At 40.5% G+C, this 72089-nt stretch overlaps 2 protein-coding genes, 1 long non-coding RNA gene and 4 pseudogenes across 3 annotated transcripts; 4 read left to right on the top strand and 3 right to left on the bottom strand.

Annotated features, from left to right (window-relative positions):
* Positions 1–10433: 10433 nt before the first annotated feature.
* On the top strand, positions 10434–12529 carry LOC143878821 (L-type lectin-domain containing receptor kinase SIT2 pseudogene; annotated as a pseudogene).
* A 9487-nt stretch (positions 12530–22016) lies between these two features.
* On the bottom strand, positions 22017–24724 carry LOC143880072 (L-type lectin-domain containing receptor kinase IV.1-like). The gene is made up of 2 exons (XM_077382836.1): positions 24257–24724; positions 22017–24120 (listed from the first exon to the last, which is right to left on the bottom strand). The coding sequence occupies exons 1-2, from the start codon at positions 24283–24285 to the stop codon at positions 22101–22103; spliced, it is 2049 nt and encodes a 682-aa protein (XP_077238951.1). The 5' UTR covers positions 24286–24724; the 3' UTR covers positions 22017–22100.
* A 19074-nt stretch (positions 24725–43798) lies between these two features.
* Positions 43799–45913, bottom strand: LOC143878487 (uncharacterized). The gene is made up of 2 exons (XR_013250984.1): positions 45071–45913; positions 43799–43965 (listed from the first exon to the last, which is right to left on the bottom strand). It is a non-coding gene; the product is annotated as an uncharacterized LOC143878487 (long non-coding RNA).
* Positions 45914–46925: 1012 nt separating this feature from the next.
* On the top strand, positions 46926–49143 carry LOC143880071 (L-type lectin-domain containing receptor kinase SIT2 pseudogene; annotated as a pseudogene).
* Positions 49144–59998: 10855 nt separating this feature from the next.
* On the top strand, positions 59999–60778 carry LOC143878485 (uncharacterized). Its single transcript, XM_077380764.1, has 2 exons — positions 59999–60248; positions 60334–60778. Exons 1-2 carry the CDS (start codon positions 60007–60009, stop codon positions 60569–60571), a joined length of 480 nt encoding a protein of 159 aa, XP_077236879.1. The 5' UTR covers positions 59999–60006; the 3' UTR covers positions 60572–60778.
* Positions 60779–62428: 1650 nt separating this feature from the next.
* LOC143878819 (L-type lectin-domain containing receptor kinase SIT2 pseudogene) lies at positions 62429–63698 on the top strand (annotated as a pseudogene).
* Positions 63699–66930: 3232 nt separating this feature from the next.
* LOC143880069 (L-type lectin-domain containing receptor kinase IV.2 pseudogene) lies at positions 66931–69368 on the bottom strand (annotated as a pseudogene).
* Between the last annotated feature and the right edge of the window lie 2721 nt (positions 69369–72089).

Here is a 72089-nt window from a genome sequence, read left to right as displayed (position 1 = left end):
TAAGGAAATTTTTTTCTTTCTTGGTAGAGAAAGTTGTTTATCTCGTTCTTCGTTGATTCGAAAAATAGCTCTTCATGGATTCGACGAGCGCACTTCGTGGATTCAAAGGATTCAAAGGTTATTCCAATCGGTGTTGACATTGATCAACCTCGATTCGTTCTTCGTGCTTCCGGCTACGCCAGGTGGTATCAAAGCCTAGCTACGTTCCATACATGGATTCCCATGGAGAACGGAAAAATCAGGAAACAGTGACGGTGGAGATGTTTAACACTCTTCAGGCTACCGTTAATCAAATAGCAACCCCACATCGACGACGGTGATCTATTATGGAAACTTGTTCATTTTGCTATTATTTGGAATATATGGAAGGAGAGAAACAGTAGGATTTTCCAGGGGAAGGAACGGTGTGTGAGATGGATATGCCTACAAACCAAGATTTAAATAATATCATGGAACAAAGTGATGCGGGGTCCTCACTATAGTATAGGTGATTTTCTTAGGCATTGGCATGACATTATCTGGGAGAGGAAGATTACGGTAAAATCCGTATCAAAATGGATTCCTCCGCCACGTGGATGGTATAAGCTGAATTTTGACGGGAGTTCAATAGGTAATCCTGGGAAGGCGGGTATTGGTGGAGTCATCCAAAATTAGAAGGAGAAAGTTGTGATGTCATACTCGGGTCCTGGGTGTACATGTGATGCAAATGAGGCAGAAGTAAGGGCTCTATTATTTGGTTTACATTGGTGTGCCTTGAATTTGCAGGGTCCGCTTATTATTGAAGGTGATTCGGCGAACACGATTGCTTGGGCAACCTCCGAATCTAAAACACCGTGGTGTATTAGACCTATGATCATGGAAATTAAAGACTTAGTGAGCATGGTGAAGCCAATTATTGAACATAGGAGAAGATCTGCAAATGTGAAGGCGGATGAGCTTGCGAAAGACGGTGTATTACTAGACGTGATGTCCATTTTTGTAGCTTCTGATTATATGGAGATGCTATCTGCATCATCTTAGTTGTGTTGTATTTTTCAATGATACGGCCGTTGTAATTTCTGGGAAAGAGGGACATCTTGTCCCTTACACCTCTCATTAAAGTCATCTTTCAAAAAAAAAAAGTTTTGAGAAGAAGTATGTGCCTGTGATTCCATCGATCAAGCCATCAAGTCTTGAAGAATTCCCTTTAGTGTTCATGGACGTGTGGAAATCAAGGGTTTTGCCGGACGGATCTTGGGAATTAGCATCTTCAAGTTCTAATCGCCATGGTCGGAGGTATGTTTCCACATATAAACATTGAAATTAACAAAGTTATCTCAATTGTCGGAATCTAGAAACTTGTTCAGAAATTGTTCGTTGAATTAAATTTTAGAAATTAAGTTAACATCAACCAGAGACAGAGATTAAGTTTCTTGCCATATGACTAACAAAGAGGAGGGAAATTAAAGTCTCTTCTTTGTAGGTACCCATGCCTACCTCAACAAAATTTGACTCGAGACCGGTCTGAAGGAACTTTCCTCCAACCAATTGCTAATAGTCCAGTAGCAAGGGGTGTGGAAATATCAATTCCTTCTGAAAATAAAAAGTAAGCATGGAATTCATATTTCCACACCCTTGCTATTATATGGGCTGGAGGAAAGTTCGTCTGGATTGGTCTCGTGCCAAGTTTTCTTCCGCTCACCTCTAGTCGTAGAAGTAATACCTACTCGTACGTATAGTTGTAGAATTAATTGCCTTGTCTCCACATGATTTCCGTCCTGTTGTGTGTAAGAAGATACTTCAATTCTATTAAAAAAGAATGATGCAGTTCATGGCTTCACCACCGGGCCCTCCTCTTTCTCTAGGTGCTGCTGCTTGGATAGGTCCCACTCATAGCACCCATTTGATTGAGATCTAACGGCTATAGCGTGTATTCATAATTAGACAATGCAAACGGGCGGGTGGGCCAGTTTTGACCCGGCCCGTACGGGTCAAACGGGCCCGGTCAAAATGACCAAGAAAATTTACGGGTCACTAAGTTTGGACCCGGACCCGGCCCGTACGCTCCGGGTCGACCCGCGGGTCACCCAGATATTTGACATATTTTTTAAGATTTTTTTTATTTGTATAGGGATTTGCTAGCCACCTTCGCCAACCATTTATGTTCACTATACAATTTGTGTAAAGGTGGCTAGCAATAAATAATAATCATGAGGTACTAAGTTTTAAATGAGAAATTACGGGGAAATGGAACCAAGTAGAAAAATTATGGGAAAAAAATCGAAAGAATGTTGTAAAATATGACAATTATAGAAAAAAAATATATAGAAAAACCAAAAGTTATGACAACGAGGGAAAAAATACATAGAAAAAGTAAATGTTATGACAATTACTTAAAAAAAAGTGCCAAAACGGTGCCAAAAAAAAACCTTGGCACTTCCCTACGGGCGCCCGCGGGTCAATTTCAAAGGGGTCACTGATTGGTGACCCAGACCCGTAATTTATGGGCAGGCAGGGTGGACCCACAGGTCCGGGTCACTTTTTGCCAGGTCTACTCATAATGTCTGGTGGATGCACTTTTCGGTCATTCCCCTATATCAAAAGGTATGCAAGAGAAGAAAAAGCTATCATAAGGGCTTTTAATTCTCTAGCTGGATATCAGCCATGTTTACCAAGTTCATACTGTTGCTTCTCATCAAACTTGCAGCTTCCAATGATGATGGTTATGCCTACAGTGGATTCCTAAGTGCCGAAGTGCGCTGTGACGGCACTGCAGGAATCACAGTCGACGGCCTCTTGGTACTAAACCACGGTACACAACTAAGCACAGGTCATGCCTTCTACCGGAATCCCCTTAAATTCAGGGATTCTGCCACCGGTATCGTTCAATCCTTTTCTACTACTCTTGTCTTTGCACTTCTCTCCCATGATCCTGATTTTAGTGTTATGAGATTTTCCTCTTAATATAAATAATATGGCGTACCTGTTTACTGATTTCTGTGAAAAACAGAAAGAATAGATGATTAGTATAACCTTTTCGATGCGGCGAGTTGAGGCACGGACTAGGTCGCTCTCTTTAAGGTGATTTTGCGCCTCTGCGGAAAACCCTCCTGTGCAACAGATCCGAACGCAATCACCCCCAGGATACAACAGCCCGACGCACCGTCGCTATCTATCTGAAGTGCACAATCAGATAGATCCGAACCAAACAGCGAACACTCCGAATGCCCAACAAATAAAACAGAACAGAGAAAAGAAAACAAAAATAACAGAAAGGAAACTGTTCTATTTTTGCAAACGACTCAATAGAGATGGAAAAACGAATCAGCAGAGATGAAAGGCTCGTCTATCTGTTTAAAGAGAGATTCTAAAACAGATGTAAGAACTGTATATCAAGACGTTGGAAACAATATCTTTTTATAGAGAAAACGTGTCTGTTGAAGACACCTCTTTAAAACAGAAGAGACACCTTTTCTAAAAACGTCATTTAAAAAATTGCCGTTACTTAAGAGGGTTGTAACGGTTGGATTAAGTTAAAACTAAAGAGACATGACCGTTGGATTTATAAATAAAAAATCCGTTTAGAAAACCCAACCCAACACAGACACACAGACACACACACACCCGCACCCGCGCCCCGCCCCGACACGGCACGGCTCGGCTAGGCTCGGCGCGCGCGCGCGCGTGTGTGTGTGTTTTTTATTTATTTGATCTTGTTCTTTGTAAAACACCAAAGGCAAACAATTGCCCTTGAAAGGCCCAAGCCTTTGCTCAACACTCCCTCTTATATGGATGGGAGAATTTTTCTCAACTTCCCATCTTGGACTAAACTTTTAAGAGGTAAGAGAGCTACCTTCAAAAGTTTAAAAGATATTGGTGGGAAAGTACAAGAGAATAGAATCAATTTGAAAATTTCAAATTTTGGGTGGGAAATTCAAAAGCAAAAAAGAATCTTTTTCAAAAGCAAATGTTTCTTTCATTTTTAGTATTTAAAATACTAACAATCCCCCACTTATTTTAATAGAAAAAATATTAGTAAAACTTAATGCTGGGCAATCAGCAGAGTATGACGTATAATAAAGGTGACTATGTCTTGAACCTTTACTTAGTGTAAGTGCATTCTAACTATAAGGAATTGATAGTGACTATGTCTTGAACTACAATCCTTGGGTATAGAGAGACGTGCACCACACACATGATACTAAAGTGTTCAATTGGTTCCAAAAAGCTCGCACATTACGGCCATGTGCTACATCCCAGTTTCCATGTAAGCATAAGAGAATAAGCTCTCGTCTCTTTTGGAAGCGGCCCACTTCCGCGCTAACATGTAGGTGAGTCTATCAAGGATGCTCCTGTAGCCTATACATCCCACTCATACGAGCTATAGATCTCATTAAGAGTAATAACTCAACCTTCCAAACGCTTCAGGATATCATGCTTGAGTTACACCATAGGGATGGACTTTGAGATAAACTTGAAAATAGCATGATCGTCCACAAGTTACACTACGACTCGTTTTTCCCATTGAAAACCTAGTTCTTGGGATCTCCACTCCCTAGGTTGGGTGTCCATCATAGGTAACTATTTACAAATGGGCTTTAGTCCCATCCCCCTCGATGTATTACAGATTTTCTCCCTTGACAAGGCCTTAGTTAAGGGATCTGCCAAATTATCACCAGATCTCACAAAGTCAATGGTGATTGATCCATTAGAAATCAATTCTCTCACAGTACTATGTTTCCGCCGTATCTGTCGCGACTTTCCATTATAGTACTTATTATGTACTCTTCCAATAGCAGCTGTGCTGTCACAGTGAATCAAAATAGCGGGAACAGGTCTTTCCCAAATAGGTATATCAGATAAAATATTTCTCAACCAACTAGCCTCTTCACATGCAGAGGTTAGTGCAATTAACTCAGATTCCATAGTGGACTGAGCAATAATAGTCTGTTTCTTGGATCTCCAAGAAACTGCACCACTACCAATAGTAAATACATACCCAGTGGTAGCCTTGGAATCTTCTGACAAAGTATTCCAATCGGCATCACTGAAACCCTCTAGAACAGCAGGAAACCTATGGTAGTGAATCCCATTATTAATGGTTCGTTTGAGGTATCTCATGACTCGTGATATAGCATTCCAATGTTCTATACTTGGATTTACTAGTATATCTACATAATATGCCTACCGCATATGCTATATCAGGTCTGGTACAGTCTGTAGCATACCTTAAACTACCAATAATACTAGCATACTCTTTTTGATTAACACTATCACCTTCATTAGAATACAATCTAATACTAGGATCAAAAGGAGTACATACTGGATTACAATCAAAGTACTTATACTTTTTAAGTATATTTTCTATATAATGGGACTGGTCTAAAGATATACCACTATCAGATCTTGTAATTTTAATCCCTAAAATTACATTTGCTTCTCCTAGATCTTTCATATCAAAGTTTTGTTTTAATAGATTTTTGGTTTGTTTAACTATTTCCAAGTTAGAACCAAAAATTAAAAGATCATCAACATACAAGCAAATAATAATACAATAAGTATTAATATACTTATAATATATACACTTATCACTTTCATTGATTTTAAAACCATTTGATATAATGATATTATCAAATTTTTCATGCCACTGTTTTGGTGCTTGTTTAAGTCCATACAGTGACTTCACCAACTTACATACTTTATTTTCTTGACCTGGAGATATGAAACCACTAGGTTGGTCCATATATATCTCCTCTTCTAGATTACCATTTAAGAAAGCAGTCTTTACATCCATTTGATGAATTACCAAATTATGGATTGCAGCCACTGCAATCAAAACTCTAATGGATGTAATCCTAGTAACCGGAGAGTATGTATCAAAGAAATCTATATTTTCTTTTTGCCTAAAGCCTTTAGCAACAAGCCTAGCTTTATATTTGTCTATGGTTCCATCTGGTTTCAATTTTCTTCTAAGAATCCATTTACACCCTATGGTCTTAAATCCTGGTGGTAAATCTACTAATTTCCAAGTCTGGTTTGACATCAGAGACTCCATCTCATCATTGACAGCTTCTGTCCAAAAGTCAGCATCTGACGAGGACAAAGCTTCCTCTAAAGAAGAAGGATCTCCCTCCAAACTAAAGACATAGAAATCAGAGCCAAAATCCTTGGCTATTTTGGATATTTTACTTCTCCTAGGTTCAATTTCTACTTCAGGGTTTACCTCAATCCTAGGCTCGGTGCCCCCACTATCTCCAATAGTCACGGTACCCCCACTATGTCTAGATTTAAAAGGAAATTTATCTTCAAAGAATTCAGCATCCACTGACTCTATTATTACACTGTTATTTAGGTCTAAAAACCTATATGTTTTGCTTGTAAGAGAGTAACCCATAAAGGCACACTCTATGGCTCTACTTCCTATTTTGGGTCTCTTAATATTAGAAAGTCTTACATAAGCTAAACATCCCCAAACTCTAAAGTAACTCACATTGGGTTTCCTATTTTTCCAAAATTCAAAAGGTGAGACTTTAGTTTTGTAATTAGGAATTCTATTAAGAACATAGTAGGAAGTTAGAATTGCTTCTCCCCATAAGTTAGAAGGGGCTCCTGAACTTAGGAGTAAAGCATTCGTAAGTTCCACTAGTGTTCTATTTTTCCTTTCTGCAACCCCATTTGAAGCGGGAGAGTAAGGAGCGGTTGTTTCATGTATAATTCCTAATGACTTAACAAAGTCAGTGAATTCTAATGATTCATATTCACCTCCTCTATCACTTCTTAGTCTCTTAATCTTCCTATTGAATTGGTTCTCTACTTCTAATAGGTATTCCTTAAACATTTTTAAGGCTTCACTCTTATGTCTAATTAAATAAATGATTGTATACTTAGAAAAATCATCTATAAAGGTTATAAAGTATCTTTTACCACTACGGGTCAAGATACCGTCTAACTCACAAATGTCACTATGAATTAAGTCTAAAAGTTCTGAATTCCTTTCAACACTTTTGAAAGGCTTTCTAGAAATTTTAGCCTTACTACATATTTCACATTTGTTAAATTCTTCTAAGACTACTTTAGGAATCATACCTAATACACTCATGTTATGTACATATTTCCTATTTATATGACACAACCTAGCATGCCATGAATTAACAGAAGAAAGCATGTAAACAGAAGAATCACTTTCATTCATTATTTCAACATTCAGTTTGAACATTCCATCACATGCATATCATTTACCAACAAAGGATCCAAACTTGGTTACAACATACTGGTCAGACTCTATGGTTTGTTTAAAACCAGCCTTGTTAAGAAGAAAACCAGAAACTAAGTTCTTCCTCATGTCTGGAGTATGAAGAACATCCTTCAGTATCACTTTCCGCCCTGAAGTGAAGCAAAGTTCAACGTCCCCAACACCGAGTACCTTTATTGTATATGAGTCCCCTAGAAGCACCTTATTCTCATTATCTGCATGAGCATACGTCTTGAACCGCTTCCTGTCAAAACACACATGACGGGATGCACCAGTGTCGACCCACCACCCTTCAGATCCTCCAACGATATTCACTTCAGTGATCATAGCCACAAGTGGCTCTTCTATCACGTTTGCTTGAGGGATTGGTGCAGTCTTCTTACGTCGACACATCCGTGCAATATGACCCTTGAGCCCACAAATATAGCACACAATTTTGTAATAGTCATTCTTTCCAGAAGTTGTGTTTTGGTTCGGACGCTTGAAGGTACCTCGGTTTTGGTTCTGTTGCTTTTTCTTCAACTTCTTTTTGGGCTTCAGATTCACTTGCGGTTTCTGATTTTGGTTCTTAACTTCATAAATGGCATTCACATTAGTTACAATTTCAGTATTCCCTTCTTTCTTATCTTGGTTACGGTTTTCTTCTTCGATCCGAAGACGAACAAGAAGACCTTCCATAGATAATTCCTTAGTTTTATGAAGAAGGGAATTTCTGAATTCTTTCCAAGAAGGAGGTAATTTGTCAATCACGGCTGCAACTTGAAATTGTTCACTAATAGTCATTCATTCCGCAAGAATGTCGTGAACAAGTTTTTGCAACTTGTGGGTTTGAGAAATCACCGTCTTCTCATCCACCATATAATATCTAAAATACTTGCTAACCGCTCTCTTTAAGGTGATTTTGCCCCTCTGCGGAAAACCCTCCTGTGCAACAGATCCGAACGCAATCACCCCCAGGATACAACAGCCCGACGCACCGTCGCTATCTATCTGAAGTGCACAATCAGATAGATCCGAACCAAACAGCGAACACTCCGAATGCCCAACAAATAAAACAGAACAGAGAAAAGAAAACAAAAATAACATAAAGGAAACTGTTCTGTTTTTGCAAACGACTCAATAGAGATGGAAAAACGAATCAGCAGAGATGAAAGGCTCGTCTATCTGTTTAAAGAGAGATTCTAAAACAGATGTAAGAACTGTATATCAAGACGTTGGAAACAATCTCTTTTTATAGAGAAAACGTGTCTGTTGAAGACACCTCTTTAAAACAGAAGAGACACATTTTTTAAAAACGTCATTTAAAAAATTGCCGTTACTTAAGAGGGTTGTAACGGTTGGATTAAGTTAAAACTAAAGAGACATGACCGTTGGATTTATAAATAAAAAATCCGTTTAGAAAACCCAACCCAACCCAACACAGACACAGACACACACACACACACACACACACACACACACCCGCACCCGCACCCGCGCCGCGCCCCGACCCGACACGGCACGGCACGGCACGGCTCGGCTCGGCTCGGCTCGGCGCGCGCACGCGCGTGTGTGTGTGTGTGTTTTTTTATTTATTTGATCTTGTTCTTTGTAAAACACCAAAGGCAAACAAATTGAATGCCCTTGAAAGGCCCAAGCCTTTGCTCAACACTCCCTCTTATATGGATGGGAGAATTTTTCTCAACTTCTCATCTTGGACTAAACTTTTAAGAGGTAAGAGAGCTACCTTCAAAAGTTTAAAAGATATTGGTGGGAAAGTACAAGAGAATAGAATCAATTTGAAAATTTCAAATATTGGGTGGGAAATTCAAAAGCAAAAAAGAATCTTTTTCAAAAGCAAATATTTTGTACAGTCACTATAAAAATCGTATAATTCGTCGGATAGGCAATTGAGAATAAAGTTTTGGCATAGGAAATCAGAATCTGTCCAGTTCTTTTTCAAAGTAGATCTAACTGGTTCAAGTTCTGATCGCCAAGGCTTTGGGTCTTCCAAAACATGGGCTACTTTCTTGGTGGATAAATAGAAAAACATTTTCTTCTTCCATCTCTTAAAATTAGCACCACTAAATCGAAAAGGCTTATTCGGATTTGAGGAATCCGATATAATCTCGTCATGGGATGCCATATTTTAGAAAGAGGAAAACAGAAACGAAAGTCACCTTAAAACTGTTATGAGATTTTCCTCTTAATATAAATAATATGGCGTACCTGTTTACTGATTTCTGTGAAAAACAGAAAGAATAGATGATTAGTATAACCTTTTCGATGCGGCGAGTTGAGGCACGGACTAGGCCGCTCTCTTTAAGGTGATTTTGCGCCTCTGCGGAAAACCCTCCTGTGCAACAGATCCGAACGCAATCACCCCCAGGATACAACAGCCCGACGCACCGTCGCTATCTATCTGAAGTGCACAATCAGATAGATCCGAACCAAACAGCGAACACTCCGAATGCCCAACAAATAAAACAGAACAGAGAAAAGAAAACAAAAATAACAGAAAGGAAACTGTTCTGTTTTTGCAAACGACTCAATAGAGATGGAAAAACGAATCAGCAGAGATGAAAGGCTCGTCTATCTGTTTAAAGAGAGATTCTAAAACAGATGTAAGAACTGTATATCAAGACGTTGGAAACAATCTCTTTTTATAGAGAAAACGTGTCTGTTGAAGACACCTCTTTAAAACAGATGAGACACCTTTTTTAAAAACGTCATTTAAAAAATTGCCGTTACTTAAGAGGGTTGTAACGGTTGGATTAAGTTAAAACCCAACCCAACTCAACCCAACACAGACACACACACACCCGCACCCCGCCCCGACCCGACACGACACGGCTCGGCTCGGCTCGGCTGGGCTCGGCGCTCGCGCGCGCGTGTGTGTATGTGTTTTTTATTTATTTGATCTTGTTCTTTGTAAAACACCAAAGGCAAACAAATTGAATGCCCTTGAAAGGCCCAAGCCTTTGCTCAACACTCCCTCTTAGATGGATGGGAGAATTTTTCTCAACTTCCCATCTTGGACTAAACTTTTAAGAGGTAAGAGAGCTACCTTCAAAAGTTTAAAAGATATTGGTGGGAAAGTACAAGAGAATAGAATCAATTTGAAAATTTCAAATTTTGGGTGGGAAATTCAAAAGCAAAAAAGAATCTTTTTCAAAAGCAAATGTTTCTTTCATTTTTAGTATTTAAAATACTAACATTTAGAGGTTATGGGTTTGCTTTCTTCATCACCCCGGCCTTGACAAATCTCCTCGGAGGTCTACCTAGCCAATATCTAGGCCTCTTCAATGTTACCAACATTGGGAATTCTTCAAATCATGTTCTCGCCTTTGTGCTTGATACCTTCCAGAGCATGGAATTTATGGATATTGACGACAACCATGTGGGAATTGATATCAACAGTTTAAATTCAATTCACTCAGCCCCTGCAGCCTATTATGCAAATGAAAATGGTGGGATCAAGAATTTAAGCCTCAGAAGTGGAGAACCCATGCCGGTTTGGGTAGAGTACAATGGTACTGATATGAAACTTGATGTAACAATATCTCCTGTCAAGCAACCTAAACCCAATCGTCCTCTCTTGTCTTCTACGGTTAATCTTTCATCGGTTATGTTAGAAGATATGAGCTTGGGTTTTTCTTCATCGACGGGATCGTTTTCAACTCCTCATAATTATATTCTGGGATGGAGCTTTCAGATGAATGGGAATGCTCAAGACATCGATTTTTCACGCCTTCCTATGCTTCCTCAGAATGGGAAAGCTCAAGAGCCCGATTTTTCACGCCTACCCGTGATTCCTCGAAGAAATCAAAAGTATCGATAGTTGTTTTGCCCACAATTATGTTAGTTTTCATGTTAGTGACCGTCCCTAGCGTTATTCTTTTTGTGAGAAGGAAGATCAAATTCAAAGAGATACTCGAGGACTGGGAACGTGAATATGGGCCTCAAAGGTTCTCATACAAGGATCTATTCATTATCACCAAGGGATTCAGAGACAAATAGCTTCTGGGCATCGGAGGTTTTGGTAGGGTGTACAAAGGTGTGTTACCTTCCTCCAAACTTGAAGTTGCTGTGAAGAGAGTCTCCCATGAATCAAGGCAAGGGATGAAGGAATTTGTAGAAGATATCATCAGAATTTGAAGGCTCCAGCACCAGAATTTAGTAAGGCTGCTCGGCTATTGCCGGGGTAAAGAAGAGCTCCTCTTGGTCTATGATTTCATGCCCAATGGAAGTCTTGATAAATTACTATTTGATCAACCAATTTCAGTTCTAACATGGGATCAAAGATTTAGAATCATCAAAGGAGTAGCTTCCGGCCTTTATTACTTGCATGAAGAATGGGAGCAGCTTGTCATCCACAGAGATGTCAAAGCGAGCAATGTTTTACTAGATCATGAATTCAATGGAAGATTGGGTGATTTTGGTCTATCGAGATTATATGATCATGGAACTGATCCTCAAACTACTCGTATGGCCGGAACACTAGGTTATATGCATGGTTTAAAATTTTGGTTTTGGTAACCGTTTCGGACCCCACCGAAAACCGAAATTTCGGCGAAATCCGAAATTTTGTAATTTGATTCGAAATTCCGGACCAAATTTAAAAAATTCTGGACTGAAATTCCGAATTTCGGTCCGAAATTTTGTAACACATTTTTTTTTTTAATAAATAATGGCATTTAATCGGAATTTCGGACCGAAATTACCGAAATTTCGGACCGAAATTTGGTAAATGGCGAAAAATGGAATTTCGGGAAATTTCGGTTTCAGTCTCCACCGAAATCCGAAATTTCGATCGAAATATAAAACCATGGTTATATGGCACTGGAGTTAAGCAGAACTAGAAAGGCGACGACTAGCACCAACGTGTTTTCCTCCGCGGCTTTTATACTTGAGGTTGCTTGTGGAAGGAGACCGATAGATCCACGGGTGTCCGCAGAAGAACTGGTTCTTGTTGATTGGGTGTTAGAATGTTGGAGGAGAGGCATAATTTTAGAGACAAGTGATCCGAATTTGGGAAATGGTTACGTAGTGGAGAAAATGGAGTTGGTGCTAAAGCTTGGATTGCTGTGTTCGCATCCGGTAGCTGGCACTAGGCCAAGCATGAGGCAAGTCCTTCAGTTTCTAGATGGCGATGTTCCTCCACCTGATATGTCAACAAATAGTTTCAGAGCTAGTTTTCTAGAAATGGGGCACAATGAAGGTTTGGATGCTGGTTTGGCCATGTCATATCCTTCTTTGGACAAGTCAGGTGGATACTTGTCGTCGATTGGGGAGTCAATCCTCTTTGGGGGCCGTTGATTCCCTCTCAGTGCATTTGTTTCTGTCTAATAAAGGAACATTTATTTCTCCATAGTAAGGAAACATTGTAACTATCTAATAGGCTTATTGTCCTTAGTGGGCTTGTTGTAATGAGAAGCTAAATTCAAATGGATCACGATATATGTTTTAGTTATACAAATATGTTTAGGGTTCAAGATATTAATTGGTGTGTATATGTGCGTTTGTGTTTCTCTTAATTTGTTTGTTGGTGTGTGAGAGAGAGAGTTATGAATGCAATTTTATGATCAAGTGAGATAGGCAACATCCCTCTATATAGAAGGATATGTGTTGGGAACAAAACTAGAGCACCAATCACCGAGCGACATCTGGCCCCTAAGCCCACAAGGGTCTTTATGCCACGCGGCGTGGCACGTGGGAATCCCTCTCTATACAAGGATATGTGTTGGGGACAAAAATGAAGCGTCGCTCACCAAGCGACATCTGGCCCCTAATTCCACAAGGTTCTTGCGGCCATGCTGCGTGACATATCATCCTACCCAGCCCTGGAGCTCAGCGAGGCCTTGAGGCCACGTAGGTGTGGGAGCCGGTTTTTCCCCGCTCGACCGCTTCTTTTGGTAGGCGCAGGATCACCACATCAGGTAAGAAGGAGGTGTTTGTTTGTCTGTATTTTCTGTGAACTTGGGACCGAAATCCAAATTTCAGAGAAAAGAGAGTCTCAGAGTCGCCACCTAGGTTAGGGCCTAGGACCCGTGTCTGCTTTTCCAAATGAAACGGGAACGGAGATCCGAGTTTCATTAGAAGAGCAGTAACCATAGTACTACTCTAGGTTTGGGGCCTAGAACCCATAATTTTACTCTGTTTGTTAAGGCATGGTCTTTACAGAAATCTGAGCAAGGGTTATGGTTACATCCCGGGAAGGTGTTAGGCACCCCTCATGCCTGGGTAAACCCGGTCTCTTGACTTGGTTTGGCAGCTTTAAAGAATTTTATCAGAAATCTGAACTTTTTAATCTCTATTTATGATTAGGCTTAATTCCTGTGCGTAAATGAAATGGATTTTACAAAGAAAAGAAAAGAATCGGTTTGGCTATTATCCGGATTGAGGGTATATACTGCATGTTTCGAGTCCCTAGAGGATCTCGCAGTGTGACATCAACCAGGATAACTAAAACAAACGAAAATGACAAGACATAAACGAAGAAAAAGGTGGGTTTCTAATTCCCTCCCTTTGTCCAACACCGTTGGACGACGAGGGCTCTTGTCTCGTCTCTTTTGTCTATGGTAGGACCGAAGACAGAGTTGTGGGATAAGAAGAGGGAACGTAGCCCTATTTTGGGAAAGAGGAACCCTGAACCCTATAACTAACCTATACCGGGTTTTATCACAGAAATGCAAAAAGCAATGAAATAAATATAATTGTACCAAAGGAGCAGGGACGCCTTCCAAAAAGTCGGTGGCGTAACGGCGCTAGTTGGATGATGCAACCGCGAGTTTACCCAGAGACAAAACTTAGAGTCGCTTGGCCACCAACAACAGAATAGACAGGTTTACCCAGAGAGGTGACCCTATCTCCCTCAAGCCTTCACTATGAGATACAGAAAATAATCAGTGAAGAGTTATGGGGTGGAGGCCCACTCGAAGAAGCAGACGATGACGAGGAGAATCCTTTCACCCGAGAGATTCCAGGGGAGATAATCCCTGAGAGCTTCCAACTCCCTCATCTCGATTCCTATGACGGAACAACCAATCCAATGGAGCACCTTAGATCTTTTAAGACTGTCATGCTCCTCCTCAGCACCATTGATGATATACTTTGCCGAGCTTTTCCAACCACCTTTCGAAGGGCCGCACGCACTTGATTCTCGAAACTCTTTCTTAATTCTATCGGCAGCTTTAAATAGCTCCGACGAGAGTTCGTGTAACCCGATATGCCAATTGCCACCCTTGCCAAAAGGCGTCTGATGCCCTCCTATCGATAAACCAACAAAGAGACTAGACACTAAGATAGTACGTATCCCGCTTCAACGTTGGGGCAACAAAAATCTAGGAGCTCGACGCATCGATCACCCTCACCACCATGAGAACAGGCATTGTCAACACCAGACTAAAAATCACCCTCTCCAAGAAGCCAGCCACGACCTACCAAGAATTGATGACTCGAGCAAAAAAGTAAATCAACATCGAGGAAATGATGGTCACAGAGAAAGGATCAGACCCAGCCGATTTGGAGACAAGCTCCAAGAGCGAGATGATCCCAGAACCGGCTCGAGCCCCAGCAAGCAACATCGATGGGAGGACCTTCCTGGAGGTCTTCATCCTAGCTTTCCTCCCAAATTTGAAAAGTTTACTTCGCTCAACATGCCAATGGCTCATGTTCTAATGGAAATTATGGATGAGCCATTGCTGAAAAAGTTAATGACAGATGGTACTTGTTGAGACATGCGCAGATACTACCGATTTTAAAGAGACCAAGAATGCAAGAATCTGAAGGACGAGATCAAGACCTTGATCCGGAAAGGCAACTTACACCGATACATCGACACTCACCTATTGGTCGACGGACAGCCACGGAGAGAACCCACCTGAGCGCAGGCTGGAACAGCCTCGAAGGTCCCAGATCACCGAAGATCGGATCATAGGAGCTCTCAAGACATAGCGACGGCCATTCGCATCATCCAATAGTTTTTATAATCACTTTCTCTTAGCATCCCTTACGATTTGTTGTTTCAGTTTCCCTCACTCCTCCTATCTTTTGTTGTTCTTTTTGTTCTTGCTTTTATCATATATATGAATGGAATATTTTGCACTGTATGTTTGGTGTTTCTTGTGTTCTATGTTGTGAGCAAATTCATTCCTTCTCTGTTCAAGAAAATACATGGGCAAGACCCCAAGCTAGGTCCCATGAGGCAATTCTAGAAAAGACCTGGGCAGGACCCTAGTCTTACAAATCAACTCCAGAAAAGATGGGACTCCAGGCAAAAGTCCCATGAGGAAATTACAGAAAAGACCTGGGCAGGACCCCAGGCTAAAATCCCATGAGGCAATTTCAGAAAAGGTGTCGGCAGAACCTAGGCTAAAGTCTCATGAGGCAATTCCATAAAAGACTTGGGTAGGACCCAGGCTAAAGTCCCACGAGGCAATTTCAGAAAAGACCTGAGCAGGACCCAAGGTTAAAGTCCAGCAAGGCAATTCCATAATAGACCTGGGCAGGACGCTATGCTAAAGTCCCACATAGCTGAAGTCATAAGCACATTCTGAGGCTAAAGTCCCATGAGGTATTAAGACCTAGGTTCCACTTGGGCACAAAGTCCCCCGTAGGAGAAGTCCTAAGCACGTTCTCGGGCTAAAATCCCCTGTGGCGCTAAGCTCCAAATAACCGTTTGGGCATAGGACCTAAGCACACCCTTAGGTTTTAGACCGAGAGTCTAAAATAAGAAGTAAGAGAAAGGACCAGGCCAAAAAAGAGAAGAATGGAAATAAAGAAGAATGGTTTTCGCTAAGCACTCAGATGTTTTACATTGGGGGCCTCACAACCATGTTGAAAAGAAGAACTGATTATGAACAGAAGAATGAAAGGGAGAGAAAGGAGAAGAGATGTGCAAGTGCCGATCCAACTTCCCGCTCTCCATTCCACCCACCATGCACACAAAGGCATCCAACTGAAGGTATGCTGGGTGGTCGTGCTTAAATTGGAATAAGGAGAATGGGAGAGCTAGATGAAAAGTTGGTTTCCCACTGAGCAGCAAGCTGGACTATCTGGGAGCAGACAAACTAGGAGGGAAAGCTTGATGAAAGGCCACCTTCCCATTGAGAGCAACAATGTGATCGTTCAGGTCGTAGTACGAACAAGTGCTCCCTTTGATCAGAACTCTCATCAACTGTAAACACTCCCTCTGGGCGACCACTACACAAAGTATTCAAAAAGAAGTTAGAGAAGGAATTAGGCACACTCCCTCTGGGTGACCACCTTACTACGTTGATGCTTGGCCCTTTCGAGATTGTACTTATATTTGGAATCAACGAGCTTCCTTTTCTGTTTAACACCTTCGGATATTTGCTTCTTCTTCTTCTTCTTCTTCTTCTTATCCTTCTTTGATTTGACAAGGGGTTCATTTAGTACCAAGCTTAACTACTCCTCCACTTAAAGGCTTTAGCGTCCTCCTCTACTTTTGATATGCACATAGCTTGATGAAACTCCATAGATTTCCTGGGAGCACAAATGGTAGGAATTAGGTATTCTTCCGTATTTTGCTCCTCTTTATGCTCCTTTACATCACACCGCTTCAGATCATCATCTTCAAGCTCATCACCAGTGGCTATATTAGTAGTACGCCGACCACCTTGGGGACATTGATTGGATTTGTGACCCAATTGGTTCTACTTGTAGCACATCATCCATTGCTCAAACTGGCCCTTTCGAGATTGTACTTGGATTTGGAATCAACGAGCTTCCTTTTCTTTTTAGCACCTTTGGATATTTGCTTCTTCTTCTTCTTATCCTTGATTTGATAAGGGGTTCATTTAGTACCAATCATAACTACTCCTCCACTTAAAGGCTTTAGGGTCCTCCTCTACTTTTGATATGCACATAGCTTGATGTAACTCCATGGAATTCCTGGGAGCACAAATGGTAGGAATTAGGTATTCTTCCATATTTTGCTCCTCTTTATGATCCTCTACATCACACCACTTTAGATCATCATCTTCAAGCTCATCACCAATGGCTATATTAGTAGTACGCCGATCACCTTGGGGACATTGATTGGATTTGTGAGCAATGGATGATCGTTATGAATTGAATGCTAATCAAATTGCTTTGGGTCGGTTACCAATGTCAATAATTGGGGATTACACAATTCGAACAATTATGAATTCGACTCAAATCAAAATAACCACGGATAAACCCATTAATTCAATAACGATTACCAATAGTTAAGATTGCCCAACGAGAAGGGTTGATTGACCTCCAGGAAAGAAAGAGTTGTAAGCTTCTTTTGTTTTGTAGACCGCTTAGCAAAATGAAGATTGTTATTTCCATCACTGAAGCCAAGAATAGGTTTCTTGGTCTAGTGGCTTGGTATTTAGACTTAGTTTTGCAATAAAATTCTCTTTCCATGTTTTATGTAATCAGTTTTATAACATCATGCCAGCCATACCAAGAGTGTGATTTCAATTTGTGATTGTGTCAACAGAAAAGGCTGGGATATGTCGGCTACCTCATGCGGCTACAGAAAGGGAGAGAGGAAGAGAGAAGAAGGAAGAGTGGAGGAGAGAGAAAAGGAGAAAGAAGTGGGTTCTTCTCAGGTTTATTTCTCTTGGATTTTCTCGAGTTCCTCTCAGGTCTTCTTCTTGGGCTTGTTTTATTTCCTACTTTTCAATTAATTTGTGCATGATCGGCTCAGATTTGCTTGATGGATTTTCTCAACAAGTGGTATTAGAGCTGTGGTTGGAGCGGTCGTTGTGGTCAGGTGGAGTGATCATGGGTGTTGTGGTCAAATCGCGACTAGAGTAATATTTGGGAGAAGAAAGATTGACCAAAAAAGATTCTTGTTCGAGGTCGAGTGCTACACTGAGAACTGCGGAGTAACATGAGATGGAGGTAAAATCAAGTTTTATCCGGTTCAACATCGCCAAGTTTGACGGAAAGGACAATTTCATCCTATGGTAGATGAGGGTGAAGGACATCCTAGTGCAACAGGGATTGGCGAAGGCATTGAAGGAAAAGGATGGGAAGATAGAGAACATGAATGATGGCGAGTGGGAAGACATTGAGTCGAAGGCGGTCAGCACAATTCGATTATGTCCAGCTGAGGACAGTATGTTTAATGTAATGGAAGAGGAGGATGAAGTGCCTAAATTATGGGATAAGTTAGAAAATCTTTACATGGCCAATTGGTTGTATTTGAAGCGTCACTTGTACGGGTTGAAGATGCAGAAAGGTGGGAATCTTCTGGAACACATTACGGTGTTCAACATGCTTGTGGATCGGCTCCATAAGATTTTTGGAAAGTTGAAGGAAGAAGACAATGACCTTTTGCTTCGCTTCCTGATTCATTTGACAAACTAGTGACAACTTTATTATATATGACAAGGATACAATGAAGTTAGAGTAGGTCACGGCGTCGCTCTTATTGAATGAGATGCGGAAGAAATATGCTCTTGATGGGACTCAAGGGCATGGATTGGTTGTTCACGGTGGAAATTAAAGAGGAAGGTTGTTTGGCAAGGGATCAGGAAAAGATAGGTCAAGATTCACGGTAAAGGGAAAGGGTGTACAATGTTACCGTTGGAAGGAATATGGCCACATCAACCAGGAATGTACAAAGGAAGCTGACCAAGCGGACAATGGAGCTATGAATACTGTGGTGGCGGTAACGAATGAGCAGAGAAAAGAGCTTGGAAATGTTCTCACATTCTCCAAAAGTAATCACACTTCTCCTCATGATGAGTGGGTTCTAGATTTAGGGTGCTCTGTTTATATATGCTCCAGAGAAAAATATTTTTATACGTTTCAGGAGATGAGGGCAGGTGTTTTGTCCATAATTGACGGGTCTACATGTGACATCACGAGAGTTAGAACAGTGAAGATCAAGATGTTCAATGGAGTAGTTCATACTTTGAGTGATGTGGTGTATGCCCTAAAGATATGGAAGAATCTAGTGTCTCTTGGCCGATTGGATTCTAGAGGTTGTAGGTATTCAGTTGTAGGTGCAGCTATGAAAATCACAAACGGCTGTATGGTTCTGATAAAATGAGAGAAGTATGGAAGATTTTATTGTCTGGTCGAGGACAAGGTGACTAATGTTCCTAAGATCTCGATGGCTAGTTCAAAACAGGGTAATGGTGTGCGTACACATATGGTCTCTTTCGTAGTTGGTGCGCGCAGAGACAAGTTTCCAGCTTACAGACGATGGTGAGAAGGCGTCAGTACTGCATTGGGGAGGATGAATTGATATCCCTCTCTAAGGTTGACTAGGGGAGTTAATGGGTTGGAAACTACACACGTGCATTGGTTGAATTGGAATGAGTTAGAACCAAGATGATTAGAGGGTGTGTAGCTGGTACTTCGGAAGGCCAATTGTAGTTTGCGATGACAACAGATCGGTGGCGACGTCAATGAAAAATCTTTAAGTGGTTGGGAAACAAGTCAAGGTGGAAATTGTTGGGAAAGTTGCCTTGCCCATGCCAGTTTGGCAAGCCGGAAACAGAGAAGGCTGGGGATGTGTCGTCTACCTCATGTGGCTAGAGAAAGGAAGAGAGGAGGAGAGAAGAAGGGAGAGCGAAGGAGAGAAAATGAGAGAAAGGGAGAGAAAAATTGGTTCTTCTCGAGTTTATTACTCTTGGGTTTTCTCGGGTTCTTCTTTGGTCTTCTTCTTGGGTTAATCTCTCGAGTCTCTCTTGTGTACGGTCTTGGGTGAGAGAAACAAGAAAAGGGTTGTGGGTTTTGGGTTTAATCCATTGTAATCACTGTATATTGTTTCTCTGGAAGATCGTGTTTCTCGCCTGTAGATGTGGGCTTGGCCGAACCATGTAAATCTTGGCGTTCATCTTGTGGCTTGTTATATTTTCTACTTTTCCATTAATTTGTGCGCGATCGGATCGGATTTGCCTGGTGGATTTTCTCAACAGCTCTAGAGCTATCTAGAAGTGGAAAGGCAAGTACAAGAACTGATGTATTCTTATTTGGGATTTTTATGCTTGAGGTTGCCTTTGGTAGGAGGCCAAGCGTCACCACAGGCCACAGCAGCCCATATTGGTGGATTGGGGAGTCACAGTGCTGTAGGGAAGGGGCAATCCTAGGGGCTATTGATCCAAAATTGGGAACTGATTATGTAGTGGATGAAATGGAATTGATGTTGAGGTTTGGCTTGCTTTGCTCCAACCCCATGCCAGAGGCTAGGCCAAAGATTCGGCAACTGATATAGATTTTGTATGGCTTTAGTCCTCGTCTTCAAATTTGACTTGATGGTTTGAATGCTTAGTTATTTAGCACAAGGGCAGGGGGAAAATGGTTCGAATGATAAATTTGTTGCCACATCTTCATGTGTAGAGTGGGACCTTTTGGGTGGCCGTTGATTTCTATATGAGGATTAGAAAAATCTAGGGTATCATTGGATGCCACAAAAATCATTTATTATTTGCACACACTGTTGTTTTATGTTGAAAATGGGACAGCAGGGCAAATTCTGAAAGAGTTTACTAAGATCTCTAGCATTTTGATATTTTTGTTGGGAACCATGTTTTTTGCTTTTACTTTCTTTCAGTTAGGACTTAAATTAGTCTAATTACTAAATCAAAATTTTATGTTGTTAACTAGTTTTGATTCATATGGGCATCTGCAACCGTGCCTGTCTCTCGGAGGGTGTGAGAGAAAGAAGGCGAGAGTCCCATATGTGACTAGCCCTCCCTATCACGAAATCAACAGTGCATTAATGACTTTTTTTTTTACATAAACACCCCGCACTGTTTAATGAGTGCAGTTAGGACAACAGGAGGGAATCCATTTTGTAAATAAAGACAAACCTTGTGTTGTGACCATGGTTTCAAATTCAGTTTCATAATGCATTTCGGCCCTCACCAAAACTGAAATTTCAGCCGGAATCCGACGAAATCAAATAAAAGAATATTCTATCTATTGCATAATTTTGGCAGAAATTTCGGGAAAATATTAAATAATTAACAAAAATCGAGATTTTTGCATGAAATCCTTTAAATTTCGGATGAAATTTCTACTAAAATTACAGTTGAAATATTGTACCGTTTTGGGTATATCCAATTTCAGTTTCAGTCTCGACCGAAACCCAAAATTTGGGACCGAAATTTCAGATTTCGATTGAAATTTGAAACCATGGTTGTGACACATGCATAAGAAGACAAGGAAGTAGCCCTTCAAAAAAGAAAGAAAGACAAGTGATCCCAAATCCCCACGAAATGCGAAAGCACCGTGGAAATGATCAGATTGTTGTTGAGAAAATCCTCCGGGCATCTCGAATCCAATTGTGCACAGATAAAGGAAAAGATAAAATAAACACAAGATGAAATGGGTTTTTAATTTTTGTTCTTCGTGAGATGCCTTCCAAGCCAAAGGCAATGGGGCTGAAAAGGAGTGAAGAGGGGCCAGGAAGGGAGAAAGGGGAAACGGGTCGGAAGGGAGAAGGAGAAAGGTGAAAATGAAATAAGGTTTCGTCGGGTAGGACTCAATTTTTTATTAGTATAAACTTTTGACCGTCGGCGTGTCGATTAATACCTGCGAACACATACTGGGTATTGCTAAAATATATTGTTTGATCCATTTGAATTTCCCCTCTCATTAACTACAGCAAACCCAACCCACTGAGTACATCAAGCATAGGAAAATCATATCGTGGCCGAGAGTATGAATTTCCCCTCTCATTAAGGGCTCCTTTCTGTTACTTGTGATGTTATGGCAAGAAAATATTTGTTTGATCCCCTGCTAGGTATGACTCTAGGTCTCACTAGCATTACTCTGTTTTATAAGACAAAGGTCTAAAAACAAATATATTAACTGTCTATTTTAAATACCCAGCTACACTAATTATACAAAAAGTTTGTATTCCACTTAGAGGGAATCAACGGCCCCCAAGGAGGAGTGACTCCCCAATCGACGACGAGTATCCACCTGACTTGTTCAAAGAAGAAGGAAATGACATGACGAAAGCATCAAAACCTTCATCATGCGCCATTTCTAGAAAACTAAGTCTGAAACTATTTGAACATAGATCAGGTAGAGGAACATCCCTATCTAGAAACTGCATGACTTGCCTCATGCTTGGCCTAGTAGCCGGAGCAGGCTGCGAACAGAGCAATCCAAGCTTCAGCACCAACTCCATTTCCTCCACTACATAACAACTTCCCAAATTCGGATCACTTGTCTCTAAAATGGTGCCTCTCTTCCAACTTTCTAACACCCAGTCAACAAGTACCATATCTGCTCCAGACGCCCGTATGTCTATGTCTATTGGTCTCCTCCCACAAGCAACCTCTAGAAGAAAAGCCCCAAAGGAAAACACATCGGTGCTTGTCGTTGCCTTGCCAGTTCTGCTCAATTCTGGTGCCATATAACCTAGAGTTCCGACGACATGAGTTGTACGAGGATCAGTTCCATGATCATATAATCTAGAAAGACCAAAATCGCCTAATCTTCCATTGAATTCATCATCTAGTAAAACATTGCTCGCTTTGACGTCTCTGTGGATGACAATTTGTTCCCATTCTTCGTGCAAGTAATAGAGCCCCGAAGCTACTCCTTTGATGATTCGAACTCTTTGATCCCATGTTAGAACTGACAAGGGCTGATCAAATAGTAATTTTTCGAGACTTCCATTGGGCATGAAATCATAGACCAGGAGGAGCTCTCCTTTACGCCGGCAATAGCCAAGTAGCCGTACCAAGTTCCGATGCCGGAGCCTTCCAATGCTGATGATCTCTGCTACAAACTCCCTCATGCCTTGCCTTGATTCATGAGAGACTCTCTTCACTGCAATTTCAACTTTTGAGGAAGGTAACACACCTTTGTACACCCTACCGAAACCTCCGGTGCCCAAAAGCTCTGTGTCTCGGAAGCCCTTGGTTGCTATGAATAGATCCTTGTATAAGAATCTTTGAGGACCATACTCGCGCTCCCAATCCTCGATTATCTCTGCGAATTTAATCTTCCTTCTCACAAAAAGAAGAACAATTGTGACAGTCACCAATGTGGAAATTGAAGTAATTATGGGTAGCCCAACTGTCAATAGTTTTGATTTCTTCTTGGGACCTATACGAGGAAGGTTAGGAAGGCGTGAAAGATTGAGGGCTTGAGCTTTCCCATTCATCTGAAAGCTCCATCCGAGGACATAATTAGAAGTTACAACCGTTCCCGTTGATGAAGAAAAACCCACGTACATATTTTCTAACAAGACCGATGAAAGACTAACTATCGAAGACAAGAGAGGGCGATTAGGCTTTGGTGTCTTAACTGGAGATATTGTGACATCAAGTTTCTCATCACTACCATTGTACTCTACCCAAACCTGCATTGGTTCTCCACTTAGAAGGCTTAAGTTCATAATCCCACCATTTTCATTAGTGTAATAAGCTGCATGGGCCGAATTGGTAGAATTTAAGCTGTTGATATCGATTCCGACATGGTCATCGTCAATATCCCCAAATTGTAAGTCCTGAACGGTATCGAACTCAACGGCAAGAACATGATTAGAAGAATTTCCATTGTTGCTAGAATTGAAGAGACCCACATATGTGCTAGCTAGAGCTCCGGGGAGCCCTCTCGAGGGGGCCATGACGAAGGCCAACCCGTGGCCGAAATCAGTATACTGGGAGCGAATTGCGAAGACGAAAGTAGTAGAAAAGGAGTAAACAGTACCATTGGTAGAATCCTTAAATTGAAGGGGAATGGAGTGAAAGGCATGACCCTTGCGTTCTTTTGTGCTGTTGGTTAGCTGCAAGAGGCCATTGGGGGTGATTCCTGCTATGCCGTCGAAGCTTAGATCGGTGCTAAGGAATCCATTGTAGATGAAACCATCATTGTTAGAAGCTGAAACTTTGATGAAGATGAGAAACAGTAAGATCTTGGTAAACATGGCTGAAATCCTGCAAGTGATTCAAAAAGTCATTCAAATATTTTTCACTTGTATTCAATAAAAGTGAATCAAAATATCTTCTTGTAAAGCTATACATCAGCATCAGAACGTGGGAAGAGTAAATATTTGCGATATTTTGACAATACCTTATTTTTATGATGACACTACTCTTCATTTTACACTTTTTTTAACCACGAATAACAATGTTTTCGAACGTGCGTGAAGAACTAAGAACTTGTTGAATCTTTAATTAGGAGCTCGTTTGCGAATTTGGATTTGCTGATTTTAATAGAGGAACCAACAAAATAGAAAATCATAGGAGAGGTCTTTTTGTTTTTAGGAGGTCTTTTTGTTTTTAAGAACTAGTAAACTCAAATATAGGACTTAGCAATGATGCCTTCACACTTCTAATGCTAACTGATAAAGAACAGGAGAGGTCTCTTCGTTTTTAAGAAGAAAAAATAGCTTCCTTTTCTTCTTATTTCTGACCACACAACACAACCTACAAAGACCATTTAAATAACATTTTGTGTCTCACGTCCAATGCGTCATCGTTCTAAATGAGCTACCATTTTTATTATTTTTCTAATGGAAAACAAATTAAATTAATAGGAAAAATGACACTGGTTGGACCCTAGCGATCGAGATGATCAATACAATACAAAGAAAAAGAACAAATAAAAGCTCACAGTTCAAAAACTAGTCAAGGGGGGAGAAAGTCGTGTTGAAGAAGTAATACAAATGTCTAACTTGTAGGGCCCACCCAAATTAGTCCTTATTTCTTTTGTGTTCTGGAAGTGGGTGGAAGAGTATAATTCTTTTGGTAGTAGAAGTCTTTTGAGTTTTAAGATTAGATTTTATCTTTAAGCTATTTAACAGGGAGTTAGGGTTTATCTCTTTGGAGTCATGTGTAAGTGGGTTGAAAAAAGAGAAGAAACGAACAGTTCTTGGTGTGTGATGAACGTATCGGCAATGGTCTATTTAAAGAGACCGTACTGGATATTTAGATATGAATGAACAAGAAAAAAAGAGACGTTTACTTCCTTGTGTGTCATGCCCCAAGCCCCACCCTAGGCGTAGGACGTGGCTGCGCCGTACACCTCCAAGATAAATCCCACAAGTATACAAGGCTATAAAGCAATAACAGAAATAAATCTGACATTTCATAACTAAAATATCAAATTCTCATATAATGTAGACCCAACATAGCCAAATCAAATCTCAACTCTCTCCTGAACCAAAATGAATAAGTATAGACGTAACGGGAAATGATATCAGCACAACTATATATTTTTGTTAGAGACACAAATGTATCTTGTCTTTTAGTATTTAAGTGCCTTGTAAGAGCTTTTTGGGAAATGTAATGACCTTTTGACAGCTCTTTAAATAGTAAAAGACAAGATACTTGAGCGTCTAAAACAAAACATGGTTGCGCTGAATCTGCTGATATTATTTCCCCATACTATCTATCAAAAGCTATTAGAATTCCCAAATAGCTCTGGGCAGCAAATAAACTAATCACAATGTTTTCAAATTTGCCTGATGTGACGAATTGTTGAAAAGATTGAAATCTGGAGCCCATGGCAAAATTTATTGGAATATAATATTGCGCTCCATTGTGCGCCTTTCCTGGTGAAAGTCCTAGTCTTCGGGTAGTTGGACCTAATACATTTACTTGCAAAACTGCAACTACCCACATGAGATTAATGGGGATTTGCTAGCTAATTTTGCAGAAAGGCATTTCGCAGCTGTCTGTTGCATTAAAGAGCAGCAACAAGGACTCACTTTTCAACAGATTTCGTCTTTTTCATTTAGTTCATCTGAGTGGCCACGAAGATCATTGGATGGACCTAAGAGTAGTCACCGTCGGCTTCGCCACAAGTGCTGCTCCTTGAACCGTGCCAAATGATCTAAGACTTGGGATAGAAATTAAAATTAGGTTATCTAGAGGCAAAGAGTGGAAGGCAGATAGCCCACAAAAATCCAAAACCCAAAGAAAGAAAAGCTACCCACATGCTTTGATACAGATTTGATAATATGTAATAAGAGATCTGAGATTTAACCAGGAATTTTTAGAAAAAGAAGAAGAAGAAAGCAGGCAAACAGAGTGAGAGAGAGAGAGAGAGACAAAAGGAATATTTTTCATTCATTTCTTTTCTCCAGATATTCTTTCCTTTTTATATGCCCTAAACAGAATTGAGATTAAGTGCTAAAATTATTGATTAAGAGCTAATGTAGTCCTTCATCCATGTGGGCCCTCGTTTCATCCTGCTTCCCCTGTTTTCCTTAACCTCTGTGTCCAAACCTTCCCCTCTATATCTCAGCCCTCGATCTGTTGTGTCTTGCGGATCTGGATTTGTATCAGTGCCCACCCCTTGAAGATCAACCTTGTCCTCAAGGTTGAAGGTTGGATAGCTGAGTTGTAAGTCAGTTAAATTTTCCCATGAAGTGTCTTCTGGTAAGAGACCAGTCCACTGAACTAGCACTTGCTGAGTTGGTTTGGCATGGTGAAGAACAATTCGCTCACCGAGAATGGCCAAGGGTGAAATGAGAGGATGATTGTCAAGGCTTTGTTCTGGTAAGGTACAAACTATTTTTGGGGTTGGACCGTAATACGGCTTGAGTAATGAGATATGGAAAACAGGATGGATTTTGCTCCCTTCCGGTAGGTGTAATCGGTAAGCTACCTTACCTATCCGGGATTCAATCTGATAAGGTCCGTAAAAACGTTTACTGAGTTTTTGAGAAGCTCTATTAGCAACGGATTGTTGTCTATAAGGCTGCAATTTCAGTAGCACCCAATTTCCAACCTCTAACTCTTTGTCCACTCGTTTTTTATCAGCCAAACTCTTCATCCGTGCTTGTGCCTGAAGCAAGTTTGTTTTGAGCCTTGCTAAAATCACATCCCGTTGAGTCAGTTCGTCATCAACAGCTTCAATGTGGCAAGAACCAGGGATGTAATGTAGCAATGAGGGAGGAGGGCGACCATATACAGCTTCAAAAGGTGACATCTTGATAGCTGTGTGAAATGCTGTGTTGTAAGAATATTCTGCCCATACTAAATACTCATGCCAATGCTTTGGTTGATTGTGAGTATAGGCTCTTAGATATTGTTCAACACATCTGTTCAGAACTTCGGATTGTCCATCCGTTTGGGGGTGGTACGCTGATGACATTTTGAGAGAGGTGCCACTCATTCTGAAGAGTTCCGACCAAAATTTGCTGAGGAATATAGGATCTCGATCAGATATAATGGATTTGGGTAAACCATGTAGTTTGATGATCATTTCAGTGAATAACTTGGCAACTTTGACGGCATTGTAAGATGTAGGTAGAGCCCCAAAATGTGCATATTTGGAGAGTCGATCAATGACCACGAGTATGGTAGTAAATCCTGAAGACATGGGTAACCCTGTAATGAAATCCATAGCAACATCGTCCCAAATCAAATTTGGAACAGGTAATGGTTGGAGCAAGCCGAGTGGAGGTGAGGTTGAATACTTAGTCTGCTGGCAAATGAGACATTGTTTGATGAAATGCTTCACATCTGCACGCAATGAGAACCAAAAAAAACTTGCAGAGATCCTGAGAATTGTCCTTAATATCCCGCCATGACCTCCTTGTGGTGAATTGTGAAACTCATTCAGAATTTGTTGACGTAGGGGAGATTGAGACCCAACAAATAATCGTTTCTTATGAAAAAGTAAACCATTTTGTACAGTGAAGTCTGGTGATGCCGTCCCCTGTTTTACCTTTTCATGTATAGTAAACAACTCGGGATTAGTTCTATTTTCTAGCTGAAGTTGATGTGAAATATCTAAAATTGGTTTTGATTCGACCATTTGCAATTCAGGTGCAACTGAGTTCTCCTGTTGTGAGGTATCATCTGCAATTCGAGAAAGAGCATCGGCGGCCTGGTTGTCCGTCCCGGCCTTGTAGGCGATGGAATAATTGTATCCCAACAACTTACATAAGTACTGTTGTTGTTCTGGGGTTTGAATTACCTGTGCCATGAGGTTCTTTAAGCTGCGATGATCCGTATAGATGATGAATTCCCGACCCAGAAGATATTGTCTCCACTTTTTGATTGCTTCAGTTATGGCAAACAATTCCTTTACATAAGCTGAGGCGAGGGACATAGTCGGTGACATCTTCCTGCTGAAATAAGCAATTGGGTGCTTATCTTGCATCAAAACTACTCCAATGGCGATGCTGGATGCATCCGTTTCCACGACGAAATCTTTTGAAAAATCTGGTAATGCGAGTACGGGAAGCTGAGTCATTAACATTTTCAGCTTTTCAAATGCTGCCTGTGCTTCAAGAGTCCATCGAAACGCATCCTTTTTTAACAGGTTTGTGAGAGGAAATGCGGCAGTTGCATAATGTCTCACAAATCGACGGTAATAGCCTGTTAATCCCAAAAATCCACGTAATTGTTTCAAATTGGTTGGTGGAGGCCATGCTTGCATTGCCATGATTTTATCAGGGTCAGGTTGAACTCCACTCCCTGATACTAAGTGACCCAAATAAGCAATTGTGTTTTGGCAAAATTGACATTTGGCTAGCTTGGCAAATAGCCTATTCTCATGTAAACATTGTAAAACAGAGTGTAAATGAGAGAAGTGATCTTGCAGCGACTGGCTATAAATCAGTATGTCATCAAAGAATACAACGACAAATTGTCGTAGAAAAGGCTTAAAAATCAGGTTCATAGCACTTTGGAAGGTGGATGGAGCATTGGTGAGTCCGAAAGGCATGACCAGGAACTCATAGTGACCTTCGTGTGTCCGAAAGGCAGTTTTATGACAATCTTCCTTTTTCATTCTGATCTGATGATAACCTGACCTAAGATCCAACTTAGAAAAAACCCTTGCACCATGCAATTCATCCATCAACTCATCAATTGTGGGAATAGGGAATCTGTCTCGGATTGTAATAGCATTTAAAGCGCGGTAGTCAACACAAAAACGCCAAGTATTATCCTTCTTCTTCACCAATAGGACAGGGGATGAATAAGGGCTATGGCTGGGAGTAATGATGCCATTCTGTAACATTTCTTGCACCAATTTCTCAATTTCGTTTTTTTGGAAGTAGGGGTATCTATACGGTTTCATGTTTACTGGACAAGAGGCCGGTAAGAGGTGAATTTGATGATCAATTGCTCGTTGGGGCGGTAATTGAGTAGGTGACTGAAAGACATGGATAAATTGTTGTAGAAGATGAGTAACTTCAGGAGGTAGATTTGACGGAATTTCTGGAATTGTAGAGGGAAGAATGAGAGCATCAGCAGAGGTAGTATCAACACAGATGAGTTGAAAACAAGAGGCAATTGAATCTGCTTTGGATAAACCTTTGAAGTGAGTGGCCTTTAATGGAATGGGATTTAATTCAGGTTCACCGACCAAAGTGATTGAGGTGTTATTCCATTGAAATTCCATGGTAGGGGTCTTATAATTTGTTAGGATCGGTCCTAACTGGGCTAACCATTGTACACCCAACACGGCATCCGCACCTTTGATAGGTAGGATGAAGAAATCAATTTTAAAGTCATGATTCTGTAAGGAGATAGGGACTTGAACACATTTCTTGTTGCATAGTAAGGATTCGCCATTGCCGATGAGAACCTTGAATGGGTTAGTGGGTAAGATAGGCCAATGGAATGAATTCGCCATTTTTTCCTTGATGAAATTGTGGGTGGATCCACTGTCTATTAAGACATGCATGGATTGGTTAGCACTTTTTCCTGTAACACGAATGGTGCTTGGGTTTTGTTGGCTAACAATAGCATAGAAGCTACTATCTGCTGGTTTTTCCTCAGAAATGTCCTCTTGGGATTCAGTGACCATGTTGGGTGTAGCATCGTCAACGAATGTATCGATATCCTCGTCGAAAGCGGCTAAGTGATACAGGCGTTTTCGACAATCATGTCCCGGGGTGTATTTGTCATCACAAAAATAGTAAAGGCCTTTGTCTCTTTTTGATTTCATTTCTTCCTTCGTTAATTGACGTGTTCTCACCGGTATTTGTTTTGCAGGAGGTGCTGTAATGGCTTTGCTAGGAAAAATCGAAGGAGTAGGTAGTAAACCAGGGCCTCCTGGAGGTTTTTGCCAAGTCGTTCGCCAAGACTTCTTGAGATCATCATATTTCTCTTCATAGATTTTTGCCAGAGACATCGCTTGTAAAAGGGATGAAGGTTGCAAAACTAAGAGCTCCCTTTTTAAATCGGGTTTGAGACCGTAAATAAAACAACTGATAAGGAACGATTCAGGAAGACCACTGACCTGATTTGAGAGCTCCTCAAATCGCGACTGATAATCATCAACGGAGGAAGATTGTTGTAATTTCGATAATTCCCCTTTTGGATCTGTGTATAGAGAGCGCCCAAATCACAGTTTGATTGCGTCCAAAAACCCTTTCCAGGAATTGATCAGATTGCTTGCTTTGGCCCACTGAAACCATGAAAGGGCTGGTCCTTCCAAGTGAAATGAGCAAATTAGCAAACGTTGCTCATCTGGAGTGCTGTAGTAGTTGAAAAACTGCTCCACTTTGAAAATCCAACCGATCGGATCAGAGCCATCAAATTTCGGAACATCCATCCGAATGAATTTGTTGTAATGCTGTTGATTTGAGGCCATTACTTCAGTAGGGCTACCAGAAGACTGATCTTCGCCATGGATTAGTTGAAAGCTGGTTGATGGAGGACGAACTTGCAATTGCTTAATCATATTGACAAGCTCCTCATGTTGCTGGGTTTGGGTAAGGCGCAACTCATTCATTTGTTGCTGATGCAACTGGAATTGCTCGTCGATTTTGGCTTGAGCCCTCGTCTTATCGGCCATGATGCAGATGAGGTCTCTCAATGAAAGCACCAATGATACAGATTTGATAATCTGTAATAAGAGATCTGAGATTTAACCAGGAATTTTTAGAAAAAGAAGAAGAAGAAAGCAGGCAAACAGAGTGAGAGAGAGAGAGAGAGCGAGAGAGAGAGACAAAAGGAATATTTTTCATTCATTTCTTTTCTCCAGATATTCTTTCCTTTTTATATGCCCTAAACAGAATTGAGATTAAGTGCTAAAATTATTGATTAAGAGCTAATGTAGTCCTTCATCCATGTGGGCCCTCGTTTCATCCTGCTTCCCCTGTTTTCCTTAACCTCTGTGTCCAAACCTTCCCCTCTATATCTCAGCCCTCGATCTGTTGTGTCTTGCGGATCTGGATTTGTATCATGCTTTGTGACTTCTCTTCTCTCCTTTTGTGGTTAACGTTGACCCAGGGGGCCGCCCTATGATGCGGGGAAAGGAATTGGAACAACGATATGGAAACAGAAAACATGAATTTATATTTACATGGACTCCTTCTCAATTCCTTTGGCATTTTGGTTTTCAGGTTGATGGTTCGTCCTAAATGTGGACCTATATCGGTAGGTATGGGACTAGGTGGGACCTAGCCAGTTATGGGCCTAGTCTAACGTGTTCCATTAGTCCTGGACATGTTAGGTGACTAACCAATAAGACTGATGGAAAGTGTTATTACGCTAGGCCCTTCAAACCTATTCCATACCAAGTTGGGTCCTGTTGCAGTCAAAATATGGACGTTTAGGAGCTGGAGACGAGAGAGCTGACCTCGGCTCTAATACCCCAAATTTCCGAAAATAACCCTAATAGAAATTCGCAGCCCGCTCTCTTTAGTGAGGAGGGGTCTTCCCGTCCTTACTCTAATATGTTGATTAAGGCTTCTTTTAAGTTTGTATTATTAGTGTTAAACATGCAGAACAATTGCAAAACCTAAGTGAAACGACTGTGGAAGAAGAGAGAAGTCGTGTGGAGATCTTGGGGGATCAAAGCTTGGAGCCATAGATAGTGATCAAGGTAAGAAAACCTTCTCCGTTACAATAATATAATCTTTCGGCTGCAAAAGTTGGGAGTTTTCCCCATTTGGTGATTTGATTTTGTTAAACCCTCTTCCCAGATTGTTTGTATCCTTGTAAAATGGTATTCTTAGAGTTTGATCATCACAGAGACTCCGTAGAATCAAGGTTTGAACGTTTTCATTGTCCGAGGAAGAAGATACAATGATTTGCATCCAAAACCCTAAATCTCCAACGTTTTCAATGTCCGAGGAGGAAGATACAATGCTTTTCAATGTCCGAGAAATATCAACGGAACCTCAATCTTTGAAAATTCATAACTTACTCGTTTCTTTTCTGTTTTTGAAGCTCTTGTACTTTACTGCATGCCGGAAATACGTACATTCTGTTAAAAATAGTTTCAAGAATGTTTAGAGTCTTTACAATGATGTTAACTTCAAAATACGAAGGGGAACCCTAGTTCAACATACCATTCGTTTCCTGGTTCAACACCAAGTGTCTCACATCACTAGGGGGTTACGCATACCATTATCAGGCTTGTTCATGATTATTTGAGTGATGATTGATGCCAAGGATTTGAGTTCGAGGTCCGAAAAGGTTGAGAAAGCTTCCATTCGAGGTACGTTTTATGTTGGATCTGTGATTAAACTATATCCTAGAATGAACCCTAGATTGTTTTGAACAATGAGTGGGTAACTATGTGTTAGGAGCATTCTCTGGTTGATATTTCTACTAAGGGAGAAAGGGGAAACGGGCCGGAATGGAGAAGGAGAAAGGTGGAAATGAAATAAGGTTTCGTCGGGTAGGACTCAATTTTTTATTAGTATAAACTTTTGACCGACGGTCACTTTTGACCGTCAAAATAGAAAATCATAGGAGAGGTCTTTTTGTTTTTAGGAGGAACAAAAGAATGCTTCTTTTTTTATTTGTGACTAATCAACAGGACCAAGAAACACCCTTCAAACAAAAAACTGCATCTGAGGTCTAATGAGTTAGCGGTCCAAATAAGTGATAAGAACTAGTAAACTCAAATATAGGACTTAGCAATGATGCCTTCACACCTCTAATACTAACTGATAAAGAACAGGAGAGGTCTCTTTGTTTTTAGGAAGAAAAAATAGCTTCCTTTTTCTTCTTATTTCTGACCACACAACACAACCTACAATGAGTCATCGTTCTAAATGAGCTACCATTTTTATTATTTTTCTAATGGAAAAGAAATTAAATTAATAGGAAAAATTACAGTGTGTGGACCCTAGCCATCGAGATGATCAATACAATACAAAGAAAAAGAAATAAAATCTCACAGTTCAAAAATTAGTCAAGGGGGGAGTAAGTCGTGTTGAAGAAGTAATACAAACGTCTAACTTGTGGGCCAAGCCAAATTAGTCCTTATCTCTTTCGTGTTCTAGAAGTAGGTGGAACAGTAGATTTCTTTTGGTAGTTCAAGTCTTTTGAGTTTTGAGATTAGATTTTATCTTTAAGCTATTTAATAGGAAGTTAGGATTTGTCTCTTTCGAGTCATGTGTAAGTGGGTTGAAAAAAGAGTGGAAACGAACAGTTCTTGGTGTGTGATGAACGTATAGGCAATGGTAAATTTAAAGAGACCGTACTGGATATTTTACATATGAATGAACAAGAAAAAAAGAGACGTTTACTTCCTTGTGTGTCATGCCCCCAAACCCTACCCTGGGCGTAGGACGTGGCAGTGCCGTACACCTGCAAGATAAATCCCATATGCATACGAGACTACAAAGCATTAGCAGAAATAAGCCTAGCATTCCATAACTAAAATATCAAATTCTCAAATAATGTGGTCTCAACATAGCCAAATCAAATCTCAACTCTCCCCTTAACCAAAATGAACAAGTATAGACGTAACAACAAATGATAACAGCACACCATATATTTTGTTAAAGACACTAATGTATCTTGTCTTTTAGTACTTAAATGCCTTGTAAGAGCTTTTCGGGAAATGTAATGACCTTTTGATAGCTCTTTAAATACTAAAAGACAACATACTTGGGCGTCTAAAACAAAACATGGTTGTGCTGAAATCATTTCCCTATAATATCTATCAAAAGCTATTAGAATTCCTATATCGCTCTGGGCAGCAAATAAAAAAAATTAGTGCCATTTTCAAAATATGGTGGTTGGGAGAACTAATCACAGTGTTTTCGAATTTGCCTGATGTGAAGAATTGTTGAAAAGATTGAAATCTGGAGCCCATGGAAAAATTTATTGGAATATAATATTGGGCTCCATTGTGCGCCTTTCCTGGTGAATGTCCTAGTCTTCGGGTAGTTGGACCTAATATATTTACTTGCAAAATTGCAGCAACCCACATGACATTAATGGGGATTTGCTAGCGAATTTTGTAGAAAGGCATTTCGCAGCTGTCTGTTGCATTAGAAAGCAACGACAAAGACTCACATTTCAACTGATTTCGTCTTTTTCATTTAAATCATCAGAGGTGGCCTCGAAGATCATTGGATAGAAATTACGTTATCTAGAAGCAAGGAGTGGTCTTCCACAAAAATCCAAAACTGAAAGAAAGAAAAGCCACCCACATGCTTTGTTACTTCTTTTCTCACCTTTTGTCGTTAACGTGACCCGGGGGGGGGGGGGGGGGGGGGGGGGCTATAATGCGGGGGAAGGGAATTGGAACGACGATATGGAAATAGAAAACATGAATTTATGTTTCCATGGACCCCTTTTCAATTCCTTTGGCATTATGGTTTTCAGGTTGACGTTTCGTCCTAAATGTGAACCTATATTGGTAGGTCACCTAGCCCGTTATGGGCTTAGTCTAACGTGTTCCATTAGTCCTGGACATGTTAGGTGACTAACCAATATGCAAAAACCCATAAGACTGATGGAAAGTGCTATTAGGCTAGGCCCTTTAAACCTATTCCATACTGGACCTGGCAAACGCGACCCGTGCCCGCGGGTCGACCTGACCCACTCGCAAATTTGCGGGCACAGGTCTGAGTTTTAGTGACCCGTCAAAACTGCGGGTGACCCAACCCGGAAAAACATGAGTCGGGTCGGGTCAACCTACGCGCACCCGCGGGTCATTTGGCTTTTTTTAAGGGTGGTGATTTTGTCATGCTAATCTAGTTAGATGGCTTTTTTTTCTAATGCAAATGATGGTATTTTGTTATTTTGAGGGGTTGGTCAGTTAGAAGTATTATGGGGTGGGCCTGGTAGGGGCGGAGCTTCCGGGCGGCGGTGACGACGGCGAGGGCGAACTTCTCTATATCCAGGTACCGAACCTCCGCACCATGGAGGATCCTGCTCACGTAGTAAACCGGATGTTCCCGCTTGTCTCTTTGCCTAACCAGTACTGCGCTTACCGCCGTAGGACTGACAGCCAAGTACAAGAACAACTCTTCCCCGAGCTTAGGCTTGGTCAGCACTGGCAGTGTTTGGAGGTACTATTTTAAGGCATCGAAAGCTTCTTGACAGGCCGGGGTACACTCGAACTCCCATATGTTCTTTAACTGCTTAAAGAATGGCTGGCATTTTTCCGCCGATCTTTTAAGGGTTTGATGCCTGAATAGGTTATGGCTGGCACCATAGAATATAAATAGGTTGTGGCTAGCACCATAGGTTGATCCTAATCCTCCGATCTGAATGTTAGAGGGTTGATCACTTGATCCTAAACCTCTATAGATCGGAGGGTTAGGATCAACCTATTGAAATAATTTTTGGGGCACAACCTATTTAGGTTGTGGGCCATCTAATGGACGGTTTGGATCATCCCACGGTACCGGCCATACCGCCCTCATCAAAATTCAGTGATAACATTTCCCAAAATAAACGACTGTTTGAATTTGCTGGTGACCCGCGGGTTAACCCGGCCCACCCGCGGGCCGCGCGGGCTACCTAAATTCTGACCCACAAAAATGAGGGTCATTTCCTGACCCGACCCGTGTGATCCGCACCCGCATCACCCGCGGGTTGATCCAACCCGGTCCACCCGTTTGCCAGGTCTATTCCATACCAAGTTGGGTCCTGTTGCTGTCAAAATATGGATGCTGTCAAAATATGGATGCTGAGGAGCTGGAGACGAGAGAGCTGACCTCGGCTGTAATACCCCAAATTTCTGAAAATAACCCTAAGAGAAACTCGCCTCCCCCCCCCCCCCGCCCTCTTTGGTGAGGAGGGGTATTCCCGTCCTTACTCTAATATGTTGATTAAGGCTTCTTTTTAAGTTAGTATAATTAGGGTTAAACATGCAGAACAATTGCAAAACCTAAGAGAAACGACTGTGGAAGAAGAGAGAAATGGTGTGGAGAAGTTGGAGGATCGAGTCTTGGAGCCATAGATAGTGATCATAGTAAGAAAAACTTCTCAGTTACAATAATATAATCTTTGGGCTGCAAAAGTTGGGAGTTTTCCCTGTTTGGTGATTTGATTTTGTCGTACCCTCTTTCCAGATTGTTTGCTCCTTGTCAAACGGTATTCTTAGAGTCTAATCATCACAGAGACTCCGAAGAATCAAGGTTTGAACGTTTTCAATGTCCGAGGAAGAAGATACAATGATTTGCACCCAAAACCCTAGATCTCCAACGATTGCAGTCCGAAAGGTTGTTGGCGGCTGGATTGGTTTTGTTCGAGCCCTTTTGTCATAAGGAGTCCAACGGATCCAATCGCGAACAATTTGGATGATCAATGTGCGGGTTGTGGCCTTACAAAGTTGTAAACTCAGAATTATGGAGAAAAATCCAACAACATGTGTCCAAGTCAACCTCCAGATCGACTGTAGAACTTACTGTTTTGGAAAAATCCCAAAAGCACATGCCCAGGTTGACCGCAGCACCTACTGTTTTATGCTAGGTCGACCGCGCGTCAGTTTGCCGTCGGCACCTCATTCTTTGAAAATTCATAACTTACTCGTTTCTTGTCCGTTTTCGAAGCTCTTGTACTTTACGTGCATGCCGGAAATACATACCCTCTGTTAAAAATAGTTTCAAGAATGTTTAGAGTCTGTGCAATGATGTTAATTTCAAAATACTAAGGGGAACCCTAGTTCAACATACCGTTCTTTTCCTGGTTCAACACCAAGTGTCTCACATCACTAGGAGGTTACGCATACCATTATCGGGCTTGTTCATGATTATTTGAGTGATGATTGATGCCAAAGATTTGAGTTCGAGTTCCGAAAAGGTTGAGAAAGCTTCCATTCGAGGTATGTTTTATGTTGGATCTGTGATTGAACTATATCCTTGTAAGCCCAATGGTTTCCACCTTGGCATTCCCATCTTATTTTGATGATTCCAATACACAAGTGATTAATGATCACTAATGTGTTTGATTGTCTAAGTTGTAGATCAAATTGATGCTAAGACAACATTGCTTGGATTGAGGCCAAGAAGATCTCATTGGACCACATCATGAAGGCCAAAGACATCGAAGTCCAAGACAAATGAAGACTTGAAGAATCCATTGAAGATCAAGTTATATTAGATTGTATTAAGATCCAATCCTAGTTTAGGATTTTGAAAGGCATAATTAAGTAATTAAACACACACCCTAAATATATAAGAGATTGTCTTTGTGGAGTTCCAACACCTTGGAACCCTCATAGCAATCCCAACTTGGTGTTAAGTTGGAAGCCTAAAAACAGAAATGAAAATCTGCTCTTCATAGGCTTCTCGGAACTCCGAGAGAAATTCTCGGAACTCTGAGAAATATTCTCGGAACTCCGAGAAATGGTCCAATAGACTTTTTTTCATCTTCTGTTAGTATTCCCGGAACTCCGAGATTTTTTCTCGGAACTCCGAGAAATATTCTCAGAACTCCGGGAACACTACAACGGTCTGAAAAATAGCCATTGGGAATTTTGCTGGAATTACCACAATGCCATTGAACGGTCATATTTTGGTTTTCCTATATATATGGGCATTCTAAACATTCAAACAATCAATCCTAACACTCTTAAACTCCATTTGAGCATCCAAAGAGTGAATCAAACTTGATTATGCCTCTCATCCTAGGATTTGGATCATAGGCTCAATTTGCACATCTTCTACAATTCTTGTAAACCCTTGTGAGGGATTTTTTGTTCTTTCTTTCTTAGTCAAGAACTTTGTATTGGGCGAGTGTTCGGAGAAGCGTAGCCCACTCTCCGTGGTGAAGATTGCCACCAAGGTTAAAGGTAATCGGAATTTGTAATCGGCACCAATCTTCGCCGAAGTTAAGAAGATCACATAGTGAAGCCATCAACGGGTTTGGTTGGTGGAGTGGAGTAGGCCTCGCGTTTGGAGGACCGAACCACTTTAAATCTCGGGTGCAATCTCTCCTACTCTTGCTCTTTATTTTGCATTTGCACTTTAGATTTAACTTGTGTGCTTGAAATTTACTGTTGATCTCTTAATTTCCAAATTTAGGTTTGAGTTTTCAACAGGATTAAAACTTGTTAGAAACCTAATTAATTGTCACTCCTCAAAGTTGCCGTACTCGGGACCGCCCTTGGAATTTCAATCCTAGAATGAACCCTAGATTGTTTTGAACAATGAGTGAGTAAATATGTGTTAGGAGGATTCTCTGGTTGATATTTCTACTAATGATAAAACACCTAGAAACCTTACTAGATTGTTGATGTTATCCTGAACTTCCTAATTAGGACATGCCATGCCAATGTGTAGTTATCAAGTTCTATTATTGAGAAATCCGTGTTCGTATGTGTTGATTATGATTTGTTACGCCACCTTACACGATGCATATTTCTATTGTCACTTGTACACATGGATTCCTCCTTCATGCTATTTCACATGGGTAGTATTGTGGTTTTGCATTTTACACTTAGCATACTTTGGTTGGGCCTTTGTGGTCTGTGCGATATACTTGGAATATTTGGATACGTGGGATGCTTTGGTCAGGCCCTTGTGTGTGCAGTATTCCCAGTATTCGGATGGCAGTATTCACAGGTTGATTTGGTTGGGCCCTCGTGACTTGTACGGTATACCTGACACGTAGGTTGCTTTGGTCGAGCCTTAGTGGCTCGTGCGGTATACCTTACATATTGAATAATTGGGACGGTCCGTCAATGACTTGGATACCCAAGAGGAGTTGTGTAATTGTCATTGTGTTCTTGCTTTGCTCTGTTTGAGAGAGAAAGAGTAATTTGGGCATTGGGTACTTATATAGTCATTACTCTATCACGATTATCGTATCATTTGACTTGTTTATCATTCTACTTGTGATTCTTTTATCTAGTGGCATGTCTGGATCCGTCATGGATCCTCATATAAAGTTACAAGGCTGTTAGCTGACTGTTGATAATATCTTGTAAATCCTGAGAGTTAGCTGGGATCGTAGCCGTGAGCTCGAAGATCGAGCGCCGTTGATATCGTTGGATTAGTTTTATTTCCATTATTATCTTTTCATGAGTACTTTGAGAACTCTGTAATAATTGGTTACTCTATTTGGGTTTAGTTGTGAGAACAACATTATTATTATTATTTGTCCTTTTGGATTTCAGTTGGTTTGTTAGCGGACTAGTAGTTGATGGAATAAAATAAAGTATTTCTACCTTGTGGATTATTCTGGTGTACTTTTGTCCTGCATATCCGTGAGGTAGCTTGCAGGTATGCGGCGCTGTCACGTGTAGTGGTATGTTTACGGTTAGGGGCATGACATCGGACAGCGTGCACGAGAAAATAGTTAGAATATCGACTCGCAGATGGTTCACCAGTAAGGCCCTCTGATGCTTAAGTCAGTGACAACAACAAATAAGGAGAAATCAGCAAGAACAATAAATTTTGAGAATTGTCATGTACATTTGAACCTTTACTTGCTATATATAGTGTTTGGCTACCTTGGGGTGGTTGGTAATTTCCATCTAGCGTAATTACCCAATTGCCTCGGATAGGTGGCGGAATTCGATTGGGCCCTGTCTTTCCTAGGGCTCCCCACTCATCTAGGGGAATTACCTAGGTATCCTTGGCCACATGGCAGTGAGCTATCAGACTGTTGTTTTTACCCTCGTCAGGTCCCACCTAGTCCCCCCAACTATGCAGACCCTACTTTGGACTTTATCATTACACCATGCTTTTGCATCCACTATCCTCGGCAACTCAGTTTATGGGGGCTTTCACTCTGGCCTTCATTCATGTAGCACTTTCTACAGGTCCGCAAGTCACCATTATGCAGGAACCCACTTTGTGGTTAACTTCACTCTAAGGGCTTTCACTCTACCTTTTTTTACCAGTAGCCCTTTCCAGGTAGTCTACTCCACAAGTCACCCCTTTAGTAACTCGAACACATGACATGATAGAACATGTTAGGTAGGCCCTTTAAACCTGTCCAATACTAGGGTGGGTCCCACCTAGTCACATACGTAGGCAAACCCCCCACATAGGATCGAAAAAAGTGGAAAGGGAAAAGGATAAAAAGGTCTATCCATTTAACTCCAAGCCGAAGGTCTATCATCGAAGTACATCCTTTTGACTTTTCCCACTGTCAATCCCTAGTGCAAGTTAAAGGGGTCGATCAAGACAACCGCTAGACTGGTCATCTTCAACCACAATAGGCAACACCCCGATTGTTCGAAGAATTTCAGACAAAAATTTCTTGTCTCAGCTGAATAGCAAGTGGCCTTGGTATTCCGTTATACATGGACTCGCTAGGAGACTGAGCTATGCTCGTCTATGTGTGGAAATAGACGCTGGGTGTGAGCTTCTGGATTCTATAACCTTGCTAGTCAGAGAATCGAATATGACTGGAGACGAAGCTCATGCTCCTTTTGCAAAGATTTCAACCATTCTAGAGAAGCTTTCCATCTATCCACCAACACCAAACCTCAAGAAAGAAAAGAAAAATTAAAATGGAGCTCATTCACAAATAGTAAGACTATCCAAGAAACTACCCCTTCCACTAGCAAGGTTAGTGACAAGTCAATGACTGAAGATACCATCAAAGCTAATCAAATTCAGGAGATTGAGGATGAGAATTCGGAGCAAAAGCAAAACAAAGAATTTAACTTGAAAAATAGTTTTGCTAGCCTGAATTCTTCAATTTGAGATGATGAAGACATGGATGATTCATATCAATCTGAAACTGGTCATTCTCTCACTAAGAACAACCCTCTAGATGGAGAAGATCTTGACCCAAAACTATTGGATGTTGACCAAGCAAAAGGAGACCCACGCCAAGAAAATGAAGTCTGGCAGGAGGTGAGTAGAAATAAGTACTTTCCCATTCCTCAACCAGGCCACCATAATCTGAGGAAGAGCCAGAGATCTAGGAAGTTGAGTAAGAGGATGAGAAACGTTTTGAAACATTAGGGGTTAAAGTGGTTCTTGAGATCTCTTGTGTTTTCACTTTTCCCTTAGATATTGTTTGTAAGGCTAGGTCTTGAATTTGCTCTCTTGGTTTGTATCCCTATTCTTGTGATAGGGTTAATGTTGTTTTCATTGATTGTAATGCTTTACACATTTTGATAAACCGATAGGAGTCTCCGCCAAACCCTAGCTTACCTATCAAAAAACTTTTCAGCCAAAAAAAAAAAAAACTCGACTAGGAATTTAGTGTCACTAAAGAAAGGGTGATGCGACATATTCTTGGGAAGAATTAGACGATATCTTGCTTGAATAGGTCGTCGGCAATAGGTGACATTGTGGACTCCCATTCTTGTGCATGGACTGTCTGCCCATTCGCTTTCATGAAGTTGGGCCCTTTTTTGCCCAGCCTAGCCTAGAGTAACAATAGTTTGTTGTAACCACTTCGATGAAAAGCAACTCTTGAATGTGTAGACTGAAGGCCTTTGTAGACTCCGAACGCAAGGAATTTAGGTGAAACCTCGCAATCTATAGTTTACCCAAACAAAACCCACATTTAAATACCTCAAAAACCCAAAAATATCAAATTTAAAACAAATTCCAGTCAAAGAGCCAATTGGCACTGCAAACCTAAAAACTAGGGTTAGTTCGTGATTGTAGACTCACTTTGCGGTCACAAACTACCTGATAAGTGATAAACCATAGACCCACTATTCTATCTATTCTGTGCATTCCCACATCGCCTAGATGTTAGAGTGTATGCCCTAAAATCTAGTGACTTCTTTTATTTTTTTGTTTATAACTATTTGCCTATAACTTTCTCAAATCAAGTCTAGATCGCGTATCTTTGGCTCATTAGATAGGTCATCAAAAATCTTTTCTAATGATACTAAAATCAAGACAAATGAATAAGATTTGATACATAAAAAGTAAGTCGGAGGAATGATGACGAAAATAAGACATGAAGAGCACGGGACTTGTTCCGTGCTTTATAGTTAATAACAAACTGCACAATCTTAGTGGTTTTTGCCTATAGCAATATGAGCTAGCGATGATTTTGTATTAGCACAAGAATGCAAAACTAGTAATGGGGCCAAAGATAGGATACACAAATTGTTTGCATCTGCCTTGGCTATTATGAAGAAAATTCCGTCATACAACCCAGTCCTAAGAGCCCTCTTGTTGACACCTAATTTTTCCCAACCCGCAACCAAACACAGTTAAGCACTCCAATGATGAATCCAACCCTGCTCCTCGAGTAAACTAAAACCACAATCGTCTGGAGTTGGTAAAAAGAGCGACACAAAATAACATTTTTTAGGAAAAGGGCAAAGCTTGACCTGAAGAAAAGAATATATTATCCACGAATAACCAAATTTTTGGCGTGGATCCATCCCAGGAGAGAAAGTTGAGTAACTTTTGGGCTATGAACAAAGATGATCTCCAACGATGGTGACTACAACGACAATGTTAAATCGAGGCAAAATCACGAATGAGAAACTGTTGAAATTAGGCGCTGATATAGTTCTGTAGGGAAAAGACCACCTTTATGTACGGATTAAGGGCACAACTAGACTTTTCCTATGGAAGTTAATTAATAGCATAGGGAAAAGATCACATTCCCTACTGATTTTTTCTTAAGGACATGGATAAATACGTACGAAAAAAGGGTCTTTTAAATGGCCGATACGGGAAAGTTACTTTTTTCTATGGAATTTCAAAATAATCCACGGAATAAAAAAAAAAACCATAGGTAAAGGGGGCCTTTGTCGCCTACTTTAAAATCTTTCCCTACGGAATGCAAGCCATGTCTATGGGTAGTTCTGTAGGGATAGCCTTTTCTATATTTTTTTTAAATCCACTAAAAAATAATTCCCTGTGACTTATTGTACATGTACATTCTACACACAGTATCTATAATTTCAATTTTTTCACAATTATAGAATCCATTTCTCTACAACATTGTATACAAATATATAAAAAACTCGGAAGTTGCAAAGGAAGCCGACACGGCCAACATATATTTACAAGAGGGAATAATAAACCCATTCTATGATTGACAGAGGGTCAATCGCACTACCAACATATTTACAACAGGGATTACCAACCTATTCTGTCGTAGACTGACGGTGAAGCTCTTGATCAAGGATTACTACAATATCTACGAATTGTAGCAGTCACTGGGTCACATGATCAAGCATCTCCTAGCTCGTAGTTGTCCTGTTTGTACTCCAAAAGAAGCTCTTGATCAAGGGTTACTACGTTGCCCGTAGGTAATAACTACATCCCTACGGATAAAATAACACTCGTACGGATATGGTGTATTTCCCTACGGATTTTAAACTACTCCGTACGGACATAACTAAAGTCGGTAGGGAAAGCCCAGTTTTATTGTAGTGATTTACATATATGCAACCAAATGCAATATTTTCTACTTTTCAAGAACTCTTGTCACGCCCCAAAACCCACCATGGGCGTAGGACATGACAACGCCGTATACCTGCAAAGCAAGCTCTACAAGTATACAAGGCTAGCAGAATAATATCACATCCAAGCATAAAATAAGCTAAACTTAAAGAAATTTAGCAACGTCCTTTACAAGGTTCACATAATACTCACTGTCTGACTGACCAAATCAAACTAAAAGATCTCCAAGGTTAAGCCTCGACTTCCTTGTTCGCCTCACGAGGATTTGAATCTGAAAATGTTATAAACCACAGTCAGCTGAAAAGCACAGTACATAAAAAGCACTACTTTAAGTGTAGGTCTAAGCATGCCAAGGCTCAATAACGGGCAAACTGTCAGAACTGAATACTGAAGTCACAAATAGAAAGAGTGGGTATAATGATAATCAAAAGAGTATGTCAAAACACAATACTGAATCGAGGTGCAATTGAAACTAAACAGTAATCAAAGCTAGTATCAAAACAGAAGTCAAAGCCAGAATCATAATAGAAACCAAAGCCAAAAATGGTGTCCAAAATATTAGAACAATAGTCATTGCCAAAGGGTGTTCGAAATTCAAAGTTCAGAATGCAAACTCCACTTCGAGATCACCGGCTTAGTCCAAAAAGCAAGTTATTTTCACCCTGACTGCCGATGGGTCCAAAAAGCGTGTTATTGCTGACACCGACCACCCACGGTGTCCACGGTGGCGGAACTAGTTCCTCAAAGTTCAGAGACAAGTCAACAGGGACAACGATTGATCCCACTGACGGGCCAGAAGTTCCAGTGTACTACCCCCACGGTGGCTCCAGAGTTGCCAATTGTATTACCCCCATATGGCAGGGTCCAGAAATAACCCAAGCCTCCACCAAAGTGTCCAGAAACAGAAGGTAAATCCAAAGTCCATAACAAATAGTTCCAAAGGTCCAGATAACGGATCCAAAGTCCAGAGTCTAAAACAGATATTTTTCCAAAGGTTCAGGTGTCATATCGAAGGTTCGTAACAAACTAGAATAACCAAAGCAATGGCAGTAACAAAAGCCATATGAGTCCAAACTGATGGTATCGAAGAGTTGATAAGGATGAGCATCAAAGCTCAGCAAAAGGGTTCCATAAAGGTTTCAAAAGTTCACTTTATAGGTAAACTCAATAATATCATGGCAAAGGCAAAAATCAAAGTAATCAATATCAGTACAAAGCCTAAGAGTCCATATCAAAACAATATCATAACGGAACTGAAATCAAATGGTATATTGGATAATAAGAATAGCATGCTAGACCCAAGCGATAACTGAAACTGTATAGGTACAAATCGAAGGTACACAAACAATAATCCAAAGTAGTACGTTATTACGTACCTCTATGTCAAATGTTTTCCCGCGAACTTGTCATGAAGATCGATGACCTTGAATCGCGATCTACGCTCTCCAAGTCCACACGAATTTGAGTGTCTAGGGCTGTCTTGAAGCAAACAGTGTGATGACTTTCCCTGAATCAATCTCATGGCATCAGCTCCTACGATAGTGAAAGATGAGGGCGAGTTCACAAGGATAGTTGCTGCCCTCAGATCAAAAAATCTTGCTTTCGGCAATATGGAAAGCAAGGGGATGTTCTCACCAAAACTCTATCTCACTACCTCCATCTCCCTTTCCAGTAAAGCTTTATTTACAAAAATAAACATGACTCCAATGGAAGATGAAGCCAAGGGATCGATCATCCCTTCCAAAGGCTTTCTACACTATCCCTAATATGCCATCCCAACAGCAAAATACGAGGACTGGTTTCTTATACAAGTTGAAGTTACCTTAGGAACAAATCTCTCTTCTCAATTAATGTGCAGACATCCACCGACTATAAGTGCTTCTCCCTTTTTGGTTCCTAACCAAAACGAGACCCTGATGCCAAAAAAGGAATTTCCAGATCCTCCCTTACTTTTCTATTGTATAGCATGTTATTTGGAGATATGTTAATTCCAAATAAAGAATTCCTTTATATATATATATATGATAGCTCAAATAAAGAAGGCTTTAACCAAAACCTCAAAATTGTCTTGCAACGAGGCACATTTCACACTTTCATTCATACCAAATAGCTTCTAGCTAAACTTGATACTTGTGATAAAACAAATTAAAAGAAGATAAGAATGAACTGACGTTTTCTACTAGCTAGTCCCACGCGTCACGCAATCTTGTTGAAATGGCAGTTCTAATTGAGTTGGACTCATAGCTTTGAATTAGGTTTCTAATTAAACCACCCATTTGTTTATACTAAAAATTCCTAAAGAATGGCTTGTTAATGACCTTTCACATCCATCTGATTGTAATCTCAGCCGTTAGTACCTCTTTCCAAACAAAGCTCTCTATTTATTTGGCTCTAATTGTGAAACCGACTAAGGAATTTTCTAAAATCCTCCTCCATCTCACACGCACACTTGTCCCATATTTATAGGAAGAAAATTCAGTTCTCTATTCCTAATTAATTGACCTCCTAATTCACCTCCTTCCCTTCTATCAAAATAAATTCCCAACTCCAACAGCAATACTTCTCACTAAAAGAAATTGTGACTCGCAATCTTACCGTTCAAGTGTCCTCACCCTAATGAAATACCCCAAACGATTTGCCTTAAATCTTCCTTATTTAGGTGGAATTAAAGCTTTTCAAACTTTTTTTTCCCCAAAACCACCTTCACTCTCAAATTTCTCAATTTCCAAAATAAGAAAACTAATCTTAGAAATTGTACTAAGAAAATATCAGTAAACTGTAAAAGTCTAAATAACAACACCCCACAAGGCTACATCTAAATTTTGATAATGGCACTCCATTCAAGCTTTTAAAAAATTGACGCCCAATTTTTGATAAAGACACCCATTTAGGAAATGGGGATTTTCTGGAGGAGCTGAGCCCACTCCTTGCTTCTAGATAAACGAAATTTCTGTCCCAAGTCTTAATCATGAGGGAGTGTTCAAGGTTCAGTTTCAAAGTCTCAGTGTCGAAGCCGTCATTGAGGACTTGATCGTAATGCTATCTTTGAATTAAATTGTCGGAATATAGAAATTTGATCAAAACTAGTTCAATGAATTAAATTTCAGAAATTAAGTCATCATCAACCAGTGATTAAGTCTCTTTCCAAGGAGTGTGGAAAAGTCTGCTCTTGGTAGGTTGTCCCCACATGATTTCCGTTCTCTTGTGCCTAGAAGATACTTTGATTCTATTAAAAAAGAATACAGTATAAACTTTTCGTAGGTCATTACCCTATATCAAAGGCCTTTTAATTCTCTACCTCGATCTGAGCCATGTTTACGAAGATTTTACTGCTGCTTCTAATCAAACTTGCAGCTTCCAAAGATGATTGTTTCACCTTCAATGGATTCCACAAAGCCAACCTGAGCTTAGACGGCATGGCCAGAATCACACTCAACGGCCTCTTGCAGCTAACCAACAGTACACAGCAACACAAGGGTCATGCCTTCCACCACATTCCCCTTCAATTCAGGAATTCTACCAACGGTATTGTTTACTCCTTTTCTACTACTTTTGTCTTTGCAATTTTCTCCCCGTATCCTTATTCAAGGGGCCAGGGAATGTCCTTTGTCATTGCCCCCAAAAGAGAGCTCCCCACAGCTCTACCTAGCCAATTTCTAGGCCTCTTCAATGATACCAACAAGGGAAATCCTTCTAATCATGTTCTTGCTGTTGAGCTTGATACTACCCAGAACATCGAATTTGGGGATATTGACGAGAACCATGTGGGAATTGATATCAACAGCTTAAATTCGAATAACTCCACTCATGCAGCTTATTATGCAAATGAAAATGGTGGGATAAAAAATTTGAGCCTTATAAGCGGAGAACCCATGCATGTTTGGGTAGAGTACAGTGGTATTGATATGAAACTTGATGTAACAATATATCCTGTCCGGACACCTAAACCCACTCGCCCACTCTTGTCTTCTATGGTTAATCTTTCATCGGTTGTGTTAGAAGATATGTATGTGGGTTTTTCTTCAGCGACGGGAACAGTTCTATCTCAACATTATGTTCTGGGATGGAGCTTTCGGATGAATGGGAAAGCTAAAGACCTTGATCTTTCAGGCCTTCCTAAACTTCCTCGGAGAGGTCCCAAAAAGAAATCAGAAGTATTGACAGTTGGGTTGCCCACAATTACTACAGTTTTCATGTTAGTGATCGTCACCAGTGTTCTACTTGTTGTCAGAAGGAAGATCAAGTTCGCAGAGATACTCGAGGATTGGGAGCGGGAATATGGGCCACAAAGGTTCTCATACAAGGATCTATTCATAGCCACCAAGGGCTTCAGAGACACAGAGCTTCTGGGGATCGGAGGTTTCGGTAGAGTTTACAGAGGTGTGTTACCTTCCTCTAAAGTTGAAGTTGCTGTGAAGAGAGTTTCTCATGAATCAAGGCAAGGGATGAGGGAGTTTGTTGCAGAGATCATCAGCAATGGAAGGCTCCGGCACCGGAACTTGGTACAGCTACTCGGCTATTGCCGGCGTAAAGGAGAGCTCCTGTTGGTATATGATTTCATGCCTAATGGAAGTCTTGACAACTTACTCTTTGATCAACCCATGTCAGTTCTAACATGGGATCAAAGATTTCGAATTATCAAAGGAGTAGCTTCCGGGCTCTATTACTTGCATGAAGAATGGGAGCAGGTTGTCATCCATAGAGACATCAAAGCGAGCAATGTTTTACTAGATCATGAGTTCAACGGAAGATTGGGCGATTTTGGTCTGTCGAGATTGTATGACCATGGAACTGATCCTCATACCACTCATGTTGTCGGAACTCTGGGTTATATGGCACCAGAGTTGAGCAGAAGTGGCAAGGCAACGACAAGCACCGACGTGTATTCCTTTGGAGCCTTTATGCTCGAGGTTGCTTGTGGAAGGAGACCCATACATCCACAGGCATCTGCCGAAGAACTGGTTCTTGTTGATTGGGTGTCAGAATGTTGGAGAAGAGGGATAATTTTAGAGGCATGTGATCCTAATTTGGGAAATGGTTACGTAGTGGAGGAAATTGAGTTGGTGCTGAAGCTTGGATTGCTCTGCTCGCATCCGGTATCTGGCACTAGGCCAAGCATGAGGCAAGTCATGCAGTTTCTCGATGGCGATGTTCCTCTACCCGATCTTTCATCAAATAATTTCAGAGCTAATTTTCTAGAAATGGGGCACAATGAAGGTTTTGATGCTTTTGCCATGTCATATCCTTCTTCGACGGACAAGTCGTGTGGACACTCGTCATCAATTGGAGATTCAATCCTCTCTGGAGGCCGTTGATTCCCTCCTAGTGCATTTGTTTCTGTCTAATAAAGGAACGTTTGCTTCTCTCTAGTAAAGGAAACACTGTAACTGTCTGATAAGCTTATTGTCCTTAGTGCTTGTTGCAATGAGAAGCGAAATTCAAATGGCTATCACAATATATGTTTTAGTAATACAAGCCAGTTTAGGGTTGAAGATATTAATTTATAATTGGATCAAATATCAAGAGTGGTAACGTTTCGTGCTTCTTTTCTTTTTTTCTTGCATTGAATTGAGCCTCTAGTGGGCCCATCAGAAACGGAAACTATAGCTTTATTTAGGGTGATGATATTTTCCACCCCCTCTGCAGTACTTGCACACCCCTGATAACGTGATTTGACATAAAGTTGCTCATATTTCACGTCAGATCAGGTCATAAGGGGATGTGCAGGGGGTGTAAATATCATCTCCCTTTATTTAACCCCGACTATTGTCAAAAGGACGGTTGTATCCTCATATATGATTGTTAAATGACGAATTTAGTCCATCTTGCCCATCAAAGAAAAAAAATGGTTTTTAGAGGCTTTGGTTATAATGGTCATTTCACGTGTACTTTCCGACAGCCCCATTGTAATATAAAATCTTAAGAAGTGATTTATTCGCCACTTATTTTACCTGGGACAGCCCCACCTCTAGGTTATTTAACTATTTATGAGTTCTGATTATGAGTCTATGACTACTCTTTTAAACTAGTAGGGGGCTGTCCCGAGTGAACAAGGGGTGAATATATCATTTCCCAAAATCTATATCCCTGACGATGGGGCTCACTTGTTCAATGATCCTAACCGTTAATCTGTTAGTCTTTCATGCATCAAACTCTGCTCTCGTTGGATGATATTCCTTGTCATGAGATTGGGTTGAACTATGTCTTTGATTCATACTCCAATGATCTATATGGGCTTTGTGTGTATCTGTGCATTTGTGTTTGTCTCACTTGTTTGTATGAGTGTGCATGCTTGTGTGTATGGAGGGATACTTAGTAAACCCTCTCTATTCTTCTTACTTTTTCATGTGAGACTAAACTTTTACTCTTCCGAAAAGCCATTCTACACTACTTTGAAAAACACCCATTTTAAAATGACTTTTCAGTTTAATTTTTTTTCAAAAATACTCTATTTTAAAAAATTCCAACAGTCTACTCTAACTCTTCTGTTCTTAACACAATTAGCAATCTACACTAGAAGAAATATAGGCTTTGTCGATGGACTAAATGTATCAGCGTAAATAATCCAATGGTGCCACCCTTGTAGCCCTTTTCTACAAGGGTTCCTATTACTTTAGAATCCCTCCTAAAGCATTTAGCTGTTGGGAGTTGTGTTCAGAGAGAGAGAGAGAGAGAGAGAGAGAGAGAGAGAGAGAGAGAGAGAGAGAGAGAGAGTTATCTGGCACACTTTAATTACTAACCGGTTAAAGGTGTTAATTTTTAAAGTGTATTTTTTGGGTAGTTTTATTTTATTTTTATTTTGAGTATTGTAGGGATGGCAAATATGTACTTTTGTGTCCATGGGCATCTTGGTCGTTTTGCCTAGCTTGCATATGTGTGAGCCACACATGTTTGCTCCATCTTTTCCTTATTTCAAACTCAAACCCTTACTTGGAACTCCAAACCCACCACTTCTCTAAGCATTAATGACACCACTTTCCCATACCCACTACCACTTACCTAAGCTATTTTCTCTTTACTTTCCTTGACTAAGCCTATTCTCATTAACTTCATTTTGGTAGAGATTCTCCACAACCTAGACCTCCATTGAAGCTCCATTGAAGCTCTCTTGTGTGCAAGCTTTCCTATTGAAGCTTTCTTCTTTTTTGTGTTCTTTATCTTGTATGTTTTGTTGTTCTCTCATATATTGAAGCACAACTTTTTTGGGCATTGTTCTTCTTCTACTTTAGTTGTTGTTCTTGGGCTAGTGTAAACTTTGGTTTCACTATTTGAGAAGAGGATTTTCCGGTGTTGTGAAATCCGTCTTTCTCTATATGGTATCAGAGCCACAAGGATGGTAGTAGGTGCATGTCTAGATTTCCTTAGTGAAGAAGTTCAATTGGTGCTTTGAATATGGATATGAGTGGAAGGGTTAGTGGACTCGGCATTGAGTTGCTAAATCAATCAAATTACAAGATATGGAGAACATGTATGGAGTCTTATTTTGTGGGAGAAGATTTATGGGATGTTGTTTGTTGAGATGCAAATGTGGCTCCGGAAGATACACAAGAAAATGGTGATGTGTTGAAGGCATGGAGGATGAAGAATGCTAAGGCCGAATTTCTTTTGAAGCGGTTTATTTCGCATGACTTGTTTGAGCACATCATTGGGTGTAAATTGGCGGGTGAGATTTGGATTACCCTTGATGGATTGCTAAACAAGAAAAATATGGCTCGTCTACAAATGTTGGAGAATGAGTTGGCAAATACTTCACAAGGTAGTCTCTCTATTTCTCAATTCTTTTTTAAGATTAAGAATCTCTGTTCGGAGATTTCTCTATTGGATCCGGAAGAGTCTATTTCGGAGGCGCAAATGAAGCGGCATATTATTCGTGGGTTGAAAAGAGAGTACCTTCAATATGTTACGTCGATTCAAGGGTGGGATCGGCAACCTTCTTTGGTGGAGTTTGAGAATCTTCTTGCTTCACAAGAGTGTTTAGCTAGACAAACGGCGGGTTGTTCAATATCCGGGAGTGAATGAGAAGCATTATTTTCAAGCAACAAGAAGCCTTCCAACAAATATAAAGAGAAGAAAAATATTCCAAGTAAAGGTGGAGAGGAAGGTGGATCATCCGTTATGAGTAATGGAAATCGAAAGGGTATCTAGTGTTACCGATGTGGTAAACTTGGGCATATACAAAAGAATTGCCGTGTGAAATTGAAGGATGGTAATGTAGCCGAAAATGTTGATGACCGAAAAAATGAAGAAGATTGGGGTAGATGTTTCGTGGCCGAAACTGCTACGGTGGGTACTTTGGCATCCATCAATTTTGAGGATGATTAGATTGTTGATTCCGGTTGTGGGCATCATCTTACCGGTGACGAATCTAAGTTCTCAAAGTTTCAAAAATATGAAGGCAATGACGCTATCATCACGGCGAACAACAACATACATCCGGTAGAGAAAGAAGGGGTCATTACCATTGGTGGTGCAAATGAGGATCCTATTACACTTAAGAGTGTGTTTCATGTTCCCTATATGAAGAAGAATCTTTTTCCGGTCGCAAATGCGGTTGATGCGGGAAATTATGTTTTGTTCGGGCCTAAGGAGGTGAAATTTCTTCGGAATATTTCAAGCTTGAAGGCGGATGTTGTCTACACCGGTAAGAGAGTTAAAGATTTATTTATTTTATCGGCTTCAACCTTATATGTTGATAAAATGGGTATAAATGATGGCGCTTCAATTTGGCATGCTAGATTGGGTCATATTAGTATAGATAAATTGAAGGTCATAGTGATTAAGAATCTAGTGAATGAGCTACCAAATTTAAATTCCTTTGGTAGTAGAAAGGTGTGTGAGGGTTGTCAATATGGTAAGGCACATCGTCTTCCATTTGATAAGTCTCTTTCAAGGTGCAAGGCCCCATTCGAGCTTATCCATAGTGATGTAATGGGACCTTATAGGACACCTTTACTTTCCGGCTTCTTCTATATGTTGTTATTTGTTGATGATTTTACTAGATTCACATGGGTGTATTTTATAAGGGAGAAATCCGATGCATTGTCTAAGTTTGTTGAGTTTAAGAAGACCGTTGAAGGTGTACTTCACAAGAAGATCAAGCGATTGAGAACCGATAATGGTGGGGAGTTTACTTCCGATGACTTTTCTATATTTTGTCGTGATCATGGTATACAAAGGAATCTCACTTGTGCCTATACGCTTCAACAAAATGGAGTCGGGAGAGGAAGATTAGGCATCTTGTGGAAACTTGTAAAAGTTGGTTGCATGCAAAGAACTTACCCAAGGCCTTATGGGCGGAAGGTATGGCATGTGCAACTTATGTGATTAATCGAGTGCCTCTTAGTCCGATTAATATGAAGTTTCCTTATGAGTTGATGTTTGGAGTGAAGCCTAGTGTCAAGCATTTCAATATTTTTGGTTCAATTTGCTATGTGCATATGCTGGATGAAAGGAGAACCAAGTTGGATGCTAAGGCGAAGAAGTGTATTTTCATTGGGTATGATGAAAGGAAGAAAGGTTGGAAGTGCATGGATCCTACAACTCACAAGTCCATTATTTCAAGAGATGTTGTGTTTGATGAAGTCTCTTCTTATTATGCTTTGGATGGTGGCTCCACTAATGATGTGGGTGTAGGTGAGCACATCCTTGTTGAGGTTGAGCCTCAAGCAACAATGAACTTGCCGGTGACACCAAATGTTCCAATGGAATTTGGGTCTTCCTCTTCTTTGCCGATGGGGGAGCAAGGTGATAGGAGGAGTGATGTTGCATGTCACATTCAAGAAGCTGAGCAAAATGAAGAAACTAATGAAGAGGAGTATAGTGCATCACATCTTAGAAGATCAAAAAGAAAGATTGTCAAGCCGGCACGGTATCGGGATGAAAACATGGTGAGCACTTATTCTTGCTTTTTTTCCGGTCCATTTGATGATATTGAGCCTTCTTGCTTTGATGAAGCAAAAGGGGTGAGAGAATGGAAGGATGCTATGAATGAGGAGATGAAGGCACTTATGAAAAATGAGACTTGGGATCTTGCTCCTAAGCCTAAAGATGTAAATCCGGTTACATGTAAATGGGTGTACAAATTGAAGCGGAAAGCGGATGGGAGTGTGGATAGATTCAAAGCAAAGTTGGTAGCTAGAGGGTTCTCTCAAAAGTATGGAGATGATTATGAGGAGACCTTTAGTCCTGTTGCCAAGATGACTTCCGTTCAAGTTGTAATTTCATTGGCCGCTTGTCATGGTTGGAAATTGTTTCAACTTGATGTGAAAAATGCATTTTTGTATGGTGAGATTGATAAAGACATCTACATGGAGCAACCGCCGGGGTGCAATTCAAGTGATCATCCAACTCTTGTTTGAAAGCTCAAGAAAGCTCTTTATGGGTTAAAGCAAGCTGCAAAGGCGTGGTATGGTAAGATTGCCGAATACTTGCAATTTTTTGGTTATTTTTGCATCTAACTCCGATTCTAGTTTATTTGTGAAGAAAGACAAAGGCTTGCTTGTTATTGTGCTTCTTTACGTTGACGACATGATAGTTACCGGCAACAATGATGTTGAGGTTGCAAAGCTAAGGGATGAGCTATCTATTCGTTTAGAGATGAAGGACTTGGGAGAGCTAAGTCACTTTCTTGGCTTGGAGGTGGAGACCTTGAAGGATGATGTGCTAGTTTATCAAAAAGGCTATGCGGAGAAATTAGTTGGAAGATTTGGGATGAGTCAAAGTAAAAGATCGTCTACTCCTCTTGATCCCAACATAAAGATAAGGCAAGCTTCTTCCTGATTCGCGGCCATATCGTGCTCTTGTGGGTAGTCTCATCTACTTGACTATCACAAGACCCGATATTTTATTTTCCGTTGGGCTTGTTAGTCGCTATACGCAAGCGCCACGGAAACCACACTTGGAGGCGGCAAAGAGAATTTTGAAGTATGTGAATTCTAACCTTGACTTTGGGTTGCTTTACAAGAAATGGGTGATTTTGTGTTGAATGGATTTACCGATGCCGACTATGGAGGGGACTTGGATGATCGGAGATCTACTCCCGGTTATGTGTTTTTGTGTGGATCGGCAGGTATTTCTTGGTGTAGTAAGAAACAAGACTCGGTGTCTCTTTCAACAACGGAAGCGGAATATAAGGCCGCCGCTCTTGCGTCTCAAGAATGTGTTTGGTTGTGGCGGTTGATTGAAGATGTTCATTTACCTATCCACAAGGCGACGACTATTCTTGGTGACAACCAAAGTGCGCTCAAACTTGCCACAAATCCGGTTTGTCATGCAAGAACAAAACATATTGAGATCGAGCATCATTTCATTCGTGAAAAGGTGTTAGATGGTACAATTGGTGTTGCGGAAGTGAGGAGCAAAGAGAACATTGCCGACATCTTTACTAAGTCACTTTCCAAAGGACTATTTGGGCTACTTCGGGAAAAGCTTGGAGTAGTTTCCAAAAAATCACTTTAAGGGGGAGTGTTAATTTTTAAAGTGTATTTTTTGGGTAGTTTTATTTTATTTTTATTTTGAGTGTTGTAGTGAGGGAAAATATGTACTTTTGTGTCCATGGGCATATTGGTCTTTTTGCCTAGCTTGCATATGTGTGAGCCACATATGTTTGCTCCATCTTTTCCCACTACCTACTTATTTCAAATTCAAACCCTTACTTGGAACTCCAAACCCACCACTTTTCTAAGCATTAATGACACCACTTTCCCATACCCACTACCACTTACCTAAGCTATTTTCTCTTTACTTTCCTTGATTAAGCCTATTCCTATTAACTTTATTTTGGTAGAGATTCTCCACAACCTAGACCTCCATTGAAGCTCCATTGAAGCTCTCTTGTGTGCAAGCTTTCCTCTTGAAGCTTTCTTCTTTTTTTGTGTTCTTTATCTTGTATGTTTTGTTGTTCTCTCATATATTGAAGCACATCTTTTTTGGGCACTGTTCTTCTTCTACTTTGGTTGTTGTTCTTGAGCTAGTGTAAACTTTGGTTTCACTATTTGGTTTCACTATTTGAGAAGAGGATTTTCCGGTGTTGTGAAATCCGTCTTTGTCTATAGTATGTAGAAGACTTTAACGCTTTTGGTGTCAATTCATGTTAAAGGGAGCGAATCTCTGTCATAGAGGGGGAGCGAATTATCATCGCCCTTAACCAAACACCCCAATTAGATGACATGGCACTCTAAATCTAATACCAGTCAAAATACCTAGCAAACCCCAGAAATTGTGCAATCAAACGTCCCTTGATATTTATCTGGCCATCTAATCATCTACCTTATGTGTGAAAAATCTCTACCTTTTGTATCAACGTCAACAAGGAAATAACAAAGCCATAACAGAACATGTGGCTGGCTTTTCTTTTCTTCTTCAATTTTGGTTTTTTGTGGGCGAGCTGAGTCCAACTCCTTGCCTCCTTGCCTCCTTGCCTCATAGGTATCACAATCTCTGTTCCAAGTCATTAGGGAGACTTTAAGGCTCAGCAACACACTCCCTGGCGAAGCCAACATTGATTAGTAGACAATATATTCTAAAAATCTAACAAGTTCTTCACTTTTCAATGTCTTAATTAGGATCTCGTTTTTCGCCATTTCAATTTTTTTGTTTTGTTTTGTGAAGGGATGAGATTAAAAACATGATTTAGTGAGACTAATCTCAGCCATTCACAAAGAAGTGAAATGGCTAAGTTCAGGAGACTCAACAGAGTTGAAATAATCTGTATAGGGAGTTCTAGGTAATTTGGCGGCCCCTATTTTACGGGGGAGAAGTGCTACCTTATATCAACCTTACCTGAATTAAATGAAGACGACAAATTATAGTATGAGCTAGCTCTCCACTCTTGGAAAAAGAGGTTTGTTGAAATGGGTTTTTGCAATATTGCATATACAATCCCTTGTACATAAGTGTCTAGACAATTTCGCAGACGAGCTCCTAATTAAGATTCAACAAGTTCGTCATTCATCAGGCAATTTCGAAAACATTGTGATCAGTAATGTCAACCGCCATATATTGATATTGGCATTAATCACCACGTCTTATACAATTTTTGACAGTCTATAAAGAACCATCTAGGAATTCTATTAACTTTAGATAGCTAGTTAAAAAAATTTAAATCGACGAGAGTAGTTTCATTATCAAAGTAGGTACATTCTCATGCTGATGTCATGCTATGCAAATATCTTATGATTCTATAAAGTAATTCAGATCATGGCACCACCATTTGATTTTGACCGAACGGTCGTAAAAGCTTGCACACTTAATGTCTGGTGTATAGACTTTTCGTCTTAGCCTAGTATATATAAAACAGAATGCAATATATGAGAAAGTCATTTGAATGACCATTTGAATCTCTAGGGCTCTGTTCACTTGCCGTCCCGAGAAAGGAAAGGAAACGAAAGTAGGGCAAATTTTCCCGTGATGGGATGTATTCCGCTGTTCACAAGGTTTCTCGAGAAAGAGAATTTACAGACGTGGTAAAGGAAAATAAGGACGTGGAAAACCCACTTTCTCGCGCTTTGACTCGATTGTTTTCCCACAAAATAGATGGGAAAACCCATTTCCTTTTCCAGCGAGAAAATATATCGGGCATCTCTCTATCGAGCAAAAACCCTCCTCTCACCTAAGTCCTCTTCTTCACGATTCCGGCAAGCAAGATCACCCCGTCCGGCGAGCTCTCCCCTCCGGCGACCCCAAAGAAGGTTAGATCTCGTCTCTCTCTTCCTCCTTTTCTCATTTTTTTAATTTTTTCTGCCAATACGCCTTTCAGTGACTTCTTTTTTTCATTTTTGGGGGGAGTTCTGCTTCTTTCCAACATATCTTCTCCTACTGGTTTGGTGGATTTTTTTTTGAAACTCTTCTTCTCCGTTCAAACGTCAGATTGGGTCTGTAACAAATATTCTTCTTTTTTTTTATATGTATTGTTAGGGTTTCGGTTTGGGTTGAACGTGGGTTGGATTTTGGGTAAATAGGGCTTGGATTTGGGAAATCTGGGGTCCGATTTTTGTTCTTCACAACATGAGTTGAGTCTTCTCCTTACGGTTTTGATATATATTGTTAGGGTTTCGTTTTGGGTTGAACTTGGGTTGGATTTTCGGTAAATAAGGCTTGGATTTGGGAAATCTGGGGTCGGATTTGTGTTCTTCACAACACGAGTTCAGTCATTGTACGGATTTTAGGATTGTGTTTTACTGTGTGTTGTAGCGAAGGTTATTGTACTGATTTTTGTGAAGGTTAATTTTATGAAGGTTATTGTATTGATTTTTTTCAACCTAATTGTAATGTTTCTGTTATTTGATTTTTTTACAGATTCTTTTGTTCTTGTTGCTTCTTTTCTATGTAGTCCATCTCTGTTTTATAATTTTACAATTTTTTTGGGTGCAATTTTTCTGTGTAGTCCATCTACGGTTTGGTGGATATTGGTTGTGGGTGGTTCACATTCATGCACAGTTTAATTTTGCTTTGCATATTCTTACATTGGTGGTTGTGGGTTTTGGTTGTTTGGTGGTTAATGGTGGTTTGGAGGTTGTGGGTGGTTGTTGGTGCTTTGGTGGTTGGTGGTGGCTGTAGGAGTTTTGTTTCGATGGTTGTGACTGTGGTTATGGTGTCTTTGCCGGTTGTGTTATTATCCTAAATGTTATTTGTTTTAGTATTTGTTAGGGTTACCATCATGCCTCATCAACCAGCAGATAGGCGGATGTTGATCCTTCGAGCTGCAGCTATAGTAATCTCTGCGGCGGCCGCAGTTACGCTTAGGGTTCGACTATACCTTGAGCAGAATATTACAAGAACCCCTTACGAAAGCGGGTACTTAACCCGTAGGACCTTTGTTAGACGTATCACGCACGCAGAGAACCATTGTGTTGCTCTTCTTTGAATGGATGTTCGGTGCTTCCGCTCCTTCGTGGGCCTTTACAGAAGCACAACATTGTTGAAAGACACAATTCACTGCACTGTTGAGGAACAGGTGGCTATTTTCTTAAGTGTGATTGCACACAATGAAAGGAATCGTACTGTTAGGGCAACCACAAGAAGGTCAGGGGCTACTGTTTCAAAGTATTTTAATAAGGTTCTCGACGCTGTTCTCATCCTACAAGACATGTTCATAGTACGTCCATCAAGGGAGACACCATGGGCAATCCTTGATAATCCTAATTTTATGCCTTACTTTAAGGTACGTTTACGATAGCTACGCATTTCGACTGAAGGTTGTTAATTCAGGTTGACATTTGAATGTCCTTATTGTAGGATTGTATTGGTGCAATTGACGGGACCCACATTCATGCAAAAGTATCTGAGGATATTCAAAAAAGATATATTTGTCGTAAGCACTTCCCATCCCAAAATGTGTTAGCCTGTTGCGACTTTGACCTAAAGTTTACCTACGTCCTTTGTGGGTGGGAGGGGTCGGCATCGGACTCACGGGTGTTAGCATCTGCTATATCAAAGCCGAACGGGATTCCCATTTTGCCAGGTAATAATTAGCTTATTAGACTGTTTGTATTGATGCGGTTTCTGTAGTACTTAGCTAATTTAATTGTAATCCTTTGTTTCATTGTAGGAACGTTTTACCTTGGTGATGCCGGGTATCCGTGTCTGTCCCATTTTATAACTCCAATCCGAGGTATTGGTTACCATCTCAATCAGATTAGAGGGCGCAGACCTAGGAAAGCCGAGGAGTTGTATAATCAAAGGCATTCTTCAGCCAGGAATGTAATCGAGCGAACTTTTGGTGTCTTGAAGAAGCGATTCAGCATATTAAATTCAGCACCCATGTATTCATATTCCAACCACATTAGGAGGGAGATGCCTGACGACTCCTACATTCAGGATGTTGACGATGAGCTGGCATCGCTTGGAGCTGAGGAGGAAGAGGAGGAAGAAGGACCTATTCCTCCTCCTCCTATGACCAGGGCCGAGGATGTAAGGGAAGGTCGTAACATTCGAACCGCAATCATGAATCAAATGTGGAATGATTTCGAAGCACGTCGTCGTTAGGAAATGACATGGTCGCAATAGTTGTGCACCACCTGTGTTTGGATGTGGATTTCACAATTTCGATGTGTAGTTTGCTGGAACCGTAGCTTATATTCCTTGCTTTCTTGAGATTTATGTAATTTCTATGTTTGCATTAGTATTGGTTCATGGGTTTGTTGGTATGAGTTTGATGGACTAAATTAGTATGGGTTTGATGGACTAAATTATGTATGGGTTTGATTGGATCAATAGTTTTTGTATGTTATCTTATAAAGCTTCTAAATGAAAATGTTGTTTATCTATCATTTGTTATTGCAACTATTATGACTTGTTTATGTGGTACCAGGTAATGGCGAAGGATAAATTTTATGTCGTTTTCAAGGGACGGCAGGTGGGCATATTCGACAGTTGGGCAGATTGTCACCTTCAAGTGAACAGGTATAGTGGAGCATCTTATCGCTCCTATGCCACAAGGAAGGAGGCAGAAGCAGCCTTAAATGCATATGATAAGCGCCATGAGGATTTGCAAGACAAGCGTGAAGAGGACATCCACAGTGTTCCTTGGTTTTTGGGGTTTGCCATTGGTGTGGGGTTAGTACCTATGATAGTAGTATTTTAGACTTTTTTCCCACTTGTTTATGAGGTATGTTTACTCACATTATGATTTTATATGCAGACTGGGCATTAAAATGGTTGGTGATGCAGGAAGTTCTACTAGTGAGGTACACAGCCTCCCTGGCCTCAAAGATGCAGTGCTGAACATTGATGGTTACGTTAGAGGTGACCTTATTGATGCTTATGTGTACCTTCACGGGCATCACAAGGAAGCTAGGGCCTTCCTTTCTCTCGACGAGATGGACCGAGTGGAGATGTTGAGGCGCATTCTGCGCCGTATGCGCCATTTGGCTATGTGATGTTTATCTATTTTTTGTTCAACCGTTTATATATGAACTTTATTTTGGATGTATGAGTTAGGTGGAAATGTTATAACTAATGTTTAATTTCTTTTTGGATGATTTGATTCTTATAATTGGTTAGTTTTAGTTTATGATAAACATAGTTACAGCAAGGGAACTCTACCAACGAGCATTGTCAATCGACTCGACAAGTGAAAGTGCTGCTCATTGCCTTCAGGTACAGTCATGTCATTTAGGCAACCATGGAGATTAGAACATAAAACTGCCAGAGTGATGCCCTGATTCTTGAGCTTTTATGTGGGAAACACAGTTGTAGCTAACAATAGTTTGAATATGTAATTTATCAAATTCATGCTTTGAATCAGCTGAAATTGTATTATGTGATTGCTATATAACCTACGTGGCACATTATATAGAGTAATTTCAAAATTATTATTTTTTTTTCGAAAAGTCACTTTCAATTATATTAAAAAGGTGTTGGAAGTGTAGAGGTGGAGCCCCCCCCCCCAGGTTGAAGCTAAATTTTGACAAGTCTAGAAATTTTGCACTGTTGGATCTGCCCAATCAACGGTCTTGATCCATCCGCTTTCTGGGCAACTGAACAGCGAGAAAATAACTTTCCTGTATATTTTCCCTCCCTTTCTGGGCAAGTGAACAGCGAGAAAATAACTTTCCTGCATATTTTCCCTCCATTTCTGGGCAAGTGAACAGCGAGAAAGCATGGAAAAATCACAGTTTCTTTTCCTTTCCTTTCCATTTTGCCACGTCAGATTCCTTTCCTTTCCTTTCCTTTTCTTTCTCGGGAAAACAAGTGAACAGAGCCTAGCTGAATTTTAGCCATGTTTACCAAGATCTACAAGAAAAGTGACATTCACCGATGGTCTCGGTGTATATGCCAATGAATGTCGGTGTAACTTACACCGACGCTTTTAGTGAACGCCGGAAATCATTTGATTTGGCGACATTTTTTTGTGACCGCGGGTAAAATGACACCGCTAAAGGTGATGTTTCTTGTAGTATACTGTTGTTTCTCCTCATCAATATTTCTGCTTCGAATAAAGATGGTTTCACCTACAATGGATTCCTCAGTGACAATCTGAGCTTCCACGGCGTAGCAGGGATCACAACCAATGGCCTTTTGGAGCTAACCAACAATACAGAGCAACAAAATGGTCATACTTTTCACTCTATTCCCCTCCAATTTAGGGACTCTAGAAACGGTACTGTTTACTACTTTTCAACTACTTTCTTCTTTGCAATTCTCTCCCCAAATCCTGATTTAAGCACCCATGGAATTGCCTTCGTCATCTCCCCGGAGCTCTACCTAAGCACATATCTAGGCCTCTTCAATTCTACCAACAATGGAAATTCTAAATAATTAATCATGTTCTTGCCGTTGAGCTCGATGCCATCCAGAGCACCGAATTTGGAGATATTGAGGATTGTTGGAATTAATTCAAACGGTGACTTATCTTGTGGGGCCCACCCAATTAAGCCTATGCAAATTAGTCTTTACCTCTTTGGTGTTCTAGAAGTAGGTGGAAGAGTAGAATTCGTTTGGTAGCGGAAGTCTTTTGAGATTAGATTTTATCATTAAGCTATTTTATAGGAAGTTATGATTTATCTATTTAGTGTCATGTGTAATTGGGTTGAAAAAGAGTGTGGAAACGTACAGTTCATTAAGCTTTCAAATGAATGGGAAAGCACAAGAACTCCAACTATCACACCTTCCTATGCTTCCTCGGGTAGGTCCCAAGATGAAATCAAAACTGTTGACAGTTTGGTTGGCCACAATAATATTAGTTTTCATGTTAGTGACGAAATCAAAATTGTTAGACAGTTTGGTAGAACACAATGATATTAGTTTTCATGTTAGTGGCTGTCACCAGTGTTTTTGTTTTCGTGAGAAGGAAGAACAAATACGGAGAGATACTCGAGGACTGGGATCGGAAATATGGGCCACAAAGGTTCTTATACAAAGATCTATTCATAGCCACTAAGGGCTTGAGATAGAGACAGAGCTTCTGGGCATTGGAGTTGTCGGTAGGTTGTACAAAGTTGTGTTGCCTTCCTCCAAGGTCGATGTAGCTGTGAAGAGAGTCTCCCATGAATCAGGGCAGGGGATGAGGGAGTTCTAGCAGAGATCATCAGCATTGGAAGTCTCCGACACCGGAACTTAGTATGGCTACTCGGCTATTGCCGGCAAAAAGGAGAGCTCCTCTTGGTCTATGATTTCATCCCTAATGGAAATCTTGACAAATTACTATTTGCTCAACCAGTGTCAGTTTTAACATGGGATCAAAGATTTCGAATCATCAAAGGAGTAGCTTCCAGGCTTTAATCCTCGCATGAAGAATTGGGGCAGGTTGTCATCCACAGAGACGTCAAAGCGAGTAATGTTTTACTAGATGATGAATTCAATGGAAGATTAGGCGATTTTTAGGGGCAGCTACCTCTGTTGAGCTGGGCCAAACTCCTTTACAGGCCCAACTCAATTGGGCCCAGCCCCCTTTAAAACCCTTTAAAATTTGAAGCCTGCCCCCCTATTTATAAATCCTGGCTCCGCCACTGGCGATTTTGGGCTGTCGAGATTATATGATCATGGAACTGATCCTCAAACCACTCATTTCATTGTAACTCTAGGTCATATGGCACCAGAGCTGAGCAGAACTGGCAAGCCAACGACAAACACCAACATATATACCTCTGGGGCTTTTATGATTGAGGTTGCTTATGGGAGGAGACCCTTAGACCCATGGGCCAGTGCAGAAGATCTGGTTCTTGTTAATAGGGTGTTAAAATGTTGGAGGAGAGGCGCAATTTTAGACAAGTGATCCTAATTTGGGAAATGGTTATTTAGTAGAGGAAATGGAGTTGGTGCTAAAGCTTGGCTTGCTGTGTTCACATCCCATACCGGCCAGTAGGCCAAGCACGAGGCAAGTCATGGACTGTTTAGATGGAGATGTTCCACTACCTGAACTTTCTTAAAATAGTTGCAGTGGATTTCCAGAAATTGGACATGATGAAGGTTTTGATGCTTTCGCCATGTCCTATATGTTCGTCGGATCCTCTGTTGGGGATTCAATCCTCTTTGGGGGACGTTGATTTCCTTTAGGTGCAACCGTGCAAGACAAACTTTTCTATTATTTATGTAATTGTGTATATAGCGTGACTGTCAATACATTTGTTTTGCACGAGATTTTATATGGCATAGGCCTAATAAATTTCAGTATTTTTTCAAAAAGTATTGTACGGCCCACTTGATAATCCAAAGTCTTAGTTTGTTGGGCATATAGATAGGGTGTAAGTCCTGTATTTTTCAAAAGGTATTCTACGACACACACACCATACGATGATCCAAACCGTCCATTTGATGTGCCACAACATAAACAGGTTGTCCCCCAAAAAAATTAATTCCATAAGATGATCCCAACCTTCCAATCCATTGAGATTTCCATAATACGCAGTTCCTCTATCGATCAGAGGGCTAGGATATCCTATGTAAACTTTTTGGGCACAACCTATTTACGTTGTGGCCAATCATCCATTGAGATTTCCATAATACGCAGTTCCTCTATCGATCAGAGGGCTAGGATCATCCTATGTAAACTTTTTGGGCACAATCTATTTACGTTGTGGCCAATCAATTTAATGGATGGTTTGGATCATCCTATGGTGTGGGCCGCATAGTTTTTTTTTCTTTTTTGGAAAAACAAGGTTGCCTCATTCTCTTTCGTACATAGAAAAAGTTTGTAGGGGCCATGGGTGTTGTTTCAGCTTGATCTTAAACTTTCTTACCGTCTCGTGTTTGATAATATTCTCCCTGCTATCTCCGTCGATGATTGCACACCTTTTCACCGATAGTACAAGTTCTATGGAATATGTTGCTATGTAGCCAATCTTCATCGTTATCTAGGCACCAATAGAGTCTTTCATGTATCCCATAGAAAGCCTCATCCCCACAGGCTCTTCTTCTTCTTCTTCATAAATAGCATCACCAACGCCATCAAATTCGGCATCTCCTAAGTCCTCAATCATAGATTGTTTGGCTTTCTCTGATTTTTCGTAGGGAGCTGGATAAATACCATAGGGAAAAGTACACTTTCCATACTGATTTTTTTTAGGGTCCTGGATAAATACGTAGGAAAAATGGGTCTTTCACTACAAAATTTTAAATGATCCATAGGGGAAAGTTCGTAGGGAAAAGTACATTTTCCCTATGGAATTTCAAAAAAAAAATCCGTAGGTAAAAGGGGCTTTTATCGCCTACTTTAAAATCTTTCCCTACCGAATGCAAGCCATGTCTATGTATAGTTCCGTACGGATAGTGTGACGCCCCGAACTGTTTTCACGGCCCAACACATGACAACATCTTACACCTTCAAGTGAACCTTACAAGTATACAAGGTTAGCAAGCAATATCCGATCCACAGGCAATAAATACTAAAATAACATTGAAGTCCATGCATAAATGAAATGTCATATATCAAAGCCTTTCACTCCCACTACCCAAAATTTACATTGAACATAGGCTTTTACTTCTCACTATTTGAAGATTCAGGTTAAACTAACGAAGACTCCAATGCTATGCTTCCTCTTCCTCATTCGCATCACGAGGATCACAGTCTATAACTGTTAATCCATAGTCAGCCAAACCCTAGTACATAATAACGAACCAATTCAGTTTGGGTCTAGCATGCTAGATTGAATTCAAGAAAAATACCATAAACGAAAAGTTAAACAAATCAATGTTTTGAAGTTTACATATGTTCTGAGTAGTCAAATAGAGACAAAAGTAAAAGAGATCATGTTTAAACAGAAGGGTAATCGAAAGTATACACATCGAGAATTGTCATAGGTCGATGTTCCGAAGACAAGACATACGAATGACCAAGGAACAAAGTTCTTATACGAATGGGAGGTCAATTAGACAAGGTTCTCATACAAAGGGGTCAAGGGTACATAGTTCATATACATAGAGGTCAAAGGTTCAAAGTTATCATACAAAGAAGCCATAGGTTCTAAGTTCTTATTCAAAGAGTCAAAGGTTCCTAGCTCTTATACAAAGGAGTCAAAGGTTCAAAGTTATAACATTTGTGATCATCAGCTTAGTCATATAATAATAATAATAATATATCGCGGTTCTAATGACATGTTATTTTGCACCAACTGTCCGTGATGTCAGAACTAGTTCCTTCTTAATCATATACATGTCAGCAACGCCAACGTATGTACCCCATTGGTGGGATCTAAGTTCTTATGTTCATATAGGCCAAAGCCTTGCAACCCCACTAGCAAGGGTCATAATAAATCTAAGCCTTACAGGAGCATTCAAAGTTTAGAGAATTCATAAGGTATCAAATGTATATCAAGGGATGATATAATAAACATCAATCAGTACTCAAAAAGGGCTCATTCGGATTCAAAGTGCTAAACACAATTCAAAGGATGTTTAGACCAAAGCCCTAAGGTTTGGAAGAATATCAAACCTTGTCTTGTGACCATGGTTTCAAATTTCAGTTTCATAATGTGTTTCGGTCCTCACCGAAACTGAAATTTCGGTCAAAATCCGACGAAATCAAATAAAAGAATATTCTATCTATTGCAGATTTTGGCAGAAATTTAGGGAAAATATTAAATAATTAACAAAAATCAAGATTTTTGGGTGAAATCCTTTAAATTTCGGAAATTTCCACCAAAACTTCAGTTGAAATATTGTACCATTTCGGGTATATCCGATTTCAGTTTCCGTCTCGACCGAAATCCAAAATTTCGGACCGAAATTTCAGATTTCAGGCGAAATTTGAAACCATGGTTGTGATACATGCACAAGAAGACAAGGAAGTAGCCCATAAAAAAAAAACAGACAAGGAGGTGATCCCGAATCCCCATGAAATGCGAAAAGCACTGTAGAAATGATCAGATTGTTGTTAAGAAAATCCTCCGGACATCTCTAATCCAATTGTGCACGGATAAACGAAAAGATAAAATAAACACAAGGCACAAGATGAAATGTGTTTTTAATTTTTGTTCTTCGTGTGATGCCTTCCAAGCGAAATGCAATGGGGCTGAAAAGGCGAAATGCAATGGGGCTGAAAAGGGGTGAAGAGGGGCCAGGAAGGGAGAAAAGGAAACGGGCTGGAAGGGAGAAGGAGAAAGGTGGAAATGAAATAAGGTTTCGTCGGGTAGGACTCAATTTTTTATTAGTATAAACTTTTGACTGACGGTCACTTTTAACCGGCGGTGTGTCGATTAATGCCTGCGAACATATACTGGCCTACTGGGTATTGCTAAAATATATTGTTTGATCCATTTGAATTTCCCCTCTCATTAACTACAGCAAACCCAACCCACTGAGTACATCAAGCATAGGAAAATCATATCGTGGCCGAGAGTATGAATTTCCCCTCTGATTAAGGGCTCCTTTCTGTTACTTGTGATGTTATGGCAAGAAAATATTTGTTTGATCCCCTGCTAGGTATGACTCTAGGTCTCACTAGCATTACTCTGTTTTATAAGACAAAGGTCTAAAAACATATATATTAACTGCCTATTTTAAGTACCCAGCTACACTAATTATACAAAAAGTTTGTATTCCACTTAGAGGGAATCAACGGCCCCCAAGGAGGAGTGACTCCCCAATCGACGACGAGTATCCACCTGACTTGTTCAAAGAAGAAGGAAATGACATGACGAAAGCATGAAAACCTTCATCATGCCCCATTTCTAGAAAACTAAGTCTGAAACTATTTGAACATAGATCAGGTAGAGGAACATCCTTATCTAGAAACTGCATGACTTGCCTCATGCTTGGCCTAGTAGCCGGAACAGGCTGCGAACAGAGCAATCCAAGCTTCAGCACCAACTCCATTTCCTCCACTACATAACAACTTCCCAAATTCGGATCACTTGTCTCTAAAATGGTGCCTCTCTTCCAACTTTCTAACACCCAGTCAACAAGTACCATATCTGCTCCAGACGCCCGTATGTCTATTGGTCTCCCCCCACAAGCAACCTCTAGAAGAAAAGCCCCAAAGGAAAACACATCGGTGCTTGTTGTTGCCTTGCCAGTTCAGCTCAATTCTGGTGCCATATAACCTAGAGTTCCGACGACATGAGTTGTACGAGGATCAGTTCCATGATCATATAATCTAGAAAGACCAAAATCGCCTAATCTTCCATTGAATTCATCATCTAGTAAAACATTGCTCGCTTTGACGTCTCTGTGGATGACAATTTGTTCCCATTCTTCGTGCAAGTAATAGAGCCCCGAAGCTACTCCTTTGATGATTCGAAATCTTTGATCCCATGTTAGAACTGACAAGGGCTGATCAAATAGTAATTTTTCGAGACTTCCGTTGGGCATGAAATCATAGACCAGGAGGAGCTCTCCTTTACGCCGGCAATAGCCAAGTAGCCGTACCAAGTTCCGATGCCGGAGCCTTCCAATGCTGATGATCTCTGCTACAAACTCCCTCATGCCTTGCCTTGATTCATGAGAGACTCTCTTCACTGCAATTTCAACTTTTGAGGAAGGTAACACACCTTTGTACACCCTACCGAAACCTCCGGTGCCCAAAAGCTCTGTGTCTCTGAAGCCCTTGGTTGCTATGAATAGATCCTTGTATAAGAATCTTTGAGGACCATACTCGCGCTCCCAATCCTCGATTATCTCTGCGAATTTAATCTTCCTTCTCACAAAAAGAAGAACAATTGTGACAGTCACCAATGTGGAAATTGAAGTAATTATGGGTAGCCCAACTGTCAATAGTTTTGATTTCTTCTTGGGACCTATACGAGGGAGCTTAGGAAGGCGTGAAAGATCGAGGTCTTGAGCTTTCCCATTTATCTGAAAGCTCCATCCCAGAACATAATTAGAAGTTACAACCGTTCCCGTCGATGAAGAAAAGCCCACGTACATATTTTCTAACAATACCGATGAAAGACTAACTATCGAAGACAAGAGAGGGCGATTAGGCTTTGGTGTCTTAACTGGAGATATTGTGACATCAAGTGTCTCATCACTACCATTGTACTCTACCCAAACCTGCATTGGTTCTCCACTTAGAAGGCTTAAGTTCATAATCCCACCATTTTCATTAGTATAATAAGCTGCATGGGCCGAATTGGTAGAATTTAAGCTGTTGATATCGATTCCGACATGGTCATCGTCAATATCCCCAAATTGTAGGTCCTGAACGGTATCGAACTCAACGGCAAGAACATGATGAGAAGAATTTCCATTGTTGCTAGAATTGAAGAGACCCATATATGTGCTAGCTAGAGCTCCGGGGAGCCCTCTCGAGGGTGCCATGACGAAGGCCATCCCGTGGCCGAAATCAGTATACTGGGAGCGAATTGCAAAGACGAAAGTAGTAGAAAAGGAGTAAAGAGTACCATTGTTAGAATCCTTAAATTGAAGAGAAATGGAGTGAAAGGCATGACCCTTGCGTTCTTTTGTGCTGTTGGTTAGCTGCAAGAGGCCATTGGGGGTGATTCCTGCTATGCCGTCGAAGCTTAGATCGGTGCTAAGGAATCCATTGTAGATGAAACCATCATTGTTAGAAGCTGAAACTTTGATGAAGATGAAAAACAGTAAGATCTTGGTAAACATGGCTGAAATGCTGCAAGTGATTCAAAAAGTCATTCAAATATTTTTCACTTGTATTCAATAAGTGAATCAAAATATCTTCTTGTAAAGCTATACATCAGCATCAGAACGTGGGAAGAGTAAATATTTGCGATATTTTGATAATACCTTATTTTTATGATGACACTACTCTTCATTTTACACTTTTTTAGTTTTTTTAACCACAATTAACAATGTTTTCGAACGTGCCTGATGAGCTAAGAACTTGTTGAATCTTTAATTAGGAGCTAGTTTGCGAATTTGGATTTGCTGATTTTATTAGAGGAACCAACAAAATAGAAAATCAGAGGAGAGGTCTTTTTGTTTTTAGGCGGAACAAAAGAATGCTTCTTTTTTTTATTTGTGACTAATCAACAGGACCAAGAAACACCCTTCAAACAAAGTACTGCATCTGAGGTCTAATGAGTTAGCGGTCCAAATGAGCCTTCACACCTCTAATACTAACTGATAAAGAACAGGAGAGGTCTCTTTGTTTTTAGGAAGAAAAAATTGCTTCTTTTTTATCTTTATTTCTGACTACACAACACAACCAACAAAGACCATTTAAATAACATTTCTCACGTCTAATTGTCTAATGAGTCATCGTTCTAAATGAGCTACCATTTTTTATTATTTTTCTAATGGAAAAGAAATTAAATTGATAGGAAAAATGACACTGGATGGACCTAGCGATCGAGATGATCAATACATTACAAAGAAAAAGAACTAATAAAAGCTCACAGTTCAAAAGTCGAGTTGAAGAAGTAATACAAATGTCTAACTTGTGGGGCCACCCAAATTAGTCCTTATCTCTTTTGTCTTCTAGAAGTAGGTGGAAGAGTAGATTTCTTTTGGTGGTAGAAGTCTTTTGAGTATTAAGATTAGATTTTATCTTTAAGCTATTTAATAGGGAGTTAGGGTTTATCTCTTTGGAGTCATTTGTGAGTGGGTTGAAATAAGAGTAGAAACGAACAGTTCTTGGTGTGTGATGAACGTACAGGCAACGGTCTATTTAAAGAGACCGTACTGGATATTTAGATATGAATGAACAAGAAAAAAAAGAGACGTTTACTTCCTTGTGTGTCATGCCCCAAACCCCACCCTAGGCGTAGGACGTGGCAGCGCCGTACACCTGCAAGATAAATCCCACAAGCGTACAAGGCTACAAAGCAATAACAGAAATAAACTGACATTTCATAACTAAAATATCAAATTCTCAAATAATGTGGACCTAACATAGCCAAATCGAATCTCAACTCTCCCATAAACCAAAATGAATAAGTATAGACGTAGCGGGAAATGATATCAGCACAACTATATATTTTGTTAAAGACGCAAATGTATCTTGTCTTTTAGTATTTAAGTGCCTTGTAGGAGCTTTTTGGGAAATGTAATGACCTTTTGACAGCTCTTTAAATAGTAAAAGACAAGATACTTGAGCGTCTAAAACAAAACATGGTTCCGCTGAATCCGCTGATATTATTTTCCTATACTATCTATCAAAAGCTATTAGAATTCCCAAATAGCTCTGGGCAGCAAATAAAAAAAATTAGTGCCATTTTCAAAATATGGTGGTTGGGAGAACTATTCACAATGTTTTCGAATTTGCCTGATGTGACGAATTGTTGAAAAGATTGAAATCTGGAGCCCATGGCAAAATTTATTGGAATATATTATTGGGCTCTATTGTGCGCCTTTCCTGGTGAAAGTCCTAGTCTTCGGGTAGTTGGACCTAATACATTTACTTGCAAAACTGCAACTACCCACATGAGATTAATGGGGATTTGCTAGCTAATTTTGCAGAAAGGCATTTCGCAGCTGTCTGTTGCATTAAAGAGCAGCAACAAGGACTCACTTTTCAACAGATTTCTTCTTTTTCATTTAGTTCATCTGAGTGGCCACGAAGATCATTGGATGGACCTAAGAGTAGTCACCGTCGGCTTCGCCACAAGTGCTGCTCCTTGAACCGTGCCAAATGATCTAAGACTTGGGATAGAAATTAAAATTAGGTTATCTAGAGGCAAAGAGTGGAAGGCAGCTCGCCCACAAAAATCCAAAACTCAAAGAAAGAAAAGCCACCCACATGCTTTGTGACTTCTTTTCTCTCCTTTTGTCGTTAAAGTTGACCCAGGGGGCCGCCCTATGATGCCGGGAAGGGAGTTGGAATGATGATAGGGAAATAGAAAACATGAATTTATGTTTCCATGGACCCCTTCTCAATTCCTTTGGCATTTTGGTTTTCAGGTTGATGTTTCGTCCTAAATGTGGAGCTATTTCTGTAGCTATGGGACTAGGTGGGACCTAGCCAGTTATGGGCCTAGTCTAACGTGTTCCATTTAGACCTGGCAAACGGGCGGGCTGGGCCGGATTTGACCCGGCCCGTACGGGTCCGGGTCAAACGGGCCGGGTCAAAGTGACCCGGAAAATTCTACGGGTCATTGACATTGGACCCGCACCCGGCCCATACGGGCCGGGTCGACCCGCGGGTCACCCGGATTTTTGACGTATTTTTTAAGAGTTTTTTTTTTATTTAGGGATTTGCTAGCCACCTTCTCCTGGGCTATTTTTCGGCTTGTAGCCCCTCCTTTGCTGCAAAGATTGGGTGAAGTACGGTCTGGGGCAAAGGTTGCTAGCAACAAAAGAATAAAGAGAAGTAATCATTACGGATTTTTGAAATATTCTCAGAATTTCTAAGTTTGAAATGAAAAATTACCGTAAAAAGGTCAAAAGTAAAAAAATTACATATAAAATATGACAATAACCGAGAAAACTACGGAAAAAAGTAAAAAAACCGTCTTTTGCACTTTTTTACGGGCACCCGCGGGTCCACCCGACCCGGCCCACTTTTGACGGGCCGGGTGGACTCGCGGGTCAATTTCTAACGGG

This window comes from Tasmannia lanceolata, unplaced genomic scaffold (genome assembly GCF_043159265.1).
Source record: "Tasmannia lanceolata isolate RefF3 unplaced genomic scaffold, GAP_Taslan_0.1 ptg000006l, whole genome shotgun sequence".
Taxonomy (NCBI): domain Eukaryota; kingdom Viridiplantae; phylum Streptophyta; class Magnoliopsida; order Canellales; family Winteraceae; genus Tasmannia; species Tasmannia lanceolata.
Note: the sequence above shows the minus strand (reverse complement) of the source record. Positions and strands in the feature narration are given on the sequence as shown.

Excerpts from the sequence above, each read along its gene's own strand:
- LOC143880072 (XM_077382836.1), bottom strand. The coding sequence starts at position 24,285 with ATGAAGAGTAGTGTCATCATAAAAATAAG. Across the intron at positions 24,121-24,256 it reads AGTGTCATCATAAAAATAAG|GATTTCAGCCATGTTTACCA; the intron begins GTATTGTCAAAA and ends AATCACTTGCAG.
- LOC143878485 (XM_077380764.1), top strand. The coding sequence starts at position 60,007 with ATGGCGAAGGATAAATTTTATGTCGTTTTCAAGGGACGGCAGGTGGGC. Across the intron at positions 60,249-60,333 it reads GGGTTTGCCATTGGTGTGGG|ACTGGGCATTAAAATGGTTG; the intron begins GTTAGTACCTAT and ends TTTTATATGCAG.